The 71,736-nt window shown below is 44.5% G+C and overlaps 5 protein-coding genes across 5 annotated transcripts; 1 reads left to right on the top strand and 4 right to left on the bottom strand.

Moving 5' to 3' along the window:
• Positions 1-12,099: 12,099 nt before the first annotated feature.
• Positions 12,100-17,858, bottom strand: LOC124666367 (cyclase-like protein 3). Its single transcript, XM_047203701.1, has 6 exons — positions 17,474-17,858; positions 16,786-16,830; positions 16,314-16,386; positions 15,551-15,648; positions 14,820-14,890; positions 12,100-12,332 (listed from the first exon to the last, which is right to left on the bottom strand). Exons 1-6 carry the CDS (start codon positions 17,856-17,858, stop codon positions 12,207-12,209), a joined length of 798 nt encoding a protein of 265 aa, XP_047059657.1. The 3' UTR covers positions 12,100-12,206.
• Positions 17,859-41,455: 23,597 nt separating this feature from the next.
• On the top strand, positions 41,456-43,937 carry LOC124662248 (chaperone protein ClpB1-like). Its single transcript, XM_047200107.1, has 6 exons — positions 41,456-42,122; positions 42,305-42,495; positions 42,575-42,915; positions 43,013-43,283; positions 43,371-43,568; positions 43,695-43,937. The coding sequence occupies exons 1-6, from the start codon at positions 41,456-41,458 to the stop codon at positions 43,935-43,937; spliced, it is 1,911 nt and encodes a 636-aa protein (XP_047056063.1).
• Positions 43,938-44,386: 449 nt separating this feature from the next.
• Positions 44,387-46,833, bottom strand: LOC124662247. Its single transcript, XM_047200106.1, has 2 exons — positions 46,563-46,833; positions 44,387-44,480 (listed from the first exon to the last, which is right to left on the bottom strand). Exons 1-2 carry the CDS (start codon positions 46,831-46,833, stop codon positions 44,416-44,418), a joined length of 336 nt encoding a protein of 111 aa, XP_047056062.1. The 3' UTR covers positions 44,387-44,415.
• Positions 46,834-62,560: 15,727 nt separating this feature from the next.
• On the bottom strand, positions 62,561-65,831 carry LOC124661764. Its single transcript, XM_047199640.1, has 7 exons — positions 65,577-65,831; positions 65,027-65,126; positions 64,819-64,939; positions 64,548-64,669; positions 64,336-64,457; positions 63,530-63,689; positions 62,561-62,741 (listed from the first exon to the last, which is right to left on the bottom strand). The coding sequence occupies exons 1-7, from the start codon at positions 65,710-65,712 to the stop codon at positions 62,618-62,620; spliced, it is 885 nt and encodes a 294-aa protein (XP_047055596.1). The 5' UTR covers positions 65,713-65,831; the 3' UTR covers positions 62,561-62,617.
• A 2,964-nt stretch (positions 65,832-68,795) lies between these two features.
• On the bottom strand, positions 68,796-71,151 carry LOC124661788 (ubiquitin-fold modifier 1). Its single transcript, XM_047199674.1, has 4 exons — positions 71,033-71,151; positions 70,850-70,947; positions 69,762-69,794; positions 68,796-69,011 (listed from the first exon to the last, which is right to left on the bottom strand). Exons 1-4 carry the CDS (start codon positions 71,125-71,127, stop codon positions 68,932-68,934), a joined length of 306 nt encoding a protein of 101 aa, XP_047055630.1. The 5' UTR covers positions 71,128-71,151; the 3' UTR covers positions 68,796-68,931.
• Between the last annotated feature and the right edge of the window lie 585 nt (positions 71,152-71,736).

Here is a 71,736-nt window from a genome sequence, read left to right as displayed (position 1 = left end):
GCGTACGTTCGACAGGCAAAATACCACGTAGGACACGCCACCAGAACACCTGGACCTTAGGCACCACCTGCATCTTCCACAGTCGAGACCATAGCTGTTTTTCAGATAATGAGGTTCCCGTCATCGTCCCTTCCGCTAGAGTAATATCCTAGTTATGCGTCATCAGAGCGCGATACGCTGATTTTACAGAGTATATACCCGACTTTTCAAGCCCCCAAGCCTAGAAATCTTCACCGCCACCATTACAAAATGGAATATTCAGAATTGCATCAGCGTTGGGTGCAGTAAAATTTTCTTAGGCAGATTTTATGCAAGCTACTGTACCTAGGCATGCTTCAGCGACATGGCGCGCTATTGTCGCTGGACGCCAGGCTCTGTCAATGGGTTTAATCAGGAGAATTGGGGATGGCTCGTCGGTCTCTATTTAGTCGGACATACAATGACACCATCTGTTCACATAGGCAGAGATGAGCTTACAAAGGTTCTACAGCTAATTGATACTGAGAACTGGATGTGGAAAGAAGCACACTCTTCCAGTCTGTACATAAATGAATTTCCAACATTGCGATAAGAAAGAAGGGTCATAGTCCGTTATCTAGTCATGTACGGAGTATACTAGTAGAGCAGATTGAATTCTTGCCGGATCCAACTGCCGTCCGATGCTTCGACCCCGACCCATCCACTACTTCCAAAATAAAACCCTACGTACGGAATATTCACGTGTCCCTCACCGCTCCCTGCCTGCGCCGCCGCCGCTCCGCTCACCCGGCCCTGCCATCCATCAACGGCGACCTCACACCTCAATCTGAGTCTCCACCACCGGTAACTAATCCTCTTTCCTACCATTATTTGGTTCTATGTTCTATGGATTCTCGATCCCATCATGATTTCTGTTCGAAAGCAAGTCTACTTTTAGCGAATATGAACCGGACAATTCTCCACTGGGCAGTACATAATTATTACGCCATGATCACGTCTTTAGTTGCAGAGAATGAATTCTAGGAGACACACGTAAAGGAAAAGACTTACGGAGTAGTTCTTTCTTCAGCATGGAAAGCCACACTTCACGTGCACCTGCCTTAATCTACATATTTTGAGAAACAAGTGCATATAGTAGAAGACAAGGGTTTTTGTGTTTTCACCTTTTCCAAAACTTGTACTAAGTTGAGACATCCTTTTGTGGAGGGAGGGAGTATTAAGCTTCAGGCTCCCACGCAAGAATTTGCAGATGGTTCACGATGTCAGCTGAATACCTGATCGGACTTCTCACGTTAGTGTGTATTATTGGATACGAGCAGAGAGCATAATGTTGATCTTCACATGAAACTGGCTAATCTGATTCTTTATTTCAGTCACAGGAGTATCATCTCCTGTGACAGTTCATGCAGTACTTGGCATATTATGTGTCTTTCTAAATATACAATAAAAACTTTACTGATATGTGCCCGTTGTCACCTTGTGCATTCTATAGGCTTCCTTCATTGTTCAGTAAGATGTGTTGAGTATCTCTGCGCCGCTGTGGCAACTGCTTTATCAATTCTCGCATTAGCAGAAAAATCAATGACAATTGAACTAGAAAGGTATGAATTGTCATTTGTACTTCTATTGTTTTTTTACTTGTTAAATAAATGGAATTTGAAGAAGCTAATATTGCATTGGTGTTCTTGAAGAACTATTACTGTTCTGCTATAGATACACCCAGTGTTTATTGTGTCGCATATACAGAATATCATGAAATAGTGTCTCAGTTGCATGGCCAACTTAAATGTAAATTTAGTATTTTGCATAACTGCACACAATCGGCCATCACCTTTGGTCCATGATAGTTTGTACTTGTGTAATGCTGATGGAGGTGTGTTAGTAGTGCAATAATTGTCAGTACATGGAATTGGTTTCTCTGACAAATTTCTTCATTTTAGTCCTAGGAGTCTAATGTATCATAACCTGAAGCTTGCTTTTATGGCCTGCCTATGGGTCCCCAGAATGATCTGCCTTTTGGTGCTTGACATTATCACTGAGGTAAACGTGCAACAATAACTTTACTTCCATGTGCCCCATCTGCATTTTATATGCTTCCATTTGGTTTATTGACTGTGTTGATGCTTAAAATTAGGTTCCTATCACTACGTATGAAATCATCATTTTGCTGTGGGAGTTCAGTGCTCATTTGGTAGCTCGTATTCTTTTCTTGGACATGACTTCTGCGAAGCAATCAGTTTCAAAAACTCGACATCGTCAGATGATGATTGAACATCCTAGCCTTTGGGGGATGGATGACTACAATTGCAAGGTGGACAAATTCCTAGAAAACGAGTTACCGCATGATCCCATCTTGGGACTATGGGGTATTTCGGGTGTGGGTAAAACCCGACTTCTTCTGCACATCGGTGCTTGTTATGACGATGCCGATTCTCCATTCCGCCACATCATAGCTTTTAAACATGGCGCTGTCAGAGATATGCAACATTATCAAGCTGCCTTCTTGAACTTGGACTGGAATACCATGTCTTCGTCACAGGAGCATTGCCGAGCCAACATTATCGCAGAGCGGCTAAAGCATGACAGTTTTCTCCTGTTGTTAGATGATGTGCAAGATGGACATCTGGATTTGGCGTCCATTGGCTTGCCGATGCCGCTTGGCCATAACCAAAAGGTGATTCTGACATCGAAGAGCCAGGCTGTGTGTGGCCGCATGGGCTGCACCAGAGCCAATACTGTTGAAATGAAGTGCTTAGGAGAGGAAGACGCGTGGAACCTCTTCCAGTACAAGACGGGAGTCGAAATCACCGAAGCTAATGCTGAAATTCACAAATTTGCAAAGCTGGTAATCTATGTTGCTATAATACCTCTTCAGCTACACTTTTTGCCTACAAATATTGTCACCGTACTAACTTATTGTGTTTTCTATCAGATGGTTTCGGCGTGCGGAGGCTTGCCAGGAGCCATTTGCTCCGTTGGCCTAGCAGTTGCTGGAGTAACGTGCTGTGAACTGAATCCCGATGATTGGTGGTGCGCCTATGAGCGTTTCAAGGCTAACCAGTTGCCTGGCTGTTCTGGTTTAGTTACTGTCGGCGACCAAGAGCCACCTGAGGATGATCAAGAGGCAAGTGGAGATGAACCAGCCGCCATGCCAAGGCCCAAGAGGAATATCAAGAAGCCTGGTTGGCTAGCAGGCCACGAATGGGCCAAGTAGGCCTTGTAATAGCGAGATCGCTGCCATGTACTTAAGGGGAACCGTAGCGTGTGTGTGTGTGGGTCTTCTTGGATCAGAAGAAGAAACTGAACCCCGACGGGAACAACTCTGTGGGTGGTTGGGTGGATAGGCTGGATCCCAGATCGGCTTGATCTCTCAATTTATCCAATTCCTACCTAGATCGAGACCAAATCCAGAGGGTTCTTACAATTGGTATCTAGAGCCACAACGATCCACAGTGAGGAGCGAGATCTGGAGCTACCGATCCACCACCACGCGACTCGCTTCGCCGCTCGCCGCCGGGAGGAGATCATGGAGGAGCTGCCACCGGAGTCGCAGACCTTGTACCGGCTCTTGAAGGTGTCCACCACGGAGGAGTACGAGAGCAAGTTCTTGGACTACAAGAAGGAGATCCTCGACTCCATCCGCAAGTTCGTCGTCGACACCACGAAGGAACTCAAGGGTGTCTCCGACAACATCACTTCTGTCCAAGCCAAGGTCGGGACGGATCTGGAGGAGATCCGTACGCATCTGGGTGGGGAGCTCGCCGCGATTAAGAGCTCGCTCAGCAGCGAGATCGCGCTGCTGACGCAAACAGTGGACCGCGCCATCCGCCCAACTCCAATCGCCACGGTGGTAGGATCACCGGGGCAGCACGCCTGGGCCCCGGGGGATGGAGCTGTCAGCCCTAATGGGCACCGCGATGATTTGCAACACCGGGGAAAGCTGGTGCCAGCCACCAGCCTCCTCCGGAAGGCCCCGGCCAAAAAAATTCCCCTCCACCAGTAATTCGTCTCGTGCTACATATGAGAATTCTGATGCGTCTGGCTCCGCGCCGCGGGTCGATTTGCCACAATTTGACGGTAACAACTCCAAATTGTGGCAACGCCGCTGTGAGGAGTATTTCCAGTGATGGAGTACCCCGCCGCTGCTGTGGACTTCGTATGTTTCCTCACTGTTTGTTGGAGCAGCAACAACAATCTGGCTGGAGTCGTACGTGCAGCAGTGCCCTGATCCACCTTGGAATGAGTTTGTAGCAGCAGTGCAGACTCGTTTTACTCGGAACCAACACCAGATTCTACTCAGACGCATGTTCTGTATCTCTCAAACTGGTACTGTGGAGGATTATGTGCAGCGCTTCTCGGATTTGATGGACCAACTGGCAGCTTATGAACAGAAACCGGATCCTATCCATTATTTGGCGCGATTCCTGGATGGACTGCAGCTTGGAGTCCGCGTTCTCGTCGCTATACATCAGCCAAAGGACTTAGACACTGCCTACACTCTCGCCTTGCTGTATGAGGAATTGGGTGAAGGATTTGCACTCATGAGCAATTCTTCGGGTGGTAGTTCACATCATTCTTCTCGACGCCAGCAACACACGCATATCCCTATTCCTCCACCACCACCACATGCTAAGTGGATTGCTAAACCACCTGATGATAGAAAGGCGCCTGACCCAGCTAAGAATTCTGAAGATAAGTGGCAGAGCCTAAAAGTCTTTCGCAGATCAAAGGGTTTGTGTTTTGTTTGTGGTGAGAAGTGGAGTCGTGAGCATCAGTGTAAGAATACCATATTACCATCCAGCTCCATGTCGTTCAGGAAATGATGGATATGCTGCAGTTATCTGAATCAGACGGTGAATACTGTGATGCTAAAGATACAGATCCTGAGAATCTCATGTTGCTGTCAGCTGCTACCTCTGATGCCAGCACAAAATCGGCGAAGTCGATGATTCTCAAGGTGCATATTCAAGGGCAACCTCTTCGTTTCTTAGTGGATTCAGCCGGTTCTAGTTGCTTCATCGATCAGGACAAGGCACAATTGCTGTCTGGTTGCCAGCCAATGGAGAAGCCTATGTTTGTTAAGGTAGCTGGTGGGGCTATTCTCAAATGCACAAAACATATTCATGCGTGTCACTGGTTTTCTCATGGTTGTGAGTTCACTGATTCGTTCAGGATACTACCCTTGAATAGCTATGATGGCATCATTGGTCTGGACTGGTTGGCCAAGCATAGTCCCATGAAGCTTTAGTCCCAGGAGTCTAATGTATCATTACATGGCACTGGTTTCTCTGACAAATTTCAATTTCTTCCTTTTAGTCCCAGGAGTCTAATGTATCATAACATGAAGCTTGCTTTTATGGCCTGCCTATGGGTCCCCAGAATGATCTGCCTTTTGGTGCTTGACATTATCACTGAGGTAAACGTGCAATAATAACTTTACTTCCATGTGCCCCATCTGCATTTTATATGTTTCCATTTGATTTATTGACTGTGTTGATCCTTTGAATCAGGTTCCTATCAGTACGTATGAAATCATCATTTTGCTGTGGGAGTTCAGTGCTGATTTGGTAGCTCGTATTCCTTTATTGGTCATGACCTCTCGGAAGCAATCAGTTTCAAAAACTCGACGTCATCATCGGATGATGATGAAACATCCTAGCGTTTGGGGGATGGATGACTACAATTGTAAGGTGGACAATTTCCTAGAAAACGAGTTACCGGATGATCCCATCTTGGGATTATGGGGTATTTCGGGTGTGGGTAAAACCCGACTTCTTCTGCACATCGGTGCTTGTTATGACGATGCCGATTCTCCATTTCGCCACATCATAGCTTTTAAAGATGGCGCTGTCAGAGATATGCAACATTATCTAGCTGCTTTCTTGAACTTGGACTGGAATACCATGTCTTCGTCACAGGAGCATTGCCGAGCCAACATTATCTCAGAGCGGCTAAAGCATGACAGTTTTCTTCTGTTGTTAGATGATGTGCAAGATGGAGATCTGGATTTAGCGTCCATCGGCTTGCCGGTGCCGCTTGGCCATAACCAAAAGGTGATTCTGACATCGAAGAGCCAGGCTGTGTGTGGCCGCATGGGCTGCACCAGAGCCAATACTGTTGAAATGAAGTGCTTAGGAGAGGAAGACGCGTGGAACCTCTTCCAGTACAAGACGGGAGTCGAAATCACCGAAGCTAATGCTGAAATTCACGAATTTGCAAAGCTGGTAATATATGTTGCTAGAATACCTCTTCTGCTACACTTTTTGCCTACAAAAATTGTCACCCTACTAACTTATTGGATTTTCTATCAGATGGTTTCGGCGTGTGGAGGCTTGCCCGGAGCCATTTGCTCCGTTGGCCTAGCAGTTGCTGGAGTAACGTGTTGTGAACTGAATCCCGATGATTGGTGGTGCGCCTATGAGCGTTTCAAGGCTAACCAGTTGCCTGGCTGTTCTGGTTTAGTTACTGTCAGCGACCAAGAGCCACCTGAGGATGGTCAAGAGGCAAGTGGAGATGAACCAGCCGCCATGCCAAGGCCCAAGAGGAATATCAAGAAGCCTGGTTGGCTAGCAGGCCACGAATGGGCCCAGTAGGCCTTGTAATAGCGAGATCTCTGCCATGTACTTAAGGGGAACCGTAGCGTGTGTGTGTGGGTTGTCTTGGATCAGAAGAAAACTGTACCCCGACGGGAACAGCTCTTGTGGGTGGTTGGGTGGATAAGCTGGATCCCTGATCGGCTTGATCTCTCAATTTATCCAATTCCTACCTAGATCGAGACCAAATCCAGAGGGTTCTTACAATTGGTATCTAGAGCCACAACGATCCATAGTGAGGAGCGAGATCTGGAGCTACCGATCCACCACCACGCGACTCGCTTTGCCGCTCGCCGCCGGGAGGAGATCATGGAGGAGCTGTCACCGGAGTCGCAGACCTTGTACCGGCTCTTGAAGGTGTCCACCACGGAGGAGTACGAGAGCAAGTTCCTGGACTACAAGAAGGAGAACATCGACTCCATCCGCAAGTTCGTCGTCGACACCACGAAGGAACTCAAGGGCGTCTCCGACAACATCACTTCTGTCCAAGCCAAGGTCGGGACGGATCTGGAGGAGATCCGTACGATTAAGAGCTCGCTCCGCAGCGAGATCGCGCTGCTGACGCAAACCGTGGACCGCGCCATCCGCCCAACTCCAATCGCCACAGTGGTAGGATCACCGGGGCAGCACGCCTAGGCCCCGGGGGATGGAGCTGTCGGCCCTAATGGGCACCGCGATGATTGCAACACCGGGGGAAAGCTGGTGCCAGCCACCAGCCTCCTCCGGGAGGAGGTACGCCTTCCGGCCAAAAAAAATTCCCCTCCACCAGTAATTCGTCTCGTGCTACATATGAGAATTCTGATGCGTCTGGCTCCGCTCCGCGGGTCGATTTGCCACAATTTGACGGTAACAACTCCAAATTGTGGCAACGCCGCTGTGAGGAGTATTTCCAGTGATGGAGTACCCCGCCACTCTGTTTGTTGGACCAGCAGCAATCTGGCTGGAGTCGTACGTGCAGCAGTGCCTGTTCCACCTTGGAATGAGTTTGTAGCGGGCAGTGCAGACTCGTTTTACTCGGAACCAACACCAGATTCTACTCACACGCATGTTCCGTATCTCTCAAACTGGTACTGTGGAAGATTATGTGCAGCGCTTCTCAGATTTGATGGACCAACTGGCAGCTTATGAACAGAAACCGGATCCTATCCATTATCTGGCGTTATTCCTGGATGGACTGCAGCCTGGAGTCCGCGTTCTCGTCGCTATACAACAGCCAAAGGACTTGGACACTGCCTACACTCTCGCCTTGCTGTATGAGGAATTGGGTGAAGGATTTGCACTCATGAGCAATTCTTCGGGTGGTAGTTCACATCATTCTTCTCGGCGCCAGCAACACACGCATATCCCTATTCCTCCACCACCACCACCTGCTAAGTGGATTGCTAAACCACCTGATGATAGAAAGGAGCCAGACCCAGCTAGGAATTCTGAAGATAAGTGGCAGAGCCTAAAAGCCTTTCGCATATCAAAGGGTTTGTGTTTTGTTTGTGGTGAGAAGTGGAGTCGTGAGCATCAGTATAAGAATACCATATTACCATCCAGCTCCATGTCGTTCAGGAAATGATGGATATGCTGCAGTTATCTGAATCAGACAATGAATACTGTGATGCTAAAGATACAGGTCATGAGAATCTCATGTTGCTGTCAGCTGCTGCCTCTGATGCCAGCACAAAATCGGCGAAGTCGATGGTTCTCAAGGTGCAGATTCAAGGGCAACCTCTTCGTTTCTTAGTGGATTCAGCCAGTTCTAGTTGCTTCATCGATTAGGACAAGGCACAATTGATGTCTGGTTGCCGGCCAGTGGAGAAGCATGTGTTTGTTAAGGTAGTTGGTGGGGCTATTCTCAAATGCACAGAACATATTCCTGTGTGTCACTGGTTTTCTCATGGTTGTGAGTTCACTGATTCGTTCAGGATACTACCCTTGAATAGCTATGATGGCATCATTGGTCTGGACTGGTTGGCCAAGCATAGTCCCATGATCACTCATTGGGCCATGAATTGGATAGCTATAGAGAGAGATGATCAGTTGGTAGTACTCCATGGTGAGGGTGATGTGGCAGCTACTCGTGTGCTGGTGGAGTTACAGATAGCACAGGAAACTGATCAGTCTGGGCATACTGTAGTGCATACTGAAGGAGTTCAGAAACTGCTTGATCAATTTGCCTCAGTTTTTGATGAACCAGAAGGGTTGCCACCAAGCAGAGACTATGATCACCGTATACCGTTGATTCCTGGAGCATGTCCTGTTTCACTCAGACCGTATAGAGTTGCTCCTGAGCTTAAGGACGGGATAGAAAAGCAGATTCAGGATCTGTTGCGACAAGGAGTGATCAGACACAGTAATAGCGCCTTTTCTTCCCCTGTAATCCTAGTGCGCAAGGGCGACAAGACTTGGCGTCTGGTGGTCGACTACCACCACCTCAATGCTCTGACAATCAAAGGAAAGTATCCCTTGCCGGTTATTGACGAACTACTTGATGAGCTAGCTGGTGCTTGTTGGTTCTCGAAGCTGGATCTTCGCGCAGGTTATCACCAAATTCGATTAGCTCCGGGTGAGGAATATAAGACTGCATTTCAAACACATCATGGACACTTCGAGTTTCGAGTTATGGCCTTTGGTTTGACGGGAGCCCCAGCGACATTCCAACATGCCATGAATGCAGTGCTCGCTCCAATCTTGCGCAAATTCGCGCTCGTCTTCTTCGACGATATCTTGATTTACAGCAAGACATATGAAGAACACTTGGGCCACCTCAAATCTGTGTTGAATGTCCTGGATAAGGAGAAATGGCAGGTCAAGCTCTCAAATGTGCCTTTGCACAAAACAGTGTGGCATACTTGGGTCACGTCATCTCGGCTGACGAGGTCGCTACAGATAATTCGAAGATAGTGTCTATTCAAACTTGGCCTCGACAAACCACTGTTAAGGAACTCCGTGGTTTCCTTGGAATTACTGGATATTACAGGAAATTGATCCGCCAGTATGCAGTCATAGCTCAGCCGCTAACTCAATTACGGAAGAAAGGCAGCCTGTTTATTTGGACTGATTCCACCGAGATGGCGTTCCGGACACTGAAAACAGCGTTGGTCACCGCTCCTGTGCTAGCTTTACCCAACTTTGACTTGCCATTCACAGTTGAGACTGACGCCTGTGATATTGGCATTGGTGCGGTGCTGTCTCAGCAAGGACATCCAATTGCTTTCGTCAGCAGAGCCTTGGGGCCCCGCAACAGAGGGCTCTCGGTCTATGAGGAGTATCTGGCCATTCTATTGGCAGTGCAGCAATGGCGATCGTATTTGCAAATTGGCGAGTTTGTGATTCGTACGGATCACCAAAGCTTGACACATCTCACTTACCAGCGTTTGCATATCAACTGGCAAAAAAAAGCTCTGACCAAAATGATGGGACTACAATATAAGGTGGTGTACAAGAAGGGGATTCTCAATGGTGCAGCTGACGCTCTGTCTCGCAAACCAGTCCATAGTTCACAAGTCATGGCTGTCACTGAAGTTAAACCGGCCTGGCTTGATCGTGTTGTTGCTAGCTATACTCAAGATCCCTTCGTTCAAGAGAAGCTTCAACGATTTGCTATATCCCCTGACGTTGGGCAAAACTATACTATCCGTGATGGCCTCTTACGCTACCAAGAGCGTATCTGGGTTGGCAGTGATGATCAAATGCAGCGACAGCTTATATCAGCATTCCATGATAGTCCAGTGGGAGGACACTCTGGATTTCCAGTAACATATCTTCGGCTGGTGTCCCTTTTCAAATGGACAAGTATGAAGAACCAAATTCGTGATTATGTTCGCTGTTGCCGTGTGTGCCAGCAGGCCAAACCGGAGTGCACCTTGCATGCGGGCCTCTTGCAACCTCTTCTGATTCCATCTGAGCCTTGGGAGATGGCAACAATGGATTTCATTGACGGACTTCCTCAGTCGCGTCAACACTTGCATTCTCGTCGTCGTCGATAAGCTGTCCAAGTACGCCCACTTCATTCCTCTTCGTCATCCATCTACTGCCTCCAAGGTGGCTGAAGTCTTTGTTGACAATATCTACAAGCTGCATGGAATGCCGCAGTCTTTAGTCTCGGACAGATATCCAGTTTTTACCGGTCAGTTTTGGCAATCAGTTTTCAAGGCCACAGGTACGCAATTGCGTCTTAGCACAGCTAACCATCCAGAGATAGACGGCCAAACTGAAAGGGTCAATCAGTCCATCGAGTGTTACTTGCGATGTTTTATCAGCAGTCACCCCAAGCACTGGGCTAAATGGTTGTCCTTGTGTGAATTCTGGTACAACTCCAATTGGCATTCTTCTCTGGGCAAGTCGCCGTTCGAGGTGTTATATGGGAGGAAACCTCGCTATTTTGGTCTCACAGCTACTGACAGTATCTCTTCAACGGATGTTTCTGTTTGGTTACAGGACCGGGCCTTGATCTTGGCATCTGTTCGCCAGCACCTCCTCCGTATGCAGCAGAGAATGAAGCACCAAGCTGATAAGAATCGTGTGGAAAGGTCCTTCTCAGTGGGTGATGAGGTTTTCCTGAAGCTCCAACCATATTTGCAGTCTTCCTTGGTCAGACGTTCTAACAACAAGCTGTCCTTCAAGTTCTTTGGACCGTTTACCATCATCGCTCGTGTGGGTGCAGTAGCATATAAATTGGATTTGCCTCCTGCTAGCAAGATCCACCCGGTCTTCCATGTGTCGCAACTGAAGCCTTGTCTAGGCCCTGGCAGAAGGTACTTTCCCATTTACCATCCCCTGATGTCCATGTGCTGCAACGACGCATTCGTCAGCAAGGTCTCCGGACGATCGTCCAAGTCCTCGTCCAGTGGAGCGGTGCACCCGAGGAAATGGCTACCTGGGAAGATCAAGAATCGCTACAGCAGAAGTTCCCGCGCGCACCTACTTGGGGACAAGCAGGATTTCAAGGGAAAGAGATTGTCGCGACCAAGAGCCACCTGAGGATGATCAAGAGGCAAGTGGAGATGAACCAGCCGTCATGCCAAGGCCCAAGAGGAATTTCAAGAAGCCTGGTTGGCTAGCAGGCCACAAATGGGCCCAGTAGGCCTTGTAATAGCGAGATCGCTGCCATGTACTTAAGGGGAACCGTAGCGTGTGTGTGTGGGTTGTCTTGGATCAGAAGAAGAAACTGTCTTCGATCAGAAGAAGAAACTAAACCCTGACGGGAACAGCTATGTGGGTGGTTGGGTGGATAGGTTGGATCCCAGATCGGCTTGATCTCTCAATTTATCCAATTCCTACCTAGATCGAGACCAAATCCAGAGGGTTCTTACAATTACGTGAAAACTTTTTGAAGTGGTGATAGCGGGCAGACAGTACATTTGATTGCTCTACTTGTAGTTGGTTCAATCAGTTTAAGGCTTGGACGGGGTGAAGGAATCCCATATCTTCTTTCAAAGCATCAACAGTCAATAAGTAAATAATACTGCGGCGTTGTGTGAGTATATGTACATGATAGTAAGGGAATGCGCTCAGCGTTTAGCATACTATAACATAAGGAAACAACATACATTGGCTAGCTATTCACATTATTTTCAAGAGAGAAGGAAAATTGCTTGCGTTGTACCAAACAAAGATGCGGCGGGAGACATAACAACAATTTCATCACTTTATAAGGATGCATCTGATCGGGGAACCTTCAGCTCCACGCAACCGAAGTGGCAGACAATGCACAGAGTATAGCCCAGGCTTGACATTCTCCAGTTTGAGACCCTCGACAAGAATGATATCCTGAACGGAATCACAGAACAGGGTAAAACATAGATATATGGTGGTTTATTCACTGAAATCAATTGCACAGAATTCTTAGCATGGTGGCTAGTGCCAAGAACCAACATGAAGTAATAGGCCATATAAAGAACATTAGTAGCAACGCTAAAACGAGCCTTTTTTGAAACTTGTCAGACCAAAGTGAGCTAATGGGAAAGTTGGCAGACCAAATATATCATTAACCAGAAAATTTAATGCTACCTTTATTTCAAAAAAAAGAAAATTTAATGCTACCTGGTGGCCGTGATTGCTAAGCATCGTCTAAACTCCAGGATGGTCAAGGAGGCATTAACAGAACCGTAGTTGTCAGATTTCTGACCAGACCTGGGAGAAGATGCCTCTCCTATGGGACAGGATGACTGTGATTGAGCTCCATGAGGATCGCCAGGATCTTTTATTTGGTGGTGGAACGAGGACGGGATTTACTCATCCAAATCAGCATCGCCAGAAGGATAAGGACTGCCGGATCTGAGGAAATATGATGCTCCAGGGCACCATACATCTGCCGTTTGCCTTCTATGCGATTAATATAAAGTGTATTCTTCAAAGAAAATTGAAAGATCAACCAGAAATACATTAATGGGCCTAATGCAATGAGGGCAGAGAAGACGGGCACTGTCCTACCAAATAAATATCTACAAGGGGGGGGGAGGGGTGATCCTACCAGACACTAGATCCACACCTCGGTTGCTACAGTGGCAAGTTCGAGCAGCAATATGAAGGCACAAACATGACAATGGTAAGGATGGATGGTGCAAGATGGAGGCTGTGGACATGTTGGGAGGGCTCTGACTGCAGCGAGGTGAGATGGCTGGGTAGGGGCGCACTTGGACTCAGAGTGCCATCTCTTAATTCTCCTGTGTCGTCTAGGAGAGTGACACAGGAGGACCTCCTGCTAAACACTAATCAAACTGCTTTGGATATAGCTGCAGAAGACCGCCAGAGCAAGGCAACACACTCCAGGACTGGTGGTGCCAGGCCAAACAGGGGAGACCAAAGCCTCTGCGCAAGGGCCTCACCTCCATTACCCTGCTGACACCGTGGCTTATCTGGAAACACCGCACCTACTGCGTTTTTAACGGACCTTAACCCTCTGTAAACAGAGTCGTAGGCAAACATCAAGGAGGAAGCCACCCTTTGGGCAAGAGCCGGAGCACAAGGCCTCCGTGTAATGCTGCCGCAGACCTGGGATGTGCACTAAGCTGTATTTTTGGTTTCAGTTCTTGTCCTCTTAGGAGGCGTGGTAACAACAAATTCTATCTCTCTTTTCAATGATGAAACGCAAAGGCTTTTTGCGTTTTCTCAGAAAAGATATAGCTGGAGGTTATTTTACCTAATGCTAACTGTATTTATAGAGTAGAACATGATGGAATTTAAGTACACGTGATAAATATCGTTCGAGAGACATAACATTGCCAAAACTATGACAAAGATGATCTTGTAGGATATTGCATACCAATACGCTTGTGAAGTCATGATAGTATATATATATATATATATAGATGGAGAATTATCAAGCTAGATTACTTATTGTCAGACAGCACGTTCAAACAGGCTCTTAATATTGATATGGAAATAGATGAGAGTGGTAGTAACTTTTTTATCGACGATAAAAGTTGCACATACAGTGCACTATAGCATATATTGGTCCTTGGCTTCCATTGCAGCATTCATCAACTTGGCAAGTATGAGACGTGGTCGAAAGATCACGGCTGGTCGATGGGATGTCAGGATCCACCTATCACAGCATCAGAAAACGGGAGGGAAATGCCAAGAGTACTTGGAGGAGTGCCCAAGCAGTCGTAAAGTGTCCTTCTCCACTTGTTGGGGCCTATTTTCACGGGCTTCACTCATGTTTTGGTTGTGCAGTGGGTTGCCGCCTAGTTTGGGAGGGCAGTTCGTATAAAAACGGTAGCAAAGAGCAAGGGACTGAGCCTTAGAGGATATTCCAGAAGTGAATGGTTGTTTGGACGTGATGATTTGAGCACACGTGGTTCTCTAGCATCGTGGATCATCGTACACGTTCATACGGCCAAACATGTGTTTCACTATAACGTAGCGGCCAAATAATAATATAAGGAAGTCCAATTGCTGTAATTTGGAGGGTGACGTGGCTTAGTAAATTGGTGAATTAAGAGTCAATTTTTGAATAAAGGGAGATATTGTCAGATGTATTTATTTATCTTACTAGGTGAACACCAGATTTGTATAAATTACTGTTGGAGACGGTATGTTCAGATTATAGGTAACACAGAGGAAATAGAGTTCTAGACAGGGGAGAATCCGCTAGGCTGAGGTTGAGGGGCTCACTTCCTTGGGAAGGGCTTTCCATAACTGGGGGCTTTTCCTCAGTTGCAGGGTTTGGTGGCCGAAATTGAAAGAATGCAAAGTGAATTCAGTAAAGTAAATGTGAACTAAATAAAATTACTCGAAGAAGTATCCTCATACCCGATTTTTTAGAAGAACTAAATGTGAAGGGATCAAGTCATCAAAAGCTGCAACTGACAAATAGTCTATTCCTGCAAAAACAAAACAACAGAAGCGAAGGAAATAAATACTTTTTCGACAATACAAGTGGAGAGATAAATATAAGAATGACAATAACTGTGATCTGTGGGATGAATAATTTATGCTGTCCAAGGTAAGATCAAAGAAGTGTGGAGAAGTTTATATTGGCAGTAAAAACAAACAGAGTGAAAGAATTAGTAGAAGATCACAATCTAGGGCAAAATATCAAAACATAACAACACCATAATCACTTAAGATTCCTATATTGTAACTCCCAAGGGGGATAGGAGAAAAGGGTTGGTATGGAAGGGGCAACTAACAGGAATAGTACGGCAAAAGAAATTAAAGGTAGCAGAAGGCATGCACTCGGTCCAGGGACTACGGTGAATGCAAAGCTTTGTCTCTTGATGCATTGGCAGAAGAAAACGCAAAAGCTTCACGCTACTACTGGGCGTGTCTAGCTCTTAGGCATTTAGTGATATAATTTGGGCTTTTTCCAGACTTTTAACCTTAGCATACTAAATGCTAAAGATGGAAAAAGAAACACCTGATGTTCAGACCAGATCCCAACAATCAGCGAGCACATGAGGCTTAACATAAATTGATACAGAACATAAAATTATATGTCAATAGATACGCTGAAGGAGGATGCACAGCTACTTGGAACTCACCAATAAGCTTGATGTCTGTATTATCTACCAACCATTGGGCACCATCCTTCATAAAGCCCACATAACTTGTGTCAAACTCTTTCTTCCACATTAGCTGCCTGCAAGGTACCAGTTTCATTTAATTCACTTCCCCAATTATGAAATGTCACTCTACAGTTCAGTATAGCACTATATTTAACTATACTTTAAGAAATTGCATAATAGATAACTAAATATAGGATAATAGGATATATTGTAGATAAAACTATTCAGGGATAGTATGACCCACCGAAATATGATTATGCAGAAAGAAGATAGACATAGAGATAATGTATTCCCAGATAGCTAAAGGTAGGCACACAAATTGCATGCCAAGGGGCAGTTAACGAACTCCACAGGCTTTACTGTTCAAATAGCACAAGGGAAATGGTCTAAAAGGCCGATTAGGTATGGAAGACATCAGCAGGTAGTTGGTTTAAATAGGATATCAATATGTTAAAGGTACATCCCATACAAGGCTTCTAGTCTAGAAACAGAAAATATTACTCCTAGTAGGTACATGATTCACCCATTCAGAGTGCAGTCACTGGACTTTTGGATGGATACATATCACAGTGGAACGGAAACAAATTCAATTTATCTCTTATACAGCAGTTCACATGAAAATTTTGAAAGATTGCACTGAAAGATGAGTTTGCACTATATGTGCTCTCGTGCAAATTAGGAAAACAGAATGTACACATATCAACTATGTAAGCATGATTACCACAACTGAGGAGATTACCTGTCAGTGTTTAATGTTCTAAATAGTACACGCTGAACACCTTTAGGAATTTGTAGAGATTCCATTGTTTTAGCTGCAATTATAGATCAACTCAATATGCAGATCCATTGGGGAATAAAAACTCAATATGTAGATTTCATGTCTAATTGAACAGATATCAAGGCAAGTTCAGTTCACTGCCAGACTTTGCCAAACATTAGTTAGAAAAGTACGACTTTCTGTTGTGGGTGTGTGACTCATTACTACATTTCCTTGGCCGTAGGTCACCTGTTATATGCACTTTCTTTTCTTAAAAAAACTTCTGTAAGGCATGACAGCAATTTATTGCCCATAAAAGGTGTGGCATGCCTTAGCCAATCACACAATACCAATATAATAACCACATTAAGCAAATAGTTAGGCTAAGTAAACGCCACTAGCCTTTTGACACAATAACAAAGTAAGCGGTGGGAATGAACAATAGGAATTGTACCAGTAATATTTTGATCCCTTGGAACATCAACCAACAGTGAAGGACCTAAGAACACAAAATAAGTGGTTAGAATGATATAAACCATTTGCATTCGTTTATATCTAGAAAATATGTGCATCCAACTGTAACGCCATAATGATTCAAGCGTGCACACTGTACGCTGTGATGGCCATTTTTATCTGCATAAAGAGGTATGTTCAATGTGCAGCGCCACTCAGGTTTGCAAGTCTGGGGAATTAAGCGAAGCTTATGTTACTAGACAAAATGTTAACATGGAAATTTTAGCTGACTAAGTGAAAAAATGCTTAAACTATTGGAGCAAGAAAAATAATTATTAATTTCGAAAAAAAAAAAGGACGCCAAGGAAACTGCAAATTTTACAGAATGGATTGTACCAACATTTTAGGGAACCATGATGTAGCAACCATATCCGGCATCTCCACTACTGATCTCTCCCTTCCCCGCCCCAGATATACATTGATAAAATTGCTACGGAGTTAGTCCCAAAATTCAGACAAAATTCCAGTCACAGAATTCAGACAAGATTCCAGTCCAAAAATTCAGGCAAAATTCCAGTCCCAAAAATAATTCCAATATCGATTAGATAAGTGGACATCAAACTAGTATTCACAGTTACAATCCCCCAATTGCAAGCTGTAACTCAAGGTCTCAATCCCTGCTTGCGCACCGTTGAGGACGTCGAGGTCGAGGGTGTCGACGTCGAAGCCGGCGTCGAAGTAGTGCTGGAAGACGTGGCCGGGGGCGTCGACGTGGGTGCCGGTGTGGGTGGGCATCCGCATCTCGGAGTTGTTGGCGAGCGAGCCGTTGCGCATGGAGGCGGGCAGCCAGAGGAACTGGCCGATCCCGTCGTCCGACTCCCAGGAGGGCATGTTCTCCCGGTAGTAGTGGGTGATGTCCAGGATGCGCCCCCCGCCGTGCACCTCCCGCCGCTCCGGCAAGGGCACCGGCGCGGCCGCAGCGGCGCAGGACGGAGGCTCGTCTGGGTGCGCGGGCGGCGTGGCGGCGGCGAGGAGCGGGAGGAGGAGGAGGAGGAGCAGGAGGGGAGGCGCCATTTGAGGCTGCTCTGTCTCCCGGCCGGCGTGGCGGCGGAGATAAATAAAGAAGTGTTCTTTTTTGCCGGGAATACGCGAACTTGGGCTGACGCCAGCGGCTATCTCGGGCGTTGCCCAATACCTGACGTTGATTCGATTATTTAGTACCACACGGCTTAGGTAAGTAAGTTTGCACCGATTTATAAGGTGTTTTCGGGCACGAAGGGGCACCACACGGCAGGTGTGGGTAGCAACATAAAATTACAGGTGTTAATCTGATTTGAGAGTTGAATGCTACGGGGTTGTTCCAGGGCGCCCTTTAGGGTTAGCAGGGCACAGTACTACCCTGTATAGGCCCCGCATCCTCTCAGATCTTCACCCCGACACGGAGTGATAGCTTTTTGGTTTTGCCGCTTCACAATGTCCAAATATTTTAGTCATCAGATTTTTACTTTTTCTTTCTCTGGTTACTGATTTTTCCTCCCTCATTCTCTACCTAACTTGCATTGTAGGTTTGGTCAAAATATATATCTAAAAATTTGACAAACTATTAGTAAAAAATACTAGCACTACAATTTAAACTTTTGAAAAAGTAGATATTTAGAAATACAATAGCTAGGTAAGAAAGTGTGAGCTACTTGATGTGGGCTAAGCCTCGATTTGTGTGGCCTGATATCACGAATTGACCAAGAACAAGAGGGGGAGAGGGATGAACACCAAGAACACGAAGAACACAACGAAAAACGCGATGAACGCACGCAACACAACCCGATACAAATCCGGTTTACTCCCGATAGCCCGAACCACTATCCCGATAGAATCTCAAGATAAAGACACGGGGTTGAATCCCCGAGAGAAAGATCGTATACAATTTGCAGAGTCACACGTGTGAGAGACCGCGGTAGAATCACAAGTGCGAAAGATAAATCATATAAGAAGTGCCTTGATACAACTCTAAGATTGATGTCTAAGAGAGGAGGGGGTCTCCCTAATTCACTAGGGATGGTGGAGGCATAAGCCTAAGTTGGGTCATCCTAGTCTTTGGGTTCTTAGGTGGGGAGTGGGACTATATATAGGGAGCCACTAAGGAGGGGTAGATTAGGTACAAGCCAAAGGGAAAATACAACATAGTGCGGGGTGTTCCGGTGGTAAGTTCGGCAACGCCAAGGTTTGCGTCGGACTGGTTCGGCGGGTGGTTCGGCGTGCCGGTCGGATCGGCGTGCCCGTCGGATCAGCGTGGGAGCCGGCGGTGCCGGTTCGTACGCCGGTCCGGCCATCTCTTCTTCCATCTTCTCTTCCATGCTTCCAGGACCTCGGCCTTGAGTCTTCTGGCGTCCATGGCATCCTCCCTTCCATCTGTGCTTGTCGATGCATCCCTATCATAGGCATAGGACGGAGTATGAAGTAGCATACCATTCCACATAGGCAATTGTAGGCACGCATAAAGGAGAAGATTCACCTTTGCGTGACGTGTCGGCGTTGACGCACATGATGTGGCGAAGACCGAAGATCGGGCTACATCACTACTTCTTAGTTGATGCTGCAATGAGGTATTGTGACTATCCAAAGTTGTGGCACCATCTAGAATTGTACTCTCTACTTTCATCATTTGGTTAAGCATACTTGCACTATAACCTGCTTTAAGTGAACATTCATCTATGAATCTATATAACTACAATACTGTAAGTGGATTTTCTAGTGTTGTTATTTTCCTTGAAAATGCTTAATATTGCAGGGTGATGTGAAATTTGTTGAGACACTTGTAATGATGGGAGCAAAGGTTACATGTATAGACACTAATGTAGTCGTTACTGGTCCACCGCATCAGAGACACTTGTTCATTCTCTCTACATGGTCCTCTTGGAGAGTGAAGGAAATCAAGAGAATGGTGGCAATTCGGATGGAGCTAACACCGGTACCACGCCTTCATGTTCTTATAATTTAGCTTTTTGCCGCACCTCTACTGCTTAATCTCACCTATCGTGTGTCCGTAGAGGAAGACCTGGTTTAGTTAATCATCACGCACGCAACCTGAGCATCACACTGATCGACACCTAGGATGACCACATGCCATGTTGCTGCTTGGGGAGGATCTTCGGCATGTTGGAAAACAACTAGGTTTTGAAGTATAAGGGTGTGTTTGGTAGGCTGGGTGGACTCAGATTTTCCCATCTCATCCCACATTTTCTCAGTTTTTGTTGTTTGTTAGACCGGGTCGATCCAAGTGGGCACTGCCCACCTCACCCGAAAAACATCCCTCGGCCTGGCCGGGTAGAGAAGCTCAAATCGAGCTTCTCAAGTGAGCTCGGCTGATGGCATCCGGAAAAACGCCCCGCGCGACCCGCGGCCGGCCACGCGTGGGACGCAGCTGCCCACCCCGACCCCGCCGAGCCTTGCATATGCCCCCCGCGTCTCTCTCTCTCTCAGCTCCCTCTCTGTTGAACACTGGCCGGTGGCCACGCGCCTCCGCCTCTCCCTCACCGCCGACGGTCCCTGCGAGCGCGCCGCCGCCTTCCTCGCACGTCCCAGTGCTCCTCGTTGCCATGGCGCCGTCCCGAGCTCCACTCGCACGTACGGCGGCGCCCTGGCGCAGCTCCTCTGCCGGACCCGACTCCGCCCCCATCCACCGAGCTCTGCAGCCACGGCCAGACGCCACCACTCCTCACGCGCACAGCACAGCTGCGCAGATCGATTCCGCTCGCCTTCCTCCGCTGCTCCGTCGCCGCCCCTCGCGTCCGCGGAGTGGATGAGCGGCTGCCTCGCCGCTTCTGCTGGGCCTAGGAGGGCCGCCGCCGGGCATGGCCAGCGTCGGGCGTAGCAGATCGAGGCGCAGGGGAGAGGGCGGCGACTCCTTCGACCGGAACGGTGCTCGGCCTGCGGAGCCCGCCGTCGATCACCAAGCTCCGGCCCCGCCACCGCCGGGCACGAATCCTGCCGGAATCGGGGACACGTTCGTCTCAATCGGGATCTGAGGACCCGATTGCTTTTTTATTTTCTGTTTAGGGATTTTTATGTAAAATATGGACTTCTTGGTAATTTCAGATTTCCAGACATATATCTCAACACATACCAACCCACCAAACAACACCTCAACTCAGCATGTCTCAACAGACCCAGACTACCAAACACATGGCAATATCTCAGCTCAACTTAGCTGAGGTCAACATGTATGAGCAGAGATAGAGATTCTCTATAGACCCAGCCTACCAAACACACCCTAACCGATTATTGCAAGTTTGCCAATACTGCTTGGAAATATATTCTCAACTAAAATTAGAACTCTAAAAGGGCATCGCATACCCAAATATAAAAGTAACTAGAACATGCTTCATAGATACGAGAAAAAAAAGATGTGACATAAAGGGGGTTTATGTTCATCAGAGGGAAAGAAAGAGATTCTTGAGAGTGCCATGCAACAGATAAAAAGGTAGGTGAGCTAGAAACTGATTATAGAAAATTAGCTGAGAAACTTCCCGCTAAACTTAATGATATATTTGAGCCCACTATAAAGATACATATAGAAGCTAATGAGATAGCTACAGTTTGTGATCTTGATGCAAGTGTTTCAACAATCCCTAAATTTTATTTGATAAGCTAAACCTTGGGCCATTTGAAATTACTAAGCTTAAAGTCAATCTAGCTGATTCTACTTATATACAAGTTGTGGGAATCAAATAAAATATTATTGTAGACATTAAAGGATGTCTCGGGCTTATTAATCTTGTCATTGTTGATATGCCTGAAGATCCTACAGTATAATTCTTGGTAGGCCATTTTTATGAATAATCAAAGCCTTGATAAATTTACAAAAAGGAAATGTAAGAGTTGTACTACCCTCTAGCACTAGTAGAAAACAGGCCTTTCGTCAAACCCCTTTAGTCCCGGCCGCCACATCGACCCAAATCCGCCCAAGTGTACGGAACCCATTGGTCCCGGTTCGTTAGGGACCATTTATCCTGGTTTGAAATACAAACCAGGACTAAAGGGTTCTGCGGCCCGCTGCGCCTGCTGACACCCCCTTTAGTCCCGGCTGGTGACACGAGCCGGGACTGAAGTCAAACCGTTCGTTCCCACGCTCGGAAGCCGGTCGTCGTTGCCATTACTGGTGCGGAAATCGATCGTCACGCGCGGCCGGCCATGGGAGTTTGTGTCGCCGGTGCCGACGGCCGGCCACGAAAATTGATCACCCGGTGGCTGGCCTCTTCATCTTCACCTCCCTCACCTTTATATGCTTCACATCTCCTCCACCATTTTCCACATCTCTTTGATGACCCACAAGTATAGGGGGTGTATCGTAGTACTTTCGATAAATAAGAGTGTCGAACCCAACGAGGAGCAGAAGGTGTTGACAAGCAGTTTCGATGAAGGATTCACTGTAAATGCTCACAGACAAGTATTCAGGGGTTTTGATATAGCAGATGAATAAAGTACAAGTAAGTAAAGTGCGAGAGAAATAATTGCAGCGAGTGGTTCAATCCTTTTTAGCACAAAGGACAAGCCGGTTTGTTTTACTTATAATGACCAAACGTTCTTGAGGACACACGGGAATTTATTCTAGTGCTTTCGCTTCATATAGCTGATTAATCTTCATTGTTTTGATAAGTGTTGTGTGGGTGAACCTATGCTAATGTACCGCCCTTTCTAGGACTAATACATACTTGTGATTATACCCCTTGCAAGCATCCGCAACTACAAGAAAGTAATTAAGATAAATCTAACCACAACCTTAAACTCTGAGATCCTGCTATCCCTCCTGCATCGATATACCAACGGGGGTTTAGGTTTATGTCACTCCGGCAACCCCGCAATTGGCAAACGAATACAAGATGCATTCCCCTAGGCCCATAAATGGTGAAGTGTCATGTAGTCGACGTTCACACGACACCACTAGAAGAATAACACCACAACTTAAATATCACAAAATTGAATACTAACCAACATAATTCACTACTAACATTTAGACTTCACCCATGTCCTCAAGAACTAAACGAACTACTCACGAGACATCATATGGAACATGATCAGAGGTGATATGATGATGAATAACAATCTGAACATAAACCTTGGTTCAATAGATTCACTCAATAGCATCAATAACAAGTAGAAATCAACACCGGGAGAGTTTCCCCTATCAAACAATCAAGATCAAACCCAAATTGTTACAGCGGTGACGAGGTGCAGCGGTGGAGATGGCGGTGATGATGATGATGATGATGATGATGATGATGATGATGATGGAGATGATGTCCAGCTCGATGACGGTGACGATGGCGTCGATTTCCCCCTCCGGGAGGGAATTTCCCCGGCGGATTTCAGCCTGCCGGAGAGCTCTTTCTCTCTCGGTGTTCTCCGCCCCGCGAGGCGGCCGTGTCTCTTCGCGACTATCCTCCGGAGCTTAGGTTTTCGGGACGAAGACGTACGCGAAGAAAAGGAGGCCGGAGGGGCTGTGGGCCCCCTTCTCACAAGGCGGCGCGGCCAGGCCTTGGGCCGCGCCGGCCTATGAGGTGGGCCCACCTCGGCCCTCCTCGGCTCCCCCTTCTGGCTCCCTTCGTCTTCTGGAAAAATAGGATCTTTCATATAATTTCCGTCAATTGTTGATCTTCCGAAATATTGCATTCTGACGGTGCTTTTTCCAGCAGAATCCCGACTCCGGTGCGCGATCCTCCAATAATCATGAAACATGCAAAATAGATGAAATAACATAAGTAACATCTCCAAATATGAAATATATCAATGAATAACAGCAAATTATGATATAAAATAGTGATGCAAAATGGACGTATCAACTCCCCCAAGCTTAGACTTCGCTTGTCCCCAAGCGAAACCGAACTCGGTAAACAAGACCACATGTTTATGGAGTGAAGAGTCGATAAATAAAATACGGACAAGAAGCATCATATTAACTCACACAAGACATTCTAGTAGACAACTTCCTCATATAATTCAACTTGAAACAAGTAGAAGGTAATCACAAATAAAGGTGCATAAGGAATCATAATTGGTGATGGCAAACTTTGTTCTTGGTCAGAGAACAGTTAACAGATTATACTTATCTATTGAGCAGCGCTCTCATATTAAAGCTTATAATAAACTTGCATACTCAATCATAGTAATCTCCTCATAATCATTGATGACTTTCAAAGCTATATTCATTCAGATAAAACTTGTGCTAAACAAGGAAGAGTAAAAGACATGATGAAATATATCACAATATAAATGGTTTGATCACAACAACTCAAATGCTTGCTTGAGATGGAGGGAAATAGGTCTACTGACTCAACATAAGGTAAAAGACAGGCCCTTCGCAGAGGGAAGCAGGGATTAAATCATGTGCTAGAGCTTTTTAAGTTTTGAAATCATATAGAGAGCATAAAAGTAAAGTTTTGAGAGGTGTTTGTTATTGTCAACGAATGGTAGCGGGTACTCTAACCCCCTTGCCAAACAGACCTCCAAAGAGCGGCTCCCATGAAGGACGTTATCTCTACCAGCAAGGTAGATCATCCCTCTTCTCTTTTGTTTACACATGTACTTTAGTTTATTTAAGGATGACACTCCCCCCAACCTTTGCTTACACAAGCCATGGCTAACCGAATCCTCGGGTGCCTTCCAACAATCTCATACCATGGAGGAGTGTCTATTGCAAAATTAAGTTGCTTACTGATGAATCAGGGCAAAACATGTGAAGAGAGTTATTAATGAAAGTTGATTAATTGGGGCTGGGAACCCCGTTGCCAGCTCTTTTTGCAAAATTATAGGATAAGTGGATGAAGCCACTAGTCCATTAGTGGAAGCTGCCTAACAAGACTGAAAGATAAAACACCACATACATTCTCATGAGCTATAAAACATTGACACAAATAAGAAGTAATAAATTTTGAATTGTTTAAAGGTAGCACATGAAGTATTTACTTGGAGTGGTAGGGAAATACCACATAGTAGGTAGTTATGGTGGAACATGATGGCATATGTTTGGTTTAAGGGTTTTGGATGCACGAGAAGTATTCCCTCTCGGTACAGGTCTTTGGCTAGCAAGGTTAATTAGCAAGCATAAGAGTTGAGGGAAACAAACAAATATACATGTGATAGAAACAATCATGCCTCTTCCTTGTAAGCACAAACAATTTTAACTTCATAATACTAAGCTAGGGACTAACAAGAAAGATAATAACATATCTACATGTATTTCCTCTTTTCTACTTAAACTCAAAGTGTTGTTGCTATTGACCAATGCTAAGTTTGCCAAAACCAAATAGATTTACTCAAAGCTCCCAAAGTGATACCAATACTAACAACAAGATTAATCATATAATAGAGATTGCAAACTAAAATAAGATGTGCAATATGTAAATGATAAGACTTCTCATTAATATTCCATAACGATAACTCACACCAAGGGATACATAGATAACCAACTAAAGAGAGATATTTCCATACCGCAACACATCTTATATGATAACTTCCCTACTCATGATATGACACTACTTGATAGTAAAAAGGTAAAAGATAGTGATGATGTGATACCGCGGCACTCCCCCAAGCTTGGAACAAACCAAGGGGATGCCAATACCGATGATGAATTACTCCTCCGGCGGTGGTGATGAATTCTTCCCGCGATTCTTAAAGATCTCCTTCAACTTCAGCCTTCTCGCTTTGGCAATTCTGCACTAAGACTCGAAGAGATTCATTGTTATCCAAAGATGCCGGTGGTGGCCTTGTGATGGAAATTGAGTGATACTCTAGCATTCTGCGAAGTCGGTTGTTCTCCTCCTGAAGTATCTCCACTTCTCTTCTCAGAGCACGGTATTGATCACAAAACTCATCAGTAACCCGTAGTGCTTCCTCCACAGCAGGGAAAGAGCCGAGGTTAAGGGCGGGCGGTAGAGGTCCCTGCAAGTTATGAGAAAAAGAACGTCCAGTGTTAACCGATCCCACCAAGATTAGCTCACTCCCCGCAGTTTGCCGCTTCCTTTTTGTTGAAGACATCCCCTTCACTTCCTCCAAAGGCTCCTTGTCCTTGTTGTTGGAGGCCATGATGCTTCTAGATCAAAGACAAATCCTGGCAGAAACAGCTCGAAACAAAACACGTCGAGAAAACGATATACGGACCTCCAGGGGTCCGGGGGATTATATAGCAAAAATTTTCACGACAAACGGAAAGTACCAGATCGAACCAGAGTCGGAGACGGGCAACGAGGGGCCCTCCTCACAGGGCGGCGCGGCCAGGCTGGGGCCCGCGCCGGCCTGTGGGGGCACGCCCTCGTGCGTCTCCTCCACTCCGTTTCGACCTCGTAATTTTTCATATTTTCCAAAAGTTGCAAAAACATTGTTCGGAAAGTTAAACGCAGACTTTTTCTTACCGTAACTCGTTACCTATTCAAAGTCGAACTCGCGAGATCGTCAACTTGGCCTTTGATGAAGGCTTCCGGAATTACCACTTGAATAACATCAACATCTTCATTATAAGAATCACCCGAGATATAATGCTTGAGTCTTTGTCCATTCACCACTTGTGTGGCATTACCTTGCGAGAGCTAATTTTAATTGCTCCCGATCGATACACCTCATCAATGACATATGGTCCTTCCCATTTTGAGAGTAATTTCCCTGCAAAAAATCCGAGACGAGACCGATACAATAGGACTTTATCTCCAACATTAAATTCTCTTTTGATAATTCTTCTATCATGCCATTTCTTAACTTTCTCTTTAAAGAGTTTAGCATTTTCATATGCTTCACTTCTCCATTCATCTAGAGAACTCAATTGTAGCAATCTTTTCTTACCCGCAAGTTTAGGATCTTTATTTAGTTCTCTTACGGCCCAATAAGCTTTGTGCTCTAGTTCTAAAGGTAAATGACAAGCTTTCCCATAAACCATTTTATACGGTGACATACCCATGGGATTTTTATAAGCAGTTCTATAAGCCCATAGTGCTTCTTTCAATTTAATAGCCCAGTTCTTTCTAGATTTATTAACAGTCTTTTGCAAGATAGATTTAATCTCTCTATTCGATAATTATACTTGCCCACTAGTTTGAGGATGATAAGTAGAAGCAATTCTATGATTAATACCATATTTAGCAAGAGTTTTTCTAAAACCACCATGAATAAAATGAGAACCTCCATCAGTCATAATATATCTAGGAACTCCAAATCTAGGAAAAATAATATCTAAAAGCATTCTCAATGAGGTCTCACCATCAGCACTTTTTGTAGGTATGGCTTCCACCCATTTAGTAACACAATCAACAACGACAAGTATATGAGTGTTACCTTCTGACGAAGGGAAAGGACCCATGAAGTCAAATCCCCAACAATCGAATGGTTCAATAACAAGAGTATAATTCATAGGCATTTAATTGCGTCTGGAGATATTACCAACCCTTTGACATTCATCACAAGATAAAATAAACTTCCTTGCATCTTTGAAGAGAGTTGGCCAATAAAAACCTGATTGTAGAACCTTTTGCGCGGTCCTATCTCCGGCGTGATGTCCTCCATAAACACTACCATGACATTTACTCAATATCTCCTGTTGTTCATATTCAGGAACACATCTTCCCAGAATACCATCCACTCCTTCTTTATATAAGTGTGGGTCATCCCAAAAATAATGCCTCAAGTCATAAAAGAATTCCCTCCTTTGCTGAGCTGAAAAGGTTGGAGGCAAGTACTTGGATACAATAAAGTTAGCATAATCAGCGTACCAAGGACTATCTCGCGAGCTCACCTTTATTACAGCCAATTGTTCATTTGGAAAACTATCATTAACGAGAACAGGATCATAAGTAATATTTTCCAATCTAGACAAATTATCGACAACAGGATTATCAGCACCTTTCCTATCTATAATATGCAAATCAAATTCTTGCAAAAGAAGTACCCATCTAATAAGCCTCGGCTTAGCATCTTTCTTTGTCATAAGGTATCTAATTGCAGCATGATCAGTATGAATTGTAACTTTTGAAACAACAATATAGGATCTAAACTTGTCACAAGCAAAGACTACAACTAATAATTCTTTTTCAGTTGTAGCATAATTTCTTTGAGCAGCATCAAGAGTTTTGCTAGCATAATGAATAACATTCAATTTCTTATCTACTCGCTGTCCAAGAACAGCGCCTACAACAAAATCACTAGCATCACACATAATTTCAAAAGGCAAATTCCAATCGGGAGGTTCAACTACAGGAGCAGCTTGTTAAGGCTTTATTTAGAGTTTCAAAAGCTTCCTTACAATCATCATCAAAAACAAAAGGTACATCTTTTTGAAGAAGATTAGTAAGAGGCTTTGAAATCTTGAAGAAATCTTTAATAAATCTCCTATAAAACCCAGCATGACCAAGAACACTACGAATACCTTTAACATCCCTAGGATAGGGCATCTTCTCAATTGCTTCAACTTTAGCTCTATCAACTTCAATACCTCTCTCGGAAATTTTATGTCCCAATACAATTCCTTCATTAACCATAAAGTGGCATTTCTCCCAATTAAGAACAAGGTTAGTTTCTTCACATCTCTTGAATACTTTATCAAGGTTTCACAAGCAATTATCAAAAGAATTCCCATAGACAGAAAAATCATCCATGAATACCTCTACAATATTCTCACAAAAGCCATGAAAAATAGCAGACATGCATCTTTGAAAAGTAGCAGGAGCATTACATAAACCAAAAGGCATACGCCTATAAGCATAAGTTCCATAGGGACAAGTGAAAGTAGTTTTCTCTTGATCTTTAGTTTTAACAACAATTTGTGAAAACCCAGAATAACCATCAAGAAAGCAAAAAATGAGTATTTTTAGACAACCTTTCTAACATTTGATCAATAAAGGGTAAAGGGTAATGATCTTTCTTAGTAACCTTATTAACTTTTCGATAATCAATGCACATTCTATACCCTACAACTACTCTTTGAGGGATGAGCTCATCATTATCATTAGGCACAACGGTCATTCCTCCTTTCTTAGGAACACAATGCACAGGACTAACCCATCTACTATCAGCAATAGGATATATAATACCAGCTTCAAGAAGTTTTAATACCTCATTCCTTACCACATCCTTCATCTTCGGAATTAGACGACGTTGATGTTCAACAACAGAGCTTTGCATCATCTTCCATATTGATAGCATGTTGGCAAATAGAGGAGAAATCCCCTTCAAGTCATCAAGAGTATAGCCAATAGCTCCTCGGTGTTTCTTCAATATTTCCAATAACCTTTCTTCCTCAATATCCGAAAGCTTAGAACTAATAATAACAGGATATATTTTCTTATCATCAATATGAGCATACTTAAGATTATCAGGCAATGGTTTTAAATCAAAAACAGGATCTTCCTTTGGTGGTGGTGTTGTACCTAGATCTTCAACTGGCAAGTCATGTTTCAAAATAGGTTGACGAAGGAAAATTTCATCAAGCTCATTCTTTCTTCCCTAAAGACTTCACTCTCACTATTCTCCAAATGTTGCTGCAAAGGATTATTAGGAGCAAGAGCAATAGACGCACACTGTTCAACTCTAAAATCATTATTAGGTAAATCAGCTTTATAAGGAGTTTTGGCAAATTTAGAGATATTAAACTCATAAGATTCACCAGCAAATTTAGTCACAATCTTTTACTTCTTGCAATCTATAACAGCTCCACAAGTATTTAGGAAAGGTCTACCAAAAATAATAGGACAATACTTACTAGCAGCAGAACCAAGTACCAAAAAGTCAGCAGGATATTTAATCTTACCACATAGAACTTCCACATCTCGAACAATACCAATAGGAGAGATAGTTTCTCTATTAGCTAGCCGAATAACCACATCAATATCTTCAAGTTCACAAGAACCAATTTCATGCATGACTTCCGTATAAAGCTCATAAGGAATGGCGCTAATACTTGCACCAATGTCACATAAACCATAATAACAATGATCACCAATTCTAACAGAGAGCATAGGAACACTAGCTTTCCTAGACTTATTAGGATGCGAAACAATATTAGAAGCATCTTCACGAGAAAATAATATGACCATCTTCTACATTTTCAGTCACAAGATCTTTAATTATTGCAACAGCAGGTTCAACCTTTATTTGTTCTTCAGGTTCTATAGGTTTCTTTGCACTTTTATTAACCGCACTAGATATAACAGAGTACTTCATTTTAGCAGGGAAAGGAGTTTTTCCAATATAAGCTTCAGGAAGAATATGATCAACAGTTTCAATTATAGCACATTTATTTATAGATGAATCAACTTTATCTTTATACGGTTCATGATACTTATCAAAATTCTTCCTAGGCAATTCAAAGTGAGATGCAAAAGCTTTATAAAAATTTGCAACGACTTGAGAATCAAGACCATAAGTAGCACTCATATTACGAAATTTATCGGTATCCATAAAAACTTCAATGCATTTATAATTATAGTTTATACCGACTCTCTATCTTTGTCGTTCTCCCATCCTTCGGTATTCTCCTCGGATCCGATCAAGAAGGTCCCTTTTAAACTCTTCTTTATTGCGTGTAAATGATCCAGAACAAGAAGTATCCAGCAAAGTCTTATCTTGAAAAGACAGTCTTGCATAGAAAATATCAATAATAATATTACCAGGAAGCTCATGAATGGGGCATTTGAGCATTAAAGACTTCAATCTCCCCCATGCTTGGGCAATACTTTCTCCATCATGAGGCCAGAAATTATATATGCGGTTCCGATCTTTGTGAATTTCACTTGGAGGATAGAATTTGGAATAAAATAAAGGCACAATGTCCTCCCAATCAAGAGAATCTCTATTCTTCAGCAATTTATACCAATGCGCTGCTTTACCGGACAGCGATATAGAGAATAGTTTCTTCCTAACTTCATCCATAGCAATACCTGCACATTTGAATAACCCGCATAATTCATGTAAAAACAGTAAGATCACCGGGATGGACGGTTCCATCCCCTTCATAGCGGTTATCCACAACACGTTCAATAATTTTCATAGGTATTTTGTATGGAACCTCTTTCTCACCTGGCGCCTCATCCACTACCTTTGCAGTAGTAGTAGATTTTCCAAAGAGGAATTCAAGAGAAGACCTCTCCATAATGGATTATAGCAGCAGGCAGAAATAAAAACAGCACGTACAGTAAAAAGTTTCTCTTACCAATTCCACTTACTAATAGCGCTTCACTCCCCGGCAACGGCGCCAGAAAATAGTCTTGATGACCCACAAGTATAGGGGGTGTATCGTAGTACTTTCGATAAATAAGAGTGTCGAACCCAACGAGGAGCAGAAGGTGTTGACAAGCGAGTTTCGATGAAGGATTCACTGTAAATGCTCACAGACAAGTATTCAGGGGGTTTTGATATAGCAGATGAATAAAGTACAAGTAAGTAAAGTGCGAGAGAAATAATTGCAGCGAGTGGCCCAATCCTTTTTAGCACAAAGGACAAGCTGGTTTGTTTTACTTATAATGACCAAACGTTCTTGAGGACACACGGGAATTTTGTCTAGTGCTTTCGCTTCATATAGCTGATTAATCTTCATTGTTTTGATAAGTGTTGTGTGGGTGAACCTATGCTAATGTACCGCCCTTCCTAGGACTAATACATACTTGTGATTATACCCCTTGCAAGCATCCGCAACTACAAGAAAGTAATTATGATAAATCTAACCACAGACTTAAACTGCGAGATCCTCGCTATCCCTCCTGCATCGATATACCAACGGGGGTTTAGGTTTCTGTCACTCCGGCAACCCCGCAATTGGCAAACGAATACAAGATGCATTCCCCTAGGCCCATAAATGGTGAAGTGTCATGTAGTCGACGTTCACACGACACCACTAGAAGAATAACACCACAACTTAAATATCACAACATTGAATACTAACCAACATAATTCACTACTAACATTTAGACTTCACCCATGTCCTCAAGAACTAAACGAACTACTCACGAGACATCATATGGAACATGATCAGAGGTGATATGATGATGAATAACAATCTGAACATAAACCTTGGTTCAATAGTTTCACTCAATAGCATCAATAACAAGTAGAAATCAACACCGGGAGAGTTTCCCCTATCAAACAATCAAGATCAAACCCAAATTGTTACAGCGGTGACGAGGTGCAGCGGTGGAGACGGTGATGATGATGATGATGATGATGATGATGGAGATGATGTCCAGCTCAATGACGGTGACGATGGCGTCCATTTCCCCCTCCGGGAGGGAATTTCCCCGGCGGATTTCAGCCTCCGGAGAGCTCTTTTCTCTCTGGTGTTCTCCGCCCCGCAGAGGCGGCTGTGTCTCTTCGCGACTATCCTCTGGAGCTTAGGTTTTCGGGACGAAGACGTACGCGAAGAAAAGGAGGCTAGAGGGGGGCTGTGGGCCCCCTCCTCACAAGGCGGCGCGGCCAGGCCTTGGGCGGCGCCGGCCTATGAGGTGGGCCCACCTCGGCCCTCCTCGGCTCCCCCTTCTGGCTCCCTTCGTCTTCTGGAAAAATAGGATCTTTCATATAATTTCCGTCAATTGTTGATCTTCCGAAATATTGCATTCTGACGGTGCTTTTTCCAGCAGAATCCCGACTCCGGTGCGCGATCCTCCAATAATCATGAAACATGCAAAATAGATGAAATAACATAAGTAACATCTCCAAATATGAAATATATCAATGAATAATAGGAAATTATGATATAAAATAGTGATGCAAAATGGATGTATCACTCTTCATATCTCCATCATCTCTCCCAAAAAGCTCTCTCCCGTCGATGTTCCGACCCCAATGGAGCACCTCGCGCGCGCCCCGGCTCCTCGATCTCGGGTATACTACCTCACGGCCGAAGGGATGAACTTCAAGATCACGGTGACTCTCTGTGCATCAAGTGTGGAAAGGTGGATCCGCGCCGTCAAGAGGGATTTTCTCGACGCTGCACTAATCAAGTGTGTCGGCTTGGACTGCGAGCTCACCAATCCTCGCGAGGGTAATCAGCGTGCCGCCCTCCTTCAACTCTCGGTGGCGATCGAGAATTTGGTCTTCCAAATTTGTTGCATTGGTGAAGTGCCACAAGTTCTCAAGGATTTCTTGCAGGACAAGACCATCAGATTCTGCGGTGAGGCTATCGGCAAAGATGTGGAAATGCTGAGTTCCTAAGAAATTGATATTATGTCTGTGTTTGACCTCCAAAATATACTCTGAACCCCACCAAAAATCACATTCTGAGTTTGTACGATCTGTCAAATTCTAGTATTGGGACAAGACTTGAGAAGAAGAAGAGGAAGAGGGACAAGAAGAAGAACAAGAAGAAGGACAACGCGGAAGAATAAGAAGAAAAAGAACTGATTTTTGGATCAGCCAATGTTCCATTGAGCTACGAGCAAGTGCACTATGCCGCACTAGACGCTCGCCTGGGTTTCAAGATGGCTAAGAGGTATTGGAGGCTGGCTACAATAGCCATGTTGATCGTCTCAATATTTAAAGATGATGAGTAGATAGTGGTGTGGTGCGTGGTGTGTGTCTTCTATATTTGTATCAACCTATGAATGGTCTTAATATATCGAATCTTTCTATTGTTATTAAAATTCCTCATATTTTTCTAATTGCGGTTTACAGATTCCTCACATGTTAATTATGTCGTATTCAAATTCCCCACATTATTTGGCCATATTATACGAATAATACATATATTATTTGATAATAATAATAATAAATGAATACAATTTTTTTATTTCATATTCAAATTCCTCATATTTTTCTAATAATAATGCACATATTATTTGTCCACTTGCGATTTACAGATTTAAAGTATTAATTATTTGTCCATAATATATGAATAATGCATATATTATTTGATAATAATAGTAGATGAATAAAAACAAAATTATTTCATTTTCAAATCCCTCACATTTTTCTAATAATAATGCATGTATTATTTGTCCAATTGCGATTTACAGATTTAAAGATATTAATTATTTGGCCATAATATATGAATAGTGCATATATTATTTGGTAATAATAATAATAAATAAATAAAAACAAAATTATTTCATATTCAAATTCCTAACATTTTTCTAATAATAATGCATATATTATTTGTCCAATTGAGGTTTAGAGATTGAAAGATATTAATTATTTGGCCATATTATATGAATAATACATATATTATTTGATAATAATAATAATAATAAATGAAAAAAACAAAATTATTTCATATTCAAATTCCTTGAAAAATTTAATAATAATGCATATATTATTTGTACAATTGCGGTTTACAGGTTTAAAGATATTAATTATTTGGCCATAATATATGAATATTGCATATATATTTGATAATAATAAAAAATGAATAAAAACAAATTATTTCATATTCAAATTCCTCACATTTTTCTAATAATAATGCATATATTATTTGTCCAATTACTGTTTACAGATTTAAAGATATTAATTATTTGGCCATATCATATGAATAATGCATATATTATTTTTCTAATAAAACTAGTTTTATTACTGATTTTATTTTTATTGGAATTCAATATTATTATCTTATTCATTATTGTTTACTTACATAACTGTTTTTTGTTTCAAAAAATACAGAAATGTGACACAATGGTATAAGAGTTAATATGATTGATATGGTAGTATTTACAACAAGGTACAATCACATTCACGGGAGCACAACATGAAAGAACTGCGGAGTTAAGCGTGCTGAGGGTGGAGTGTGCGAGGATGGGTGACCGATCTAGATGTGAGCAAGTCTAGAACAAATTAAGTGTAATTAGTGTTAAAAAATGGTCCAAGTGAGAGAGTAACGAGTCAAAAGATGGGTGACCGACATACTTAATAAAAAATAAACTGGAGAAACACAACCGCATACTTACTTACTTAAGAAATATCAACATGTCGTTTGTCGACAGCGGCAGTGCAAGATAATGGTGCCACTTCAGACAATGAAGACACTAGCCTTTGTGGAAAATACAAACATCGTCAGATTTACCTAATGTAGTTGAATCGTAAAATCAATCCGTAGCAACCCCGCACGGACTTTTGTGCTATCTCCACTAATGTAGAGAACCATATGTACTTCACTTTCCTAGAAAATAGAAGGCTATAACTAATAAAGATGGATCATAACCCGGAAATTCAATTCGGCACATGGGAGCATATGCTCCTGCCACCGAAAAAACATTTTGAAATGTTCAAAAAATTCGTACAAAAAATTTCTCGTTTATGTATCAACATGTTACGTGCGCACATCAAGTCTTGCGAAAAACCGACATTTTTTGTGACTTGTGTGAAAAAGATAAACAAAACGTCTGGTACACAACTTTTTGTTACAGAAAAATTTGTGTTTTTTACAAATGACACTCAAAATGTCGATTTTCTGTGGAATCACTTTGTGAACGTGTAGAATTTCGAGATGTATCCACTAAATTTTATGTTCAAAATTTTCAACATTTTAAAAGTGCATTTAAAATGAAGTTTAAAAACCGGGAGCATATGCTCCCGGGTGCCAAAACGCCCCTCCCGATCATAACCTTGGTAATAAGACAGTATCCAAGGCTATATATATAGTAACATTGGAGGATCTCATTTGTGCCCGTGACAATGAGAGTTAAGAACTTGGTTGGAGTTTTATGCCATATACTTGTTGGGTGATTTTGAGATGATGCTTGGTTATACGATACATATTCAATAAGCAATTGGTAGCAAACACTACACAACATTGAATCAACGTTGGGACCCCCGGTCATGTTCCTAGCTTAGGATTGTTATAAGCACTTGGGCTAGGCTCGGGCATTCGGTTAGACCAAACCAAACGGTTCGATTTCCCTCAAACTACAAACCGAGGTTGGTGCCCCGTTGCGATGGAGAAGGAGCTGGACTGGATCACTTTTCATGTTTATATTCTAAGGTCCTTTGTGAAAACCATAATGGCAGGCTTGTATTTTTCCTTTCTTTCTTAGGGTCTTTATTGTATTTTTAAAAAAACTTTAACCAATATATTACGCAAACAGCAGGCCGCCTCATTAAAAACCTTCCAGCCTTCTTAGGTACCCTGAAAGGAAAAAGTGCATCTGAAACCTGCTGCCGTCAATCAAATAATGGCTACATCGTTTACGAGCATAGGAAGAATAAAGCTAGAGGCTCTACTAGCCAATTACAAGAATTCCTATCTGCAAAACAAGCTCTAGCTAATTCATGAGCCACCTCATTTGCTTCTCTATGACAATGTCTATACTCAACTCTATCAATGTGCGAGGCCAGATCGACACAGTCTGCAAATATTGCAGATTCTTCACCCCACCAGCCTTCATCACCATTACATACATTTATAGTCTCCAGCGAATCAGATTCCATGATCACATTTGTGCCTCCATAATGATTAGCCAAAGCAAAACCTTCTCTCATACCCAACGCTTCAGCGGTAGCAGCCGATGAAGTGGTAACTCCATCGCTGATAATGAATGAACCTGTCTTGATCCTTGGGGACCAACCCCCTATTAAAAAAACTAAAAATGGGTGGATTACTAGCAATGCTATTTGAACTAAGGTATCATGGTTGTACATGTTATGCTCGATCCAAGGCTCCATACATCTGCTCGATCCTCGATGATGGGTGAAGAGCCAACGCTAGAGAAAAAGCGGCCCATCGACACAGGGAACGCATAAAAGGACTTTATTTTGAAACTCGCATGGAAGGAGGACTGGAGAAGCGTACTTGATAGAGAGCTCAACTAAATATTTGTGTGCATTTATTTATGGAAAATGATTGGATTGCCCTGGGGGGACGGACGTCCCGCAACATCCTGCTCGCGCGTGTGACGCGTGTCGCTGGGCCCCACCTAACAGGTCGTCCTCTACCTCCGATTTTCCTTCCCCGGATTCTCCGATGCCACAGCTGATACGTCTCAAACGTATCTATAATTTCTTATGTTCCATGCTTGTTTTATGACAATACCCACATGTTTTATATACACTTTATATCATTTTGATGCATTTTCCGGCACTAACCTATTAACAAGATGCCGAAGCGTCAGTTCCTGTTTTCTGCTATTTTTGGTTTCGAAATCTTACACAGGAAATATTCTCGGAATTGGACAAAACAAAAGCCCACGGTCTTATTTTCCACGGAGCCTTCCAGAAGTCCGAAGAGGAGACGAAGAGGGGCGACGAGGCGGCCACACCATAGGGGGGCGCGGCCCCACCCCTGGCCGCGCCGCCTTATGGGGTGGGCCCCTCGAGCATCCCCCGACTCTGCCCCTTCGCCTATATAATCTCTCCGTCGCGAAAACCCTAGTACCGAGAGCCACGATACGAGAAAAGTTACTGTGACGCCGCCGCCGCCAATCCCATCTCGGGGATTACGGAGATCGCCTCCGGCACCCTACCGGAGGGGAATCATCACCGGAGGGCTCTACATCACCATGCCCGCCTCCGGACTGATGCGTGAGTAGTTCATCCTTGGACTACGTGTCCATAGCGAGTAGCTAGATGGTTGTCTTCTCCTCTTGTGCTATCATGTTTAGATCTTGTGAGCTGCCTATCATGATCAAGATCATCTTATTGTAATGCTACATGTTGTGTTTGTTGGGATCCGATGAATATGGAATACTATGTCAAGTTGATTATCAATCTATCATATATGTGTTGTTTATGATCTTGCATGCTCTCCGTTGCTAGTAGAGGCTCGGCCAAGTTGATACTTGTGACTCCAAGAGGGAGTATCTATGCTCGATAGTGGGTTCATGCCTTCATTGAATGCAGGACGATGACGAGAAAGTTCTAAGGTTGTGGATGTGCTGTTGCCACTAGGGATAAAACATCAATGCTTTGTCTAAGGATATTTGTATTGTTTACATTACGCACAGTACTTAATGCAATTGTCTGTTGTTTGCAACTTAATACTGGAAGGGGTGCAGATGCTAACCCGAAGGTGGATGATACGTCTCCGACGTATCGATAATTTCTTATGTTCTATGCCATATTATTGATGATACCTACATGTTTTATGCACACTTTATGTCATATTCGTGCATTTTCTGGAACTAACCTATTAACAAGATGCCGAAGTGCCGATTCTTTGTTTTCGCTGTTTTGGTTCAGAAATCCTAGTAACGAAATATTCTCGGAATTGGACGAAACAAAGACCCTGGGTCCTATTTTGCCACGAACCTTCCAGAAGACCGAAGAGCATACGAAGTGGGGCCACGAGGTGGCCAGACCACAAGGCGGCGCGGCCAAGGAGGGGCCCGCGCCGCCCTATGGTGTGGGCCCCTCGTCAGCCCTCCGACTCCGCCCTTCCGCCTACTGAAAGCCTTCGTCGCGAAACCCCTAAAGCGGAAAACCACGATACGAAAAACCTTCCAGAGACGCCGCCGCCGCCAATCCCATCTCGGGGGATTCTGGAGATCTCCTCCGGCACCCTGCCGGAGAGGGGATTCATCTCCCGGAGGACTCTACACCGCCATGGTCGCCTCGGAGTGATGAGTGAGTAGTTCACCCCTGGACTATGGGTCCATAGCGGTAGCTAGATGGTTGTCTTCTCCTCATTGTGCTTCATTGTTGGATCTTGTGAGCTGCCTAACATGATCAAGATCATCTATCCGTAATACTCTATGTTGTGTTTGTCGGGATCCGATGGATAGAGAATACCATGTTATGTTAATTATCAAGTTATTGCATATGTGTTGTTTATGATCTTGCATGCTCTCCGTTATTAGTAGAGGCTCGGCCAAGTTGATGCTAGTAACTCCAAGAGGGAGTATTTATGCTCGATAGTGGGTTCATGTACTGCATTGACACCGGGACGAGTGACGAAGGTTCTAAGGTTGTGTTGTGCTCGTTGCCACTAGGGATAAAACATTGATGCTATGTCCGAGGATGTAGTTATTGATTACATTACGCACCATACTTAATGCAATTGTCTGTTGCTTTGCAACTTAATACCTGGAGGGGTTCGGACGATAACTCGAAGGTGGACTTTTTAGGCATAGATGCGATTGGATGGCGGTCTATGTACTTTGTCGTAATGCCCAATTAAATCTCACCTGTACTTATCATGACATGTATGTGCATTGTTATGCCCTCTCTATTTGTCAATTGCCCGATCGTAATTTGTTCACCCAACATGCTTTTATCTTATGGGAGAGACACCTCTAGTGAACTCGTGGACCCCGGTCCATTCTTTTAATACTGAAATACAAATCTGCTTCGCAATACTTGTTTCATCGTTTTCTCTGCAAACAATCATCTTCCACACAATACGGTTAATCCTTTGTTACAGCAAGCCGGTGAGATTGACAACCTCACTGTTTCGTTGGGGCAAAGTACTTTGGTTGTGTTGTGCGGGTTCCACGTTGGCGCCGGAATCCCTGGTGTTGCGCCGCACTACATCCCGCCGCCATCAACCTTCAACGTGCTTCTTGGCTCCTCCTGGTTCGATAAACCTTGGTTTCTTTCTGAGGGAAAACTTGCTGCTGTGCGCATCATACCTTCCTCTTGGGGTTCCCCAGAGAACGTGTGAAATACACGCCATCAGTGGACTTTTTAGGCATAGATGCATGCTGGATAGCGGTCTATGTTCTTTGTCGTAATGCCCTAAGTAAATCTCATAGTAGTCATCATGATATGTATGTGCATTGGTATGCCATCTCTATTTGTCAATTGCCCAACTGTAATTTGTTCACCCAACATGTTATTTATCTTATTGGAGAGACACCACTAGTGACCTGTGGACCCCGGTCCATTCTTTTACATCTAAAATACAATCTACTGCAATCATTGTTCTCTGCTGTTCTTTGCAAGCAAACATCATTCTCCACACCATACGTTTAATCCTTTGTTTACAGCAAGCAGGTGAGATTGACAACCTCACTGTTAAGTTGGGGCAAAGTATTTTGATTGTGTTGTGCAGGTTCCACGTTGGCGCCGGAATCCCTGGTGTTACGCCGCACTACACTCCTTCACCAACAACCTTCACGTGGCCTTCATCTCCTACTGGTTCGATAAACCTTGGTTTCTTACTAAGTGAAACTTGCTGCTGTACGCATCACACCTTCCTCTTGGGGTTCCCAACGGACGTGTGCTTCACGCGTCATCAACAGCCTCCACTACTTTTTCACTTTTTCGATCTCGCGCATGGCCATGGCCGCCTGCTATTTAGCCCACGGCCCACGCTGCTCCGCCACTCGCCGGCGCCGCCACACGGTCTTCCGCCCTAGCACGAGCTCCGCCACTCGACCCAGCACGAGTTCCGCGCCGGCCTCCTCCTCGCAGGAACACCACCTGCCCCCAACTGTCGTTGGTTCTCCCTCCTCTCCCGTAAGGACGACGGACGGCAGCGGAGCGGAGCGGAGAGCAAACCGCAGCGGACCTCACCATCACGACTCCTCCCTCGCAGCACTCCGGGAGGCCATGACCACGATGGATCTGACAATGTCGCCGCTCCAGGCCCCCTGCGCCTTCACTCCAGGTCCTCTGCGCCTCCACTCCAGGTCCCCTGCGCCGCCGTCGTATCTGCCTCTCGTCGACCTCCCCGTCCTCTGTCGTTTCCCGGCCTCCGAAGCTTGGTCCCCGAACTGACCGTAGCAGCTGGAGGAGGATGCCTCGTCTGCAGCAGCGGCGGCTGGTGGTGAGGGAGCGTCGTGAGGGGCGGCAGCGAGAAGGAGGCGATAAAGTGTTTCACGCCGGAGCTGCAAACGCCGGCTGCAGTGATGCTACGAGTGGTGGTTGTTGGAGCTACGTTGTCGGGCGGTGCGGCGAAGGGGAGGTGGTGCTCCCATGAGGAGGTGTTGCTGCCTGCTGGTGCTACAAGGACCTCCATGCACCGGTACCGTACATCTCCGAAAGTTTGCTGCCTTAGGCATGCGAAGTTGCTACCGACAGAGACCGGTTTTGCTACCTTAGGCGTCCGGTGATGTTACCGACGGAGGGCGTTTTTGCTACCGGCGGAGGCATGCTTTGCTACATTAGGTCTCGAGGTTTGCTACTGTTTCGGGTATTGCTGTCTTGGGTGGACGGAGTTGCTGCAACATTGGGCAGCGCTGCTATCGGCTGCAGGTTTCGGTTTCCGATGATATTGGGTTTTGCTACATTAGCATTTTTCTGTTACAATAGCATAATTTTTTTGCTACGAGCTCTCCGGCGAGGTCTCCGACGAGGTCTCCGGCGAGCTCAGCTTTTTTATTTGATTTCGTGACTGAACCGTTTTTTGCTACAATGTAGCAAAATCGGGTTATTTTTTTTGCTGCCGGGAGGTGTTTTGTTGCTACGTTCAGTAAAAGCAGATCTGAACGTCCAAGATGAGATCCCCGGGGACGCCAGCCGTTTTCTTTATTTATTTATGTTTAGAGGTGTGACTTTTTTGAACGACCTGTGCGAGATAGTTCACATAATTCAGACATGTCCATCAACTGGTCGCGAATCTTTTCCCAAAAAAAGGAATAAAACTGGTCGAGAATGTATATATACATTTTTCGTACTAAGATATTGGGAGTAGCACGATTCTTTACAGTCCATGTATATATACATTTTTCGCGAATTATATGCCGTCCATATAAATCGTACGTGCTGCCAGCCATCTCCAAGACTTGCAGCGAAGGCGGCAGGCAGATCGATCGGAACCTTCCAGCAGGGACGACATGGCCTTGAGAAAGTACGGCAGGGACTTGACGGCCGCGGCCGGCGACGCCGACCCGGTGATCGGCCGCGACGACGAGATCGACCGCGTGGTGTGCATCCTCTGCCGCCGGACCAAGAACAACGCCGTGCTCGTTGGCGCGCCGGGCGTCGGCAAGACGGCCATCGCCGAGGGCCTCGCCCAGCGCATCGCCGCCGGGACGGTCCCTCCCGAGCTCCTCGAGGCGCGCGTCGTGGAGCTGGACCTCTGCGCCATTGTGGCCGGGACCCAGTACATGGGCACCTTCGAGACGCGCATGAAGGAAGTCATCACGGAGGCTGAAGATGCCGACGGCAAGGTAATCCTCTTCATCGACGAGATGCACATGCTCGTCGGCGCCGGCGAATGCAACGGTAGCATGGACGCCGCCAACCTGCTGAAGCCAGCCTTGGCCCGTGGGCGCGTCAGCTGCGTCGGCGCCACCACCTTCGACGAGTACCGCATGCACATCGAGAAGGACCCCGCCCTCGAGCGGCGATTCCAGAAAGTGCTCGTCCAGGAGCCGAGTGTGGAGGCAACCATTGCTATTCTGCGGGGTCTAAAGCAGCGATACGAGGAGCACCATGGCTTGAGAATTCGGGATGCTGCCATTGTTGCTGCTACCGAGCTTGCTGGCCGCTATATCACCGGTGAGGAATTTTACCCACTTCACTCTCATTTGCTTGTACGTGTTGGCTTTCTTGGTATATGTCACACTACCATCTTGTACTTTAAGCTAATTACATGGAGGTTTTGCAGTATAATCAAGGCAAGAATAATCACTCTTCGAGTGAGAAAACTTATGATTCTTATTGTGCTTAATTATCTGTAGGTCGTCACTTTCCTGATAAAGTAATCGATGTTATTGACGAGGCTTGTGTCTCCACAAAGATACAGTACATAAATGAAAGAAAAGCGCACATCGATATGGCACGGAGAAACAAGAGAAAAGAAGTGGTTACTGCACATACTCGTTCTACTGCGACAAAGAAACCTGTTGTTCGCCCAAATCACGTTGCACAGGTAATATTATTTGTCTGAAAATATTGATGATTGTTTCAACGCGGTGTATATATTTGTCATGTCATAACATTATTTCAAGGTTGTCAGCCAATGGACTGGAATTCCGGTCACTGCACTTGATCAAGATGAGAAGAATAAGTTAACAAACTTAGCCGAAAAGTTGCGTGAGCGGGTTGTCGGCCAGGATGAAGCCGTCAACTTGGTTGCCGAAACCGTGTTACGTTCTAGGGCTGGCCTGGATCTATCTGGCCAACCAATAGGCTCTTTCCTCTTTTTGGGTTCGACGGGTGTTGGAAAAACAGAGCTCGCAAAAGCTCTTGCCGAGCAACTATTTGGTAGTGAGAAGATGTTGGTTCGGTTTGACATGTCCGAATATGTAGGGGAAGGTTCTATCACACGACTTCTTGGGGCACCTCCAAGGTTTTGAATATAATTTTCCTTCTGGACATTACATTACACTATCGTAACTAGTTCTCTTCATGATCTGATTGCTACCTTTAATTATGATATCTTAAAGCTTTGTTGGCCACGAAAATGGAGGACAACTGACCGAGAAAATCAGAAGGCATCCATACAGCGTCATCCTTTTTGACGAGGTGGAGAAAGCAGATCCTTCTGTGTTCAATGTTTTCCTTCAGCTCCTTGATGACGGTATCCTTACCGATGGCTTAGGGCGGACAGTAGATTTTAAGAACACCTTCATCATCATGACCTCAAATTTAGGAGCAGAGCACTTGAATTCAAACAAAGAGACAAAAGAAGTTACCCGGAGCCTCCTCGTGGAGAAGGTTTGTGAACCCCAAATTGCTCCCATGCATGTGTAAAGTGATCACATCTAGCTTACTTATGACTATCGTATATACTATTTTGTGCAGGTTGAGAAATACTTCAGGCCCGAGTTCCTCAACCGGTTGAGTGAGATAGTGATCTTTGAGACCCTTCCGCACGACAAGTTGAAAGATATTGTGAAAATACAGATAAACAAAGTCGTTGCCAGTGTATCTTCCAAGGGCATCTCTTTATTTGCAAGCGATGCTGCATTGGATGTCATATTGTCGGAATCATACAAGCCAGTAAGTAGAATTACAGTCTATCGAAGTTACACACAATGACAGTCTCATTTCTTGTATACCGTAGATCTATTTATTTGGTGAAATCGTGTATATTCCTGTTAACAATGCATCCATCCATGATATCAGATGTACGGTGCAAGGCCCATCAGAAGGTGGGTGCAGAAGAATGTGGTAACCAAGCTCTCCAAGCTCCTGGTGGGTGGAGAAATCGGTGAAGGCTCAACAATCCATATCGATGCTAAGGACCACAAAGTGCTGAAGTATGGAGTGGTGAAGAAGGCGAGTGCCGAACCTCCAAGAAAACAAAAACGGCAAAAACATGGTCGTGATGAAACAGGCGAAACAAAGAGGACGAAGAAGTTGCCGTAGCAGCATGCAGATGACATCCGAATAGGCTGGCAATGCTTCTGCAAGCTTCGGGTAATGGGTATTAGTACCGTCAAGGACTATTGAATCGAATCGGCTAGTTGAAGATCCGATCATTACACGTTCTTATCCGCCAGATTGTTCCACAGCTTATCATTGAATGGTGTGCAGCTGTGAGGTACTTTACTTTTTCATTCACTTTACTTTAGTCCAGGAATTATTGAAAAAATTAGCCATGTTAAAGAGAAACTACCTTTTGTTCTCACTTCTCACTGGGTAAGTTGGCAAAATTTAGAAAATTTAATAAGTGAAAATCTTTTGTATCAGTTGAGATAATAAAAAATCACGAAGTATGTGAAAGAAAATAAATGATTGATCTCAAAGCCAAAGCATATAGCAGGAGGGCACCGTCCGGCGAGGCTCCAGCTGGCAGCAGCTCTCGCGCAGCATGGATGACTTTTTTTTCACTTTGTTTGCTCGGCTACTCGTGCGCAATTTTACCAGTAATGTTTTCATCCCTTGGAACATTAATGAACAATGAAGGACCTAATAACACAAACTCAGCTGTTAGAATGATATAAAGTGATTGCACAAATTTCTATGTAGTAAATATGTACTTCCAAGGGATCAACAATGACCACGTCGATGCAATACATAAGCGAAAAAAATGTTACTCGGCAGAAGGTTAGGATGTAAATTTTAGCTGACAATGTAAAAAAAAATGCTAGAACTATTGGAGCAAGAAAAACAATATTTCGTTTCTAATAAAAAGGACACCAAGGAAACTGGAACTCCTATATAATGGATTGTGTCAACACACCATGATGTAGCAAGTCACAACTATTTTCGGCGTCTCCACTACTGCTCTCTGCCTTCCCTGCCCCAGATACATGTGATACTTCTATATAATTACTATGGAGCTACTATCAGTAGAAAAATCGAGTAGTATATTTTGATGAATGTAATGGCTTTCAGGTAGAAAACTATGATGGTGCCTATGTCTTTTCTATCAGTATAAAGGTATGTTCTATGTGCAACCCCACTAAATTTTCCCAGCCAAGGGAATCAGCTATGATAGTGTCAATGCAATGCAATATATAAGACAAACATACGTTACTTGACAAAACGTTAAATGGGATTTTTGAGCAGACTAAGTAAAAGAAAATGCTTACACTGTTGGGACAAAAAATTAAATGTTCATTTCTGAAAAAAGGACATCAACTCTTATAGAATGGATGGTCTCAACACATTAAGGAACTATGATGTAACAACCATATCCTGGCGTCTCCACAACTGCTCTCTCACTTCCCTGCCCCAGATACATGTGATGTTTCAATAAAATTCCTATGGAACTAGTATCAGTAGAAATTTTTGAGTAATATATTTTGATGAATCTATTGGCTTTCATGAGAAAACCTCCCACCAAGAACATTATAGAAGCAGCAAAACAGAGTTGCCTAAGTTGCAATCTTGTGCACCAAAGCGCGCCGTTCAATTCAGACAAAATTCCAGTCCCAACACTAATTCACACTATCAATTGGATACGTCGACATCAAACTAGTATCTACAATTACAATACTCCAATTGCATGATGTAACTAAAGCCACCAGGTCTTAATCCCTAATCCACCAGGAACAAACGGCCACAGGTTCACTGGTAATGGTTGGGTACTGTGTGAATTGCTACGGAATAATAAAAATAGAGGCAACCGCAAAGAAACAGAGTATTGCATTAAAGAGAAAACTCCAACGAGAGTATCCCACAGATTTATTCTTTTCAGTGCTATTTCTAACAATACTAAAGTCTCATGCTACCATCAAAGGGAATTTACTAGAATGACATACGCTGGACAGTTCCGTAAGAAAAGCAACTTTCTTATCTGCCTGTGCAGCCCCATAGACCACTATCGAATTCCATTTGAAATTAATGGTTTTGTCAGTAAGCAGAATCCTGACATAATGATCACCTACCTCATGTTCATGTATTTCAAAAGTCTCTTTTCTTATTTCCACAAGTATACCTCCCGACCTCCCTCTCGGCGCAGACCACTTCGAAATGAAGTTCTGAGCACTATCGAATTTAGCTAAGTTCTGAGCTTTGAAATCATCTTTCAATGCCTCTTGCAAACCGATGAAATCTAACCTTTTTTCACAAAGAGTTTCTCTAAGAAATCTCTATTTTTCAATTATTTTAATCCCTCTCAAGTTCCAAGTGCTACCAATCATTTTCTTTTTTTCTTTTTTTTCATGGACACCTGCACCTTAGGTTTCACACAGACATTGTCTGGTGATCCTTTGTGCTTCATTTTTCTAGCAGACAAGGAGTTCTGGAACTTCTCCAGACACCTGTCTACAAGATCATCTTCAGCATCGTTGTCACTATTGGAAAAATCACTATCATTAAGGAAACCTGCATCACCAATAGGTGGAGGATCCATGTTTTGATTGTCCCGGTTATCGCTGAGACTATTTCTTAGAAATAGATTTAGACTTGCCATTTCAAGATCTTTAGCTACTTCTACATTCTCATTGATATTCTCCATACTAACTCCCAGATCAATACCCACGAGCAAATCAGTTTGTGCTAAAGAAGATTTTTTCACATCTAAATAAGAAGGGATGAGGTTACCTGCATCAGCACAAAGATTTTTCACTTTCGCTCTCTCCATTGGTCTTTCTTCGATCTTCTGACTATCTTGTGACGCCAACCTGCTGCACCTTCTGGCCTTCAACACATCCTTCTCATCAGCCCCCTGTATCTCTGTTTCAGCCTTGTTACTCGCAGCCTCCAGCTCTTTTACATTTTTGTTATATAAATAATCCCCACTCTGAATTTTCTCAATTGTCTCCGCAAAAGGTGTGCTCTGCATCATCTCCTTCGTAGTCAACTTTTTCTGCATCCTCTAACTGACTGTCCTGCACTTCCTCTCCATCTGAAAAGCTCTTATGATTATCTGGCTGACTCTCGAATTCATCCACCTCACGGGTAACAGACTGTACTGAGACATCCGCTGCAACATCCTTTTTGTGTACAAGATTTACAAAAGACACATCATCTGGACTAGAATATTCTTTTGCACCTTCATTTTGTTTTTTGTTCTCTAAATATTTTTCCTTCTGTTGCTGCTCGTACGTTGTCAGAGACAGGCTTCCAAACCCCAGCCTGCCTACACAATTCAGCTTAGAATTTCTTGTATCACTGGCTCTTCAAAGACTTGAGGCCTAGCCTCCATAGAAGTCCCAGGAATATCAGAAATTTGCACACCATGTTGTAACATCAAGCAACCTCCCTGTCCGACACAAGAGGGCTCAGGAAATAGATGGTAATTGCCGTGTTGATGCACATCATTTGGAATCTGCACCTCCAAGTTTCTGTCTGGTTGTTGTCGGTTCACCTGAGCAAGAATATTGTCCTGTGCTGCCCTAATTTGCTGCAGCTGCTGTTGCAATTGTGGGTCTGAATCTGAACCATGTTGCTGCATAACATTACTGGAAGCCGTGAGCTGCTCGTCACCACCATCAGTCCTAGATTTCTTAGGTTCTTGTGTTTTATCACTATTTCCATCTCTCTGACTATCGTCCTCTCTGGAGATTCTTTTACCACTTATATTTGCATTATACCATCCTGGTTCAATTACACTTTCTAGCAGAATCCCAACTTCATGAATCATAAGATATTCACTTGTTACTTATGCGACTGTAGGAATTTTTGTTGGATCCTGAACCCCCACCTGGCACCTGATTACCTCTTTATCTTTCAGATTTTCAAGATCACACCTTTGAACACTCCCAATGAAGAGCATATCTCAGCGTACCCTTTCCAATTTCGCACAGAATCTGACACTCTGTAAAGTTTGACCCAAACCAAATGCAGCTTGCCTTTAGCAGTGACATCTTGCGTCCAAACCTTCACTTGAATTTTGCATCCAGTCCCTAATAGAGAGAATTCATTAAACTTGGTCAGTTCAACAATTTTCTGCTTGTTAGGAAACCTCATGGCAACGATATTGTCAGTCTGTCTTTTTGCTTTCCAAGTCCAGTTCCACTCGGACATCTCCGTAAAGCCTTTGATCATTGTACTCTCATCCATCTGCCCAGAGGTAACCTCAATTACTGCAAGTGGATTGGCATGCTCCTTGCTGCTCTGCACCTTTGCACTTTGAATCAACAGACACCCGAGACCTTTGGTTGCATATCCAACAAACTTTGCAATCGGCTTAGGTTGCTTGGGCCATGTACAATATTCAGACACATGAGCAAGACTACCACAAACCAGACAAGAGATTTTAGCCGTACATTTTTTTTGTCTCATGCGGTCATGCCCATGTTCCCTGCATCTCATGCACTGAGTCCCTGCAGCCGAAGAATTTTTTTGTTGAGCAGCCGTATCACCACCAGGCATAGTCTGTGCATTCCTTCCCTCATTACTTGGCCCAACTACTGTCCCAGATGATTGAGCCACAGAGGTACGTATTTGTCTGATTTGAGGCTGGGTTGGAAGAATTGCTAACCCCCAAAGATTGAGCAGTGGCTTGTTGTGGGTTCTGGTTGTTGTTCCTCGGTACATACCTCAGGTTCGTTCCCCTAGCTCCATCTGAACTCCCACCACCACTCTGAACATTTCCCTCTCGTATGAAGTCACCAGAGCCACCACATCCGGTGTTAACACCGCCACCACCATTGCCGCCGCTGCTAGCACCTCCAATACGGTTGAAGCTACCACCACCGCCACCTCCATTCATATTTTCTTTGAATCCACTTCCTCCCCCAACATTACCTCCACCAAATCCTCCTCTGTAGGAGTGGGTGCGCATCCGCATCTCGGAGTTGTTGCGCATGCAGGCGGGAAGCCACAGGAACTGGCCGATCCCGGCGTCGGACTCCCAGGAGGGCATGTCCTCCCGTTAGTAGTGGGTGATATCTAGGATGCGCCCACCGCCATCCGCCTCCCGCCGCTCCGGCAAGGGAACAGGCGCGGACTCGGCAGCGCAGGTGGAGTGAGCGGCCGGCGTCGCGGCGGCGGGGGTAAAAAGAAGTGTTTTTTTTTTCTGTCCGGAAGTACTCGAACATGGGCTGCGCCACGAAGTATCTCGGGCTTTGGCCCAATACTTGATTCGATTATTTAGTACCACACGGCTTAGATAAGTAAGTTTGCACCGATTTATAAGGTGTTTTCAGGCACCAAGGGACACCACACGGCAGGTGTGGGTAGCAACATAAAATTACAGGTGTTAATTTGATTTGAGAGTTGAATGCCACGGGGTTGTTCCAGGGCGCCCTTTAGGGTTAGTAGGGCACAGTACTACCCTGTATAGGCCCTGCATCCTCTCAGATCTTCACCCCGACACGGAGTGAAAGCTTTTTTTTTCAGTCATGGCATCCTCTTTCTCTAATTACCATGCGTTTTATGTTTGGTCTAAATCTAAATCTAAAAATTTATTACCGGTCACCACGGCGTGGTAGCTCTCCGGCGTGCGGCGGCGCGAGCGGCTGCACGCCAGGAACAGCGGCGGACGGCGAGGTGGTGGTCTGCACCTCTGGTTTGGCAGCTTGGCCCCCAATCTGTCGGTGTAAAGGGGTGGACGACGCGGGCTGCAACAACGTGCCGCTACGGAGGCAATGGCTCGGTGGCTGCATCGAGATCCAATCAGTGTCGGGTATGGATGTGCGTGGCCGCCGGTGAAAACCGGGGTGAACGATGGTGGCGCCTCTTGGCGTCGTTTTCCTTGTCGAAGGCATCGTTTTTGCAGCTTCCTCCTCCATGGCTCGGGTGCTCCAGGGGAAACCCTAGATCTGGGCTCCCGGATTGGATGTTGGAGAGACTTTTGGTGCCGCTCTCCCTCTTGAGGGCAACGTTTTTGGAGCGTATACTGACAAGAGTGCTCGAGGTTTTACCCAGCAGCACAACATCGATTATGAGGACACTTTCGATCTCGTGGTGAAACCTGTGATTGTTCGCTTGGTCCTTTCCTTGGCTGTCTCTCGAGGATGGGGTCTTCATCAAATTGATGTGAGCAACGCCTTCCTTTATATGGTTTTCTGACAGAGGAGGTGCACATGCAGCAACCGCAGGATTCGAAAACTCTCAGTTTCCCTCTCATGTCTACAAAATGCAACATGCTATTTATGGTCTGAAGAAATCCCGCGAGCCTGGTATGCCCTGAGTGATCGTCTTGTGCATCTTGGTTTCACCACTTCCAAGGCTGACACCTCCTTGTTTGTGTTCTCTCTAGGTAGTGTTCATATATACATGCATGTGCACGCTTGATGATATCGGCATCGCTGGCTCTACTATTGTTGCAGTTGATCGGCTTGTGTTCTCCTTATCGGATAGTTTCCCCGTCAAGGATCTTGGTGCTTTGGACTACTTCCTTGGCTTACAAGCATCCTGCAATTCTTAGGGCATGACTCTCACCCAGTGCAAGTATGTGCTTCATCTTCTTCATCATGTTAACATGGAGAATTGCAATCAACTTCTACTCTATTAGCCACCGGCGAGAAGCTTGCTCGTGATAGTGGACAATCACTGGGTATCGATGGTGCATAGTGTCGTTGGGGGACTCCAGTATTTGACTCTCACTCGGCCAGATATTTGTTTTCAGTTTCTCTCACAACCCACAAAGATATATTGGGAAGATGTGAAACGCATCTTACGATATTTGAGGGGCACTATCAACACTGGTTGGATGTGTTGATGATCGACAATCCATGGAAGTATTTGCTATCTTTGTAGGTCCGAACTTGATTTACTGCCTCGATGTCTAGCACCGAGGCAGAATACAATGCATTGGTAAACGGGGCTGCTGAGGCCATGTGGGTAGAGTCACTGTTCAAGGAACTCAGCAGCGTGATCATATTTTATGGTGCAATAATCTTGAGGCTACATACCTGAGAGCAAACCAAATATTTCATGCTCGTACTAAGAACATTGAGATCAACTTCAATTTTGTGTGAGAGTGAGTAGCGGCTGAAGCTCTCCAAGTCAGATTCATTTCCTCCGATAACCAGTTAGCTGATGTGTTTACTAAAACAACCACCCATCATATGTTAAACCATTTTAGAACCATCCAAACCTAGTTTGTAGAAGTTCAGATTGAGGAAGAGTGTTAAATACGGTTTATGTATTAGGTGACTGTAAATTTGTGTACGCGTATATACTATGTATTGTAGCCTGCTGATGTTTATATATATACTGATCACCGTGGAGGCTAGTTCCCACAAAAACCCTAATCATATTCACAATCTAGGAGGAGCCCGTCAGGGAGGGGGACTAGACACGGCGAGGCAGTGGCAGACCATAATAGTGTGAGTCACTCAGTTAGTTACATCTATACGTGATTGATCAAATAGTTAAGTCATGTGATTTGTACCCACAAGACCACACTTTATGACTCAACTTTACTTTCTCATGTTGCACTCTGTCTTTTTCTAAATATAAAAAGAACAATTCCAGGAAATGGTTTGCATAAAAAAAACACGGGAAATTTTGAAAGAGTATAACCCATTGTAAATATTATTAATAGCATGAAGTTTGGTGAAACTGACACAGCCACACAGGGGATGCATGAACATAACAATCACATTTCTTTTGTGTGACAGCGACTGAACTATTAGAAATGTTGCCCAACTTGTGCCATAGACGCTATCTGTTTCGGTTATAGTGTATGGTGTGCCAAGTTGTTGGCATGCGAAATAAAAGAATTCCAAAGTTGAGCAAGTTGCTGAGATAATGGAGAAAACCAAAGCAACACCAACATTTTGTAAGTTTTGTGGGAGAACGGAGAATTCTGCAGCTTGATCTCCAGTGGTGCATGCCTAAGAATCTCTAGATTGACGGGAATGATTGAGGGAGAAAACCAAAACACCATCCCAAACGCTAAAGCAGCCGAAGGAGCACGGTATAGGCATTTTACACAACAAGTTTATAGACAAGGAGAGATTGAGCGAAACTCGCTATGAGGAGAAGACTTGGCAAAAGAGGTTTGAACAAGAGAAACTGCCGTTTGGTTGAGTTTGATCATTCTCTCTTTCTATCTCGCTTTCTTTCAGAAGATAAATAAAGCCGTATCAGCAAAGGATAGAGAAATGAGATTTTCTTCTTTACCCCCTCATTATTCAAGATGTGGATATAAATTTTATTGTACTCCCTTGGATGTTTAATGCCGTTGATCAAGGAAGCAACAAACTCTCACAAAAGTCCAAACTTGTCCTCACTTTGGCTGCTACGTCCTGATTGGTTGAGCCTTTGTCACGCGGATTGTGCCCACCAACCGTTGAACCTCTGATCTAACGGGCAACATAACCCCCCCCCCTCTCTGATCGTGGCCACCCTCTCTCTTAGTCGGTGGATCGTGGCCACCCCTCTATGTATGCGAAATAACGAGTTTATGCATTACTTTTCACGCGCTTAAAATGATAAACTCTCAAGATTTTAGTGTATGCACAATATTGTCATGTCCTAAGTGTAATTAGAAGGAAAAGTTTTGAAAGGTGTATAATTTTCATATATGCATGTTTATGCATTACTTTTCACACACGCTCAAAATGATAAACTCCCAAGATTTTAGTTTATGCATTACTTTTCACACTATAAAAATGGTAAACTCTCAAGATTTTCTTAGGACAACATTATCATGTTGTAAGTGTAATTGAAAAGTGCAGGTAATGATTTCAATTATATAAAGGGATTTTTCATTTTATTCTCTTCTATCCTGCATCACGAAATCCTCTACTGCTCTCCCAGCCTATTCCTTTCCTAGCCTCAAATTAACATGAAGGAAATGAAACCTCGATCTGATTTTTTGTGAAAATTCAGTTAGAAAATTTTGTTTTGACCAAACAAAGATAACCACACCTCTATCTGAGCACCCCTGCCTCCAAACGATTCATGATCGAACCATATAGCCTATATCAAATTCAGTTTAAAAACATCACCGATAATTTCTCTGAATTTTTTACTCAGCCTTTCGAACTCAATTACAAACTTACGAATTTGACCTAACCTTCAACAGAAAACTTGTTTGAAATTTTCTTTGGCATATAACAAATAAACCCCACCTTAATCCGAACACCACAACCTCCAAACAATGCCGATGCCGATATCGGTATGGTCAGCAGCATTCACTACCGTACATGACTTCTTGGTCACTACCGGAAACACACCCCTTAGAATGTCATAATGATACTGTTTTTTCTCTATAATATTGCCATAATCAATGTACAATATATGGCAAGGATTTATTCCTAATATGCATAACAAGAAGCACGGCCCATAATGCAAATAAATAGTTTGAAAAAAGGTGTTATTCATGCGAGTAAAGAAGAAGAAGCATAAGGCACTGAAGCACCAATATATAGATTATGTGACCATCCATTGTGGGTGAAAACCTATTTAGCTGCCAATGAAATCAAACGCAATAACGATCAATAAATCACATGGTCCACAATTGTGTTAGCCATTCAATTAGTTACATCTATACTTAATTGACCAAATAGTTAAGTCATTGGATTTGTACTCGGAAGACAATAATTTATAACTCAACGTTATTTTCACATGTTGCACTCCGTTATTCCTAAATTAAAAAGAACAAGTCCAAATAAAGGTTTGTGTGCAAAAATAATGTTTTCTTTTTGAAAGACTACTCTTTTTTTCACTAAAGACACATTTTACAATACCTCCTTTTGAAGTTAGCATTCATATTCTTAATTGAAGATCAACAGGATTGTGTACTAGGTTGTATATTTAGTACACATTATATATTTTATCTAGCATGAAGTTTGGTGAAACTGACACAACCACATAGGGAATGCATGAAACATAACAATCACATTTATTTTGTGTGACAACGACCTAACTATTATAAATTTCCCAACCTGTTCCATAGCCGCTATCTGTTTCTGTCCTAGTGCATGGTGTGCCAAGAAGTTGGCATATGAAACAACAGATCGAATTAGTGAATTATATAGCATCACAAGTGCTGAGATAATGGAGGAAACCAAAGCAACACCAACATTTAGGAATTTTTGAGAGAACTTTGAATCCTACAGCTTGATCTCTAGTGGTTCGGGCCTAAGAATATCTAGATTTGAAGGAACAATTGAGAGACAAAACCAAAACACCATCTCAGACGCCAAAGCAGTTGAAGGGGAACCATATAGGGATTTTTCAAAACAGGTTCATAGACAAGGAGAGATTGTCTTAATAATCACATAGCATAGTCCAATATAATTAAGAAACCTCTGTTCGAGGCCGGTCCTGACATTTCCGGGACCCGGGGCGAAATTAGGATTTGGGGCCTGACGATCAGCCTGAGATGGAGGAGGGTCTCATCTCTCATAGAGGATGGGAACGGAGGAAGAAGAAAGAAAGGCGAGGAAGAAGAAAGAAAACCGAGGAGGAAATATGGTGTCTTCCACTTGTCGGAAGCAGGATTGAATCCACTTTAATTCCTTCGATTCTTAGGGACAGAATTACCATATTACCCTCCATGTCGGGTACCTTCCCTCGGCACCATGGGATCGGTGAGGAGGCACCAGTGTGCCGTCGAATGAAGCAGTGTAATGGACTGTCAAAAAGAATTCCAAGCACAGCGGAATCACTCATAAGATAAATGGTACAAAAAAATAAATATTTGAAGTGCAAGCGGAAAGGGCCAACGAACAAAGTTATCATAAACTGTCATTTTTTATCCTTGACAACTTGTGCTTCCACATCCGGGAGCACTGCGCAGTAGGTGACGAGCACCTGAACGAGGCTAAAAGGGCGAGCGCAAAAGCTATAGCTCCCAGGGACCAAGAGGCCTGAGATCCTCTCTTCTCCGCCGCCGTTGAGGTCGTACCTGTAAATACCCTCGCGCTTCTGCAAACCATCGACGAACGAGTAGATGTCAGGGGTGCCATAGTATACGCAGTTCCCGTCGACCGAGGGGAGCCTGTCGGCGGCGACAGACATGCACCTCTCGCCGAGGAAGAGCGCGCCGGCGATGCGCTTGACGGGCTCGAGCGACCGCTGCTCAACGTCGACCCTGAACACCTCCATGGCCTGCGAACGTAGCCGCGGACGGCGGACCAGCAGCAGCTCCCCGTCAGACTCCACCAGGAAATTGTTATGCCAGTCACATTCCTCTGAGCACTCCGAAGACACGAGCTCGTCAAGCCTCTGTACGATCCCAAGTCGGTAGGTGAAGCAGCCGTCCCAGGCGATCTCGGACACGATTGCCGCCCAATCGACCATGTATACGCGGCCTGCATAGGCGACCATGCTCGCGAGCCAGACCGGCAGAGGGCCGAAGGTGATTCGATGCGGGCTGGACGGATCGGCGCTCCAGATCACATCGTCGTCGCCACACACGAGCGAAAAGACAAGCGACGGTGGGTGCCCATGTCCGGCCACTGCTGCTTTAGTCCGGTAGCTAGGCAGTGCCACAGTGAAGCGGAGCAGCGAGCCGGTGAATGGGTTGAGGACGCGGACGGCGTGCAGCGGCCTTTTGTTGTCGGCGATGACGAGGAGGCCATCGGAGGCGCCCACCAGGATGTGGTCGCGGAGGGCTGGTACCTGGCGGCGGAGGAAGCGCCCGGTGAAGACGTTGAGGAAGAGCCGGCCGCCGTCCGCGGGCTCTTCCTCGTCCAGCATGACCCAGTGCCGAGGGCGGAGGTGGCGGCATGGGGCGACGGTGGCGGAGCGCCAGTTGCGGCAGACGGCGCGCATGTAAATATAGCAGTCGACGTCGCTCGCGGCGAGGAGACGGTCGCCGACGAGGCGGACGAGGTCCGGCAGAAGTGACGACCAGTCGGGCATTGCTGCTGTTGGCGTCTCGCTTTGATCGGAGGGTCGCTCTGGAGTACTGTATGTATATAGAGGGAATGCACTGTCGGTGCCGCTTCGTTTTGCCTCGGTCCATTTAATGGATTCGGAAGACGAGAAGAACGATCTGTTTTCACGCCATGGCATCCGGAAGACGTACGGAGAAGCCGCAATGATTCCTTTACCAAAAAATCATAGTCCTATACAATGGTGTGTGTCACAAAAGGAGAGAATAGCCACTGTACCACTAGTCAGAACCAAAAGTTCTAAAATACCACTCTAAAAATCAAAGTTGCCAAAATGCCATTACAAACTTGATTTTCATAGCCAAAATACCACTATGCATGAGCGGAGACTAATAGCCACACAAAAAGACTCAAATGTCCTTACCTCTTCACACACCACAACTCTTTCATTTCCACTTATTTCAATAACCTTTAAACAAGATTCAGCAATCCAATACTAGTTCAGTGGTAGCACATAAACCGTGTCATTCAGTACCTGTTAGGTTTCAGTCTTTCATCAGTTTAAATTTATGTCAATAGATAGGTTTAGTTGTCATGTTTCGTTGGCTTTAACGAACTAGGACCGAGTCTCTTGTGGACACGATATCCTCGTGGATGGCGCGAGCGAAGTGGATTGTGGATCTCACACATTTGCTTTGTACAGGGAATAAAAGGAATGAGAAACAGAAAAGCCGGACAGTTTTGCACAGCGCAAAAATCTTGCCTAGTTAACTGAATCTTTCTCTGAATATCCTCTTCTACCACACGTAAGCTGAGAGGAGGCGCGGCGGCTGGTCGAGACAGAGGGAGGAGGCACGCTAGAGCTACGCCACGAGGAGCCAACACACCAGCGGTTTGCTTAGGTCGTGCGAGCCGCCATGGTTGGAACACGGATGGGATAAGAAAAGTCCAGATCGGGCTAGCTTGCCTTCTCTCCCAAAGTTACACAGGCGTATCTTTGGAATTTCGAAAATCCTGACAAGCTCCTCACGGTTTGACTAACAGAAAAACGTTGACATTTCAGGGCAGTGGTATTTTGGCTATGAAAACCTAGATTGTAATGGCATTTTGGCAAGTTTGATTTTTTGAGTGCTATTTTGGAACTTTAGGTTTTGATTAGTGGTATTGTGGCTATTCTCTCTCACAAAAGCGCTACATTAGCTAAGAAGATGGAAACTAGAGATCGTACGTGAGAGAATACGGAAATTCAATTCGACTCCCGGATGCGTATGCTCCCTTTACAAAAAAAATCATATTTTGAATTGTCGAAAAACTATATGTGTATGTACGTCTCCTGTGTATGTACGTTAAGTTTCACGAAGCTAATATTTTGTACGGTCTATGTAAAAAAAATGTCCACTTTGTTCATTCAACATTAACTACGGGCTATTTACTTTCGTACCGTAGGGTGTAAGAGCATCTCCAGCTGCGTCCCCCAAAGCGTCTATAAAGGGCGTTGGATTTATCGTTTGGGGGACGTGTTTCCTCTGTGACGCGCTTGGGGGACGTCGCTCCCCAGCCGCATCCCCCAAACACGCCCCCAAAATTTTAAAACACTGTATTTTTTTTAATAGATAGAAGAAAACTATGTACTAATATTCAAATAGGTGGAACATAAACAAATTACATACAAAAACTTCGAAAAAAACATAAACGAATTATATATAACAAAATTAAACTACTTCTTCTTCTTTGATGGTCCCGCCTCGTCATCCTCACGGTGGCGCTTTCTGCTCGTCACCTCTTCCGAAGAGGCGGTGTCGGTCGATGCGTCGGAGGAACTTGTGTCCTCCTCGTCGTCGACGGTGCTCACCGGCTGCGTCTTGGCCTCCGCCTTCGCCCGGGCCACCGCCGTCGCCTCCTCAGACCCTTCCTCCTCCGCCCCCTCCTCCACGTGACCTCCCATTCCTTCGCGCTATCCAGTGGCGGCGGGAAATCATCGCCGCTGCTAGGCATGGTGACTCTGTCCCACCAATAGCGTCATCCTGGAGACTTGCCCTCGCAGTCGGTGTTTGATGGAAGCTGAGAGAGGTCGCTCATCGTGAAAGCTTTGGATGAATGGCGGCCGGTTGTAGATCCGAAAGCGCCTACGTAGGGGTCTTATTGAGCGCGGATGAACGGCGGCGCAGAAGTCGAAGAGAGCGGCGGTTGCGCTCCATTCCGACGGTTCACGCGTCGATCGACGCGGTTGCCAATGCGACAGTTCGCCTTCCCGGCAAATGCACCGTCGTTACGTAGGAGGCGATTGAGCGTCCGAGCCGCTTAGGCGTATTGGACCGCGCCTCTCATTTCGTTGTGTCCGGTATGTCCGGAGCGTCCCCTGTGTAGCGGGGATGGGCTCGGGCGCCCGACATCGTATTGGACCGCGCCGGATAAAAAGGGTATTTGGAACGCGCGACTAAGAACGATTTTTTGTTCGACGCTCCTCAAATTCCTTTGGAGGACGCGGCTGGAGATGCTCTAAGACCTGATCTCAACTAAGGAGGGATCCTCCAAGTACAAAAACTATTTTACGGAACTAACATTACATATATGCCACGAATACGGGTCTTATTCATATATATTGCATATTGGTTATGTCCTACCGTACGTGCTCCACTCACCCACAAAGGAATTGTATACAGAACCCGCAAGCCTAACCCGAAATGGGAAATTGGACCAAAGCAAACGATATAAAAGAACACAATTGTTACTGTTCACTACTTTGGCTCTTCAAAGTATTATCAATCCTACAAAAGAAAATCTAAGATAAAGGCGTACATGTTAAGCTTAGAGCATCTCCAGCCGCGTCCCCCAAACCGTCCCCCAAACCGCGCCGGATTGAGCGTTTGGGGGACGTGTTTTGTTCGTGCCGCGTTTGGGGGACGTCGTTCCCCAGCCGCGTCCCCCAAACGCCGCCCCCAAACATTTAAAATAATTTTTTTAACACATAAACCATTTATATCAAATGTAGCATATGAAAAAAAATGTTTTCGAGGATTGTTTTCAAATTAAATTACAACAAACAATAAAACAAGTAATCAAATATAATAAAAAGGGCTAGATGATACATCAAGGTGCCACGGTATTTCCTTTGATCCTCCACAAATGCTCAACGAGATCAGCTTGAAGTTGCTCATGCACATTGCTGTCACGGATCTCTGCGTGCATGGCGAGAAAATCAGCAAAATCTGCAGGCAACTCATGATCAACCTCCGCGAGAGGGCCTTGACACTCATAGGGACCAACATGTGACCTAACATGATTCTTGCGGTCATCCTCGATGATCATGTTGTGCATGATCACACAAGCCTGCATCACCTCCCACATTTGGTCGTGAGACCAGCTTAGAACGAGTACCGGACAATGGCAAATTGTGCTTGAAGCACACCAAATGCCCGCTCGACATCCTTCCTGCAAGCCTCCTGTCGTGTAGCAAAGTGAGAATTCTTCAGACCTGATGGATTCGAGATTGTTTTGACAAAAGTGGCCCATTTTGGATATATCCATCGGCTAGATAATAGTCTTTGGTATATTGGTGGCCATTGATCTCATAGTTGCATGGTGGAGCATGCCCTTCCACTAGTCTGCTGAACACCGGAGACCGCTGCAACACGTTGATGTCATTGTGTGATCCCGCCATGCCAAACAAAGAATGTCAAATCCACAGGTCATAATCTGCCACAGCTTCAAGCACCACACTTGCAATATCCATGACGCCCTTTGTATATACCTTGCCAAGCAAACGGGCAGTTCTTCCATGCCCGAGTGCATGCAATCGATGCTTCCAAGCATTCCAGGAAATCCTCTGGCAGCATTTTGTGCCATGATCCTTGCAGTCTCTTCCTCAGTTGGCCCTCTCAAGTAGTATTTGCCAAACTTTCCCACCACGCGATGATCAGCAAATGCTCCCGCAGGTCGTCGTCGAACGCTTGCTCGTCCTCCAGCAGCAGGGCAACCATCTCATCGTCGCTGTCCATGGCTAAAGCAAAATCAATGGTTAAAATTGCGCCGAGGCAGACGACGCAACAAACAGCGACCAATCGCGCCTACACGGCAAGTCGTCGAGCACCTTACGTGCGCGGAGGTGGGGCGGATTTGACGGCGCGTTCGGGGAGGCGCCGGCGACGCGGCGGCGGCACGACCGGCGGGAGCCCCGGCCGCGACAACGGTGCTGACTCGCAGCACAGATCGGACGCCCAAACGGCCGGGAAATCCAGCGGCGGCGGTGGGGTGGGAGGCGCGGGAAGGAATGAGCGACGAGAAAAGAGGCGCGAACCAACGGTTTATGCAAATAGTCGCCGACATGTGGGAGCCCGCCTCGCTTTTCGTTGTGTCCGGCGTCCCCGGAGCGTCCCCTGTGGGACGGGGACGGGCTCGGGGCGCCGGACACCGTATCGGGCCGCGCCGGACAAAAATGGGCTTTGGGGGACGCGGCTGGAACGTTTTTTTTGTCCGGCGCGCCTCAAATCCCTTTGGGGGACGTTTTGGGGGACGCGACTGGAGATGCTCTTAGCTTATGTGAATCCAGATATCGACCGTTGAGTAAGCAACCAAGCATTGTTGGACAAGACATGCACCAAATCTATGACCGGCAACCATATCAGCTTTATCCACAAAACGATCAAGTATTCAACATCAAACAGTAGCAAGAATAATGATTACTTTGCACTCCCAGTCGTCTTGACAACACTCTTAAGATACGCTTCTACAGTAATGGGGGTTTAGGTTCACAGGACAAACACGGGACAACGCTAAATGATTTGGTATCACCTGCGTATCAAATAGCTATCAAATTTTTAGGGCCTATTTTATTCAAAGGATTCTTTAAAAACATAGGGATATAAAAAATAGGGGATTTCTCTCAAAATAATAAAAAATAGGGGAGTAGAATGTCATGTCTAGTTTATGGTTGAAAATGGAACAGAAACTTTCCATCCATTTTCGAAAAAAAAGGAAATGGAGAGCAAGAAAACAGATATGAAAGCGGCATTTTGCGGAAAAAAAAAACATAAATGAAAGCGGCATTTTGCAGAAAAGAAAACAGAAACGGAAAATCATAAACAAAAACAGGGAAGGAAAATGGGGAGCCATTTTCGACAGAAACGAAAACGGCAAAGAAATTCTGGAAAACCAAATACAGAAAGTTTCCGAATATATATCCTCGAGGCACGTGCTCTAGGAAGCCCTACATTTACACATAAAACTAGGTCGTATTAACTCCACTAAATACTAACCCAAACTACTCCAGTATAATTACGTGCATGCAGCCATGCGGCCGGACCGACGCCTAAAGTCCTCGACGACTCGTCTTACCGTACGACGACTTATTTATGTCTGTCTTTCAATCTACATACCAAGATATTATACCACCATCGTGTATGTATGTTTCTGTAACGTTGTCCTGTATCCGTTCAATATTCGTCTTCGGTGATTTCTGCTTCCATATTTGTTTTCGGGGTTTTTTACTTCGTTTCCAATTCCGGCAAGATAGGTGGAAACGGAAACGATAAAGCATGTTTTCGTTCGTTTCTCTTTCGTTTTAAGTTTATTATTTGTGTATTCACGAAACTAGTGTTCAAATGTCTACACTGCGTAACCCAATGAATAGTTACCAGCACCAAACCCTTCTATACCAGTGTTAAACATATTGCAATGTGCAATGTACCTTCAAGCACACGGTAAACATTTGTGCTCGGATATTTCACGTTTGGTCTGATCGGTCATTATAGTCACATAGTTGTTGGATAGCCATAATTACTCTATCGAAGCCATAGTTGTCGGATGACGACGAGGCTTTGCTAGAGTCTCCCAATTTCAACATTACCAAACAGACGACATGCACTAACTCGGCAGTCTCAGTGATACATGCTCTTTCTTTTCAAATCACAATCTCCACCGTGATTTGCAAACATGTTTCACAGATTTTCCAAGCCATGAAGATTGAGAACTGTCTATGATGTATTGATGCGTATAGAAGAGCGTCTCGATGGCACCATATGCCAAACACAGTGGCCTTTGGGTCAACGAAGTGGTAGTGACTTTGTGTCCTGCGTCGCCTCTCGAGCCCAACTGATCATCTGCTTTAATACGGGTTAACGAAGTGGTAGTGATTTTGTTGCCTGCGCCGCTCAGGCTCAGTTAATCATCTGCTTTAGTACTGGTTTGTTGTTGATTTACATGGTGTACTCTGTTGTTTCAAAATGCCTTCGGGTGTTTCTTAATAAATACAATAGAACAGACTGTCCTTTTGTCTGAAGTTTGGTTTCACAATTCACAGGTTAGTTTACAATTGAATAACATATATGACATGGGAAACGGGAGCGGTGTTTTGAAACATGAGTGCATATGCTCCCTATATTTCGAAATGCATCTTACATATATTTTAAATTTAAAAAAAATTGAAACTAAAAGTTCGCACGTACATTTTCACGTGCTACGTGCTCACAAAGTCGTTTCATAAAAAATCGACTTATCATGTGACGTGTGTAAAAAAGACAAAATTCAGTGCTAAAAATAATGTTTTTCAGAAGATAAACTTTCTCTTTTTTATATAGACCACACAAAGTATTAGTTTTTCGTGAAACTTGATGAACGCACGTACATTATGGAGATGTACATGTAGAATTTTTTGTCCAAATTTTTCGACATTTCGAAATATAATTTTTTAGTAGAGAGAGCATACGCACCCGGGAGCCGAATTGAATTTTCGGAAACTACCAACAAATTAGATTGCTTAACTTTCCGATGAAAAGTTACTACTATGTGTGTACAAGATTTGATCAGGAACATTTTCATATTGGCCTTGTTTAGCAGACATAACGTACAACTATGCACAGTATATTCAGATCGACACCATTTTTATTCCTCGCAAGTATGCATGAAATATACATATATCTACTGTTCAGGCGTAGTTGAAACTGCAGAATAATCGTATTCAACTTTTACAGTGTTGCCATCGCTGGAACGACGCTCTCTCATACTAACCCAACTGACCTTCCACATCTGGAGTAAACTTACTCTGCATGACAGAAAAACACAATCATTAGTCACGAATAGGGAGATACAAGGCTTTCTACATTGCATGCTGCTATTAAGGGAAAAGGCCAAACAATCAGTCAAAGAAAGCACGAAAACAAGAAAGTATCATTAGTCACACAGGTGCGGAGATGTAAGGCTTTCTGCATCATACTGCTATTATGAAAAAAAGGTTGAACAATCAGCTGAGTACTCAAAGTGGTGAGTGCTGAACCTGTTATCAGAACTACACATGATGAATGAAACAGCTGATTTTTGGAATGGGACGAGGGATGTATTATTTCAATACATGCTAACCCAACTAAGTTGTTACGAACTAGCAATGCACGGTTGAATAAATGGAAAAACACCAAGCAAGTAATGCCAAGCACATAGTTTTACATGCAACTGCAAACATCATTCCAAGATAGCATGTATGGTTAAAACATGTTTCTATTAGAATAGATATATGACAATGAGTCGTAGTTTTACACAAAAACACAATCTTATCTTATAAATAAGTTGTCACGTGCAACTGCCAAGATCATTTTATAAATGTTCTGTATGGTCAAGCACTGGGTGTACTTGTGCTGGAATACACTTCATATTTGAACAGATAAACAATGATGTTATGCCAAAATTATTCCTCAAGGCAAATGAACGATATCAATGTAAGATTAGATTGAAGTCCCACTTAACAGGTAAAAAAATCAAGTCACTTGATCAAACCAAAAAAAAACAATATGTACAAAAGATAATGTGATTCTATGGAGTAAACAGTCTTTGACATACCTTTCTGGTTCAATTGTCCTTTTTGCTAGCATGAGAGTCAAGAAAACAGGTACCATTGCAGCACAAAGATGCTTCAGAGTATGGCCACTAACAGTCTCATGTGTCCACCTATAGATAGGTTTGTCCGCAGCCTCTTCTACTTTGGCAAGTAGATAAAACGCTGTAATTATTTTGAGAAGTCAGGACCCGAAAAATAATAACCCAGGTTGCATAACTTACATCGTACTAAGCTTATAAGAAATACTTCTGCATGCTTCATTTTTGTAGAAACTTTATCAAAATCGAGCAACCGGATAACTATGCACATATTCATCTATGTTAACTGGATTGTTGATTTTTCTACGAATTTCAAAACAACAGACATGATTCAGGGATTGGAATCATCTTTGGCAAGGCCGCAAGGGTCAATACTATTGAGAAAATAAGAAAGCAAAAGAGTAAAACTTCTACAGAATTTTCTATGAATTCTACAAATTTCCATGTAACTATGGTTTATAACAAGTACATAGGTTCATTTTTCATCAAAAAAAAATAGACAATCAAATAATCCAGAATCAGAAATAGCCATCTACACCCAAACAACGAAAATGCATGCATCTCGATCATACTGAGCAAGAATAACACTAACCTGCTGCATAACCTAATACATTATTTCAGTTTACTTTAAAAAAAGCATCATGAGTTTTTCTACTGAGAACAAATAAACAATCACAAAAACCAGTACATTAACATAGATCAAAGACACCAATCCACACCCAACAATGAAAACAGATGTGTCACTCATATTGAGAAAGGATAGCACTAACCTGCTGCCCACAGCCAGTAGCTTGAATGCGTATACATTGGAGGAATAACTATAGCCATCACAGGTATTACAATGCATGGAACAAACTGAATTACTGCATATGGGCGAAGATCATCAAAGAAGCTGCATAGAGTTAAGACAGTAAAAAACGTAAGGCATGAAAGAAAGGAAATATTTCTGAGAGAATGACAGATAAACAGTGGAAGAGCTTGCCTCCAGTACAGGATGCTGAGTGCACCAGCGATAACAAGGGGTGCCAGGGACTTTGTTCCCGCCCTTACATCAATCCTTTCAATAATGAAAATGGCCACAATAGATGTGAAGGCAATCGTCATCTAGAGAAACAAGCCAACATGTCAGCCCTCAAAATACTAATAATCAAGAAAGAAGGAAAAAACTTATAGGGATTAAATATCGTGCATATCCTAGGGACTATACATAATAGCAGCAGATCTATGGCACAGAAGATCTAGGACAGACTTACCGGCAATCTGTCCCAAACTAGTGTGGCATTGTCCGGGTTGAGATGGTAGTAGGTTGATCCAACACCGACAGCCGTGACACCAGCGAAGAAGAGCGTCCAACTCCAGAGCTCCCCCTGTGAGCTGCCAGCAGGAACAACATCAGAGTGCTTCAAAACTTAATCAGTATAAGAAGAGGAACCAGAATTGGTATGAACATCGAGTCGGTACCATAGCCTGAAGTAGTTCTTGTAGTGGCACAAGATGAGCCCGGCGAGGCCGACAAAGAGGAAAGGGATGTTTGAGATTACGTTCAGCGTGTTAGGGATCCCTGTGAAACCAAAGCAAAGCATTAGTGGTTGTTACCAAGAGTATTTGCCCACATGGCTTCGTTCATGATCTGTGCCTTTTGTTCCTCATAACAAGTATGCAGATGGGCACAGGTACTTGCTCTAGCAGCCAGTTAAGCCATATAATCAAAGCAAGTTATAATGCTGGCACTCAGATGCATTTCCTCTGTTACTATAGTAATAAACACATGAATAGAGCATAGTTCAGTCGAATGTACACTTCATTTGCACCGTTCCCCCCATCATTGAGTTCACTGGACTCTTGAGGACTATCAAATCAGCAAGCCAAGATACTAAACCAGCAGAATCGGTTGCCGGAACCACAACCGCGCCCAAATCCATCCTGGCCAGCTACTCCAGTTGACCTTACTAAGGCAGAGAAAGGTCCGGCGAATCGGTCGATTCGACTATGAGATTTAGGTGGAGCGTACCGAGGAAGAGGGATCGCTGGTCGGCGAAGTCGTGGTAGTCCTCGTCCTGCGGGATGGCGGGCGTGACGAGCATGAGCACGACGAAGATGGCCGCCGCCGCCGCCCACGCCACCCACTTCTTCTTCCCCTCGTCCATCTCCGCCTCGCGCCCGCCGCCGCCGACAAGCTTCCTCTCTCTTCTCCGACGAAACTCCGATGCAGGCAGGCAGTTGGTCCGCTCCACGGGCTTGACTTGGAAAAAGAAACTGTTTTTATTCGCCGGCTTGACCTCCTATCGGAGACGAAGCCGAACTCGCCCGCCTCCTATATACGCAGCGCACGTGTCGGGCCACGCCGACGGCTACGTGGACGGCTGCGATCGCGCTTCGCCACGATCGGACGGCTGGCGAGTGTAAGCGCTAGGTAGCATTGTCGCGCACGTTCGCGAAATAGTGCTAGAAGTGGTGGTTTCGTTGTACGGAAGCGATGGAGTGTGCGATGCATCCACCGACATTGTATGAGGTCAATGCCGTGCTCCGCTGATACAAAATCTCAGAACTCAGCAGGTGTATCTCTCTCTTTTGTGATACCCTCACGTCTCTCCTTTATGTTTAGGTCAATAGGATCTCTTTTATTTTTTTGAAACCTGGTCTTTGCAAATTACATTGAGGACCCTCAAATAAAACTCAGAAACGCGATCAGGTCCAACTCCTTCTTCACCGCGACGAAGCTCGCCGGAGTCAGCCTCTACGCCGCCGGGGACGAGACCACTTGGGGCGCAGAGGTGGGAGTTAACTCCGACGAAGCAGGAGAGCCTCCGAATCGGCATGAGCGCTTGACGGAGGTTGTTGATGCCTTGAGGACGGGCAGTCGCCGTCACACGAGGATGGAGGAGCCGCCTTTCGGCCATGAAGAACGCGGCAGTGGCGCCGTAGTGAACCTCCAATGGAGGGGCTGCCTTCCAGCCAGAAGATACGGCGACAGTGGCGCCGTGCGAAGCCTCCGAGAAGAAGCCAACGAGCTTCCCTGCTGCAGACTCGGAAGCCAGCGACGAGCAGGTGAAGAAACCTCTTTTCCCTCACCGCCATGATGAGCAGAGAGGAGGAGTTCACCGCTGCATTGGCAGCTACCAGATCCGCAAGAAACGGCTTTATTTATGGAGATCTGCATCTCCCTCCTCCGCCACACCCCTGTCTCCGACCGCCGGAGCTCCATGAGGTCGAGGAGGAAGACAGCATGGCGCCAGATCCAGCCGATGGGATCCGCCACCTCACTCCCGGCATGCACGCCAAACGCCACTAGGGACCAAGATCTAGACCTACTACTACTACTGTACACTCCGGCGCCATCTCCTCTCCAACTCCGGCCGGCTAGCCCGGTGGAGATGGAGAAGGAGCGGCCCGGCGAGAAGGAAGGAGGGCTCAGGTACTGTAGCTAACCGAGAGAGGGAGAGGGGGGAAATGCACACTGTTCTCGCTTTCGCGTGATTGCTTCACGGCTCTCGTTTCATGCTTTAGATTAGGATTGAAAATGAAAGGGAAACTTTCCTTCTGTTTTTGAAGAAAAGAAAATGTAGGGCCAATACGGAAAAGGAAGCAGTATTTGGAGGAAAAAGAAACGGAAACGGCAAAATCATAAATGGAAACGGAAAAGATAACGAGGGAGCCCTTTCCGACGGAAAGGGAAACGGCAGAGGAAATTCCGGAAAAATAAATACGGAAAGTTTCCGAAAATATAACCTAGAGAGGCCCGTGCATTTAGTATGCCTACATTTACACATGAAACTGGGCTTGGCCACGTATCAAGTCCACTAATTACTCTAACCCTAATCACTCTGTATAATTGTTGTTAAACTATGTGTGTTACTTTATGTTGAATTGCCGCTTGTCGAAGTTAAGTGATAATTCTTGTCTTATTATTTTTTTATTTATGTGTGTCTTTCAGTCTACAAATCAAGGTATTATGCCGCATTGTGTTGTGGTAAATATCCATTTTCATAACGTATCCGTTCTACTCCCTCCGTCCCAAAATATAAGACACCTAAGGATTAGTCAAAAGTCAACATTTTTTAAGTTTGACCAAGTTTATACACAAAAATATAAACATTTACAATACTAAACCAACATCAATAGATTCTCCATCAAGTATATTTTCTTAATATGTCCATTCGATATTGTAGATGTAAATATATTTTCCTAAATATTTGGTCAAAGTTTGTAATGTTTGACTTTTGATCAATCCTTAGACGCCTTATATTTTGGGACGGAGGGAGTATATTCATATCCGATGATTTCCGTTTTCATATTCATTTTCGGGGTTTCCGATTTCATTTTTAATTCCGACAAGATAGAGGAAGACAAAAACGATAAAACATGTTTCCGTCCGTTTCTGTTTCATTTTCAACCCTACTTTAGATCATAGGGAGTAGGCAAATGTAAATGTCATAGGCGAGTGCTTTTCCCAAGCAAGCTCTTTATTTGATCAATGTGATGTGATGAACATTTTGAATCCCACAGCTTCTTTGAGCCTAGTTTTCTTTTCTAAGAAAATCTCGGAAGGAAAGTTTGAGAAGTCGAAGGAAAAATTGACCTACGCATTCCGATAAAACCTACGCGCGGCTTAGATTCAATGGCCCTCGGAAGGAGCCCATTGTGGACACCAGTAGCACCAGGCAATATAAGCTCCCCGACCACGGTTTTCTGAAATCGAAATAAGGCCCTTTGTATTTCCATGTTTCTCCATGTATCCTGGGACGAAATGGTATAGTATCAAGCATATGCAAGCTGCAATTACCACATTCAGTTTCGAAAAATTTCAGGCTTGGCGAGGATCAGGCAGCGGCTTACAAGAGGTAGCTGTGTCTCGCACGTCCATGTAATTGCAAGTGTCGTACATCGTAGGAATACTGAGGTGAGTTAGCTTGTCCGGAGTGATCACGGCAGTCCTATAACTGAAGCGGGATGACACCTAAAGCTTCAGATAGTATCAGGGTCCGACAATGTGACATCCAAACAGCATCTGCCAACATTTTGTTCTTCACTCGCGTGTTCTCGTCCAGCACAATCTTTCACTATCACGCAAATTCCTATTTGGTTGAGCCAGTTTCAAGCCACCTAGTTTGTTTCTATCGATAAGAGAAACATAGAACACAGGGCGGATATATGTTCCAGCTAACCATAAAATTTCGAACCATGCCAGGAAATCAGACACAGCGGACAAGTCAAGGCAGACATCACACTATTGGTAAACTATCTTCAACCAGTCATTGGTTGTTGTTCATGATAAATTATCATCAAACTGTCACATTGTACAGGCAAGGATCAAGCAACGATTTATTCTCTTATATAAGTTTCTTCGCTGTCGACTGTAACAGCAATTAGAAGGGTGTAGCCGACGCTCCGACTCTGTCGCGGGGAATCAGACGCAGCTCCGAGCCATGCTTCAAGAACACGTTGCCTGGAACAAGAGCAGCAGTAGTTCGCATCAGCAGAAATAAAGATAAAATGGAATATTAAGTGGGCACCATTTTGCCTAGACTAACATAAAAGTTCATAGCGTAAAGCATACAATTTGCAAACTTAAAAAAGGTGGCCCAGAAAATTTATGAAGCGAAAGGATAAGGGCAGTAAGTACCATGAAGAGGACTGCCAAGATAAATTTCGGGCTTATCAAGTGAATATACAATGATATGTACACATGTAATATGGTCTCAAAATCAGACGTGCAGTTTGTGCAATGCATGATTGCTTGCTATGCAAATCACTACTCTCATGATGATCATCAACTTATTATTACATGCAAGCTAGCCTTTCAATTAAACGAAAAGGAGTACGGTCTACAAACAGTGATTTGAAAGGCAGTCCAAGAAAAATCCCACGGTATGCAGACTACTTCCCAAAGAAAACACTACACGAACCACAGAGGCATATGTCTGTCAAGGTCTAGGCTGCCACCTCCCCAGCGAAATTCAAGTGGTTCATAATATGGACATTAAAAAAACACTGGCCTGAAACAGTCCAATCAATCTTCTATAACCTAGAAAACAATCTTGGTCCAGTAACTCATATTCTTTTATGGAACAGAAGATGTATCCAAGATATCATAATGAACTTCTAGTAGCTAACAGAACATCGTTATATGTCAAGAAAACTGGAAAGTACATAGATCTGAAATAAAATGTAAAGCATGAGTATCTTGAATAGGTACCTGCACTTTGCTGTGGGTTGATGCCTACTCCATCTGCAAAAGAGGAAAATGGAACGTTATTTCAAGTAAGAACATAGTGTATGTCAACGAACCAACAAAACAATAATGGACCATCAGTTTTCCGCTCTACACCCAAGTCCTAACCATCTGAAGCTCGTCATAAGATTGATAGTTCATACCAATATGAAAGTTGAATTACAAGATGTCTCGCAGCACAAAAAGTCAACAAAACTAACAGCTGGAAACCATACCTAGGGATTCTTGCAATCAAACAAGTTGGGAATCCCTGAATACTTGCTATCATGCTAATCTAGAATTACATCTTTTGTGGGCTGAAGTTTTTTGCTAGTCAATGAAATAACCATTATCAATTCACCAAGATAGGAATAATCCAAGAACTAGCGTTCCACATTCCTGATCACTAGACATCAAGGTCTAGGTGATAGGCTATCAATGAAGCACTAAAGGTCTGATACTATGCAGTGACTATGTCCAGAAGAAAAGGCTCAAACGGTACAGATCAACACCAGCCATCCCAAAGGTTGTTAAAAACATGGAGTGCCGCCATCTACGAATGAAAAATCTCTTACATGTCCAGAACGCAAAATGAAAACTACAAACGAGGTTCCTATTCGCATCATCCAAGCCTCAGAAACGGTGCAGGTCATCCTCAGAAAGCATCAAGTCACTCTTAGGTAGAAATAGTAATCATTCCGTAGCAGAACGACATGTAATCCCTTCCTAAGCATCCAAACTCGAAACACATATGTAAATTTTCCCATCTGAACTATTATTCATCTATCTTAACAATACACAGTACAGCCTATTTTCTCGATATTCCTATAAAACCATTTCAACGCGTGGATAAGACCCACCGAATGGGAGAATCGGCGCACGAAAACTACATGGTGTCTCTTCCTAGCGAAATCATAATCTGCTAGACGACCCTCACGACGCAACAGATGATCTCAACAGGACTAGTCCTAAAGCGCATAACACAGCAACCAAAAACGCGGTGTATACGACACGAGATCCATCCGCACGAGAGAGGACGCGAGGGAGAGCGAGGGCGGCGGAGTTTGGCGTACCGTTGGTGATGATGGCGCTGGTCTGGGGCGGGACCTTGAACTCCTCGGCGGCGAACTTGAGCACCGCGGTGAAGGGCGCCGCCTCCGGCACGCTGAACCTGCGAGGCGAACCGAACGACGCGGATCAGCACGGCGACCGGCGGGACGAGATCTGATCCGAGGAGGGAGGGGGAGGGTACTCACACTTTGAAGGGGAGCTTGGGGTCGGAGGTGAGGATCACCTTGAACGACACCTTCCCGCCTCCGCCGCCGCTGCCGCACTCCGCCGCCGCCGCCATGGGAGCGCTGTGGGGTGTCGAGATTCGCCGAGCCGGGGTCGCGCGTGGTGGAATTCTCGTTTGGTCCTCCTGGCCCTTCTTTTGACGGACGTGGGGAGTTCCTTTACGTTTCTTCTTTTTCGAAAATTTTGTTTAGGAGAATATTTAATGCTGATAGTACTGTATTTATTATGGATTTGGAGATTTTCTAGTACATATTATATTCTGATTTGAGTTTACATTATAAAATAAACTTATGGTGTTAGTCCTGGAAGTTGGCTGGTCCCACTGTGTAGTCTCACAGGCCCGCGCGCTGATTCGCCTATAGGTCGTTTGGTATCCATCATTTGGGCCTGGAATCCTGGAATTCATTTTGGAATTCCATAGGTGGGCTGTTTGGTTGCCACAGAATTGTGCTGTCATTTCATTTAGGAATTCCAGCAAAATGACTCCATGGGTAAACATGATTCCAAGATGAGACCTGTCATTTGCAATTCTCAATGAAAGCCTCTACACATTCAATATTGAATTCTGCTGTCATTTGCAATTCCTGTGGCAACCAAACAAGTATCTATTTCTGAAATTACAATGTAAATGAAATGAATACATGTATTCATTTTAAAATGCTAC

Source organism: Lolium rigidum, chromosome 6, assembly GCF_022539505.1.
Source record: "Lolium rigidum isolate FL_2022 chromosome 6, APGP_CSIRO_Lrig_0.1, whole genome shotgun sequence".
Taxonomy (NCBI): Eukaryota; Viridiplantae; Streptophyta; class Magnoliopsida; order Poales; family Poaceae; genus Lolium; species Lolium rigidum.
This window is presented reverse-complemented; position numbering and strand designations above follow the sequence as displayed.

Coding starts and splice junctions, on each gene's coding strand:
- LOC124666367 (XM_047203701.1), bottom strand. CDS start 17,858: ATGGCGCCTCCCCTCCTGCTCCTCCTCCTCCTCCTCCCGCTCCTCGCC. Junction 14,891..15,550: donor TACAGACATCAAGCTTATTG/GTGAGTTCCAAG, acceptor TTGTTTTTGCAG/GAATAGACTATTTGTCAGTT. Junction 12,333..14,819: donor TAGTTCTTCTAAAAAATCGG/GTATGAGGATAC, acceptor GATTCCGTTCAG/GATATCATTCTTGTCGAGGG.
- LOC124662248 (XM_047200107.1), top strand. CDS start 41,456: ATGGCCTTGAGAAAGTACGGCAGGGACTTGACGGCCGCGGCCGGCGAC. Junction 42,916..43,012: donor CTTCTTGGGGCACCTCCAAG/GTTTTGAATATA, acceptor GATATCTTAAAG/CTTTGTTGGCCACGAAAATG. Junction 43,569..43,694: donor TGTCGGAATCATACAAGCCA/GTAAGTAGAATT, acceptor CCATGATATCAG/ATGTACGGTGCAAGGCCCAT.
- LOC124662247 (XM_047200106.1), bottom strand. CDS start 46,833: ATGCAGAAAAAGTTGACTACGAAGGAGATGATGCAGAGCACACCTTTT. Junction 44,481..46,562: donor AAATCTTTGTGCTGATGCAG/GTAACCTCATCC, acceptor TTGTGTTATTAG/GTCCTTCATTGTTCATTAAT.
- LOC124661764 (XM_047199640.1), bottom strand. CDS start 65,712: ATGGACGAGGGGAAGAAGAAGTGGGTGGCGTGGGCGGCGGCGGCGGCC. Junction 64,458..64,547: donor CTCAGCATCCTGTACTGGAG/GCAAGCTCTTCC, acceptor AACTCTATGCAG/CTTCTTTGATGATCTTCGCC. Junction 63,690..64,335: donor CTACTGGCTGTGGGCAGCAG/GTTAGTGCTATC, acceptor AAATAATTACAG/CGTTTTATCTACTTGCCAAA.
- LOC124661788 (XM_047199674.1), bottom strand. CDS start 71,127: ATGGCGGCGGCGGCGGAGTGCGGCAGCGGCGGCGGAGGCGGGAAGGTG. Junction 70,948..71,032: donor CCCAAGCTCCCCTTCAAAGT/GTGAGTACCCTC, acceptor TTCGCCTCGCAG/GTTCAGCGTGCCGGAGGCGG. Junction 69,012..69,761: donor CAACCCACAGCAAAGTGCAG/GTACCTATTCAA, acceptor CTCTTGTTCCAG/GCAACGTGTTCTTGAAGCAT.